Source organism: Lolium perenne, chromosome 4 (genome assembly GCF_019359855.2).
Source record: "Lolium perenne isolate Kyuss_39 chromosome 4, Kyuss_2.0, whole genome shotgun sequence".
NCBI classification, from domain to species: Eukaryota; Viridiplantae; Streptophyta; class Magnoliopsida; order Poales; family Poaceae; genus Lolium; species Lolium perenne.
This window is the reverse complement of record NC_067247.2, coordinates 195,861,319-195,933,407: the sequence shown is the minus strand read 5'-3', so window position 1 is coordinate 195,933,407 and position 72,089 is coordinate 195,861,319. Positions and strand designations below refer to the sequence as shown.

Here is a 72,089-nt window from a genome sequence, read left to right as displayed (position 1 = left end):
GATCTATAATCACTCATGTGTTTTTACTCATTGAGTGTCAGATACACTCAAGTCTTGTTAAAACTTTAACATGACAAGAATATTTTCTTAATATTTCTATATTGAACTATTTCAATATCTATTCTATGTACTTTGACTTAAACTTATTTATGTGTTTCAATCTATCTTCATAGATCTTGACACTAAATTTGTTTCAGTCCATATCCTTTCATTGAGGTTAATTTCTTAATGAATCCTTTTAATCAAGTATATAATTACATCATTTATAACCAACTATATGTCACCTACATAAAGTATTATAAATATGTCTTAGCGCTCCCACTTAATTTCTTGCAAATGCAAGCCTCTTCATCGTCTCTGATGAAATTAAAAAACTCTTTGACTATTTCATCTGGTGAAGATTCCTACTCCGCGATACTTACTTCATCCAATTGAAGTTCGTATACCTATCTAGTATTCCACAGACCAGCAAAACTCTTGGTTGTATCTTGTATACACCTTTAATACATACTTCTGATAAGTAATGTATTTTGCCATCCTACTAGCATATCTCATAAAAGAAATATGTAGTGATTAGTAGAATAATCCACATAGACTATAAGCATTGCTACAGAAGATCTAATCTTATCGTAGTCAACTCTTTGAACTTTGTTGTAAACAATTTTTCGACAAGTCGAGCTTCTTTAAGGATATTCCATCCAAGTCCATCAATTTTATAGATCCATTTACTTTCAAAAAGTATTTATCTATCTTGGATTTCATGGCATATAGCCATTTTAACGGAGTCAGGGCCCATCATAACTTCTTTGTTTGTAGTTGGTTTATCATTGTTCAAAATCAATCGTTTGTTCACAAATCATTTATTTGATCACAAAGTAAACCATACCTACAAGGTTCAATATGTACTTCGATCTCCATGGCTAAAACACTTTGTAGTCATGGGAGCCATGTTCGTCATGGTCGCTTCCGGAACCAATTTCTGATGCTGTGCTACTCTGATCATTATGCTCAGGTTCATAAACCTTATCAAGTTCTATTGTCCTCCCACTCAAATACTTCGCTAGAAAACAATTTCTTGGAAATAAGCAAGTAACATTAACAAACACTTTTGTCGTTTACTTCATAGTGGAAAGAATTCCCAATCAATTCTCTGGGATAACCAACAAAGACATTTATCCGATTTTGGTTGTAAACTTATTTACTTATGCTATGCATACCAAAAAAATTTAAGAAAAGACTATTAGGATTCATACCCATGCCATAACTTGTATGGTGTCATTTCAACGGATCATGATGATGCTCTATTAAGTGTAAAAGCGGTAGTCACTAAAGCATAATCCACAAAAATATAATGGCATCAATATTTTATCTCATCATTGATCCAACATGGTTTGGATACATCTCTCGGATACTATATCATCATTATGATCCTCCAAGAAATGTGAGTTGTAGAACAATTTCGTGACTCTCTTAGATGTTCGCTAAAACTCGTATTTCAAATATTTTCCCAATGATCCAATCATAGATATTTGATTTTTCTATTACGATGATTTCCACTTCATGCTGAAATTTATTTGAATCCATTCAAATGTTTCAAACTTCTTCCTTATCGAATATATCCATATATATACTCAATTCATTGTTGAAAGTTTTCATGAAGTAGAAGAATCTCCCGCACACAACTATGCTCAGTGAACCACATACATCATCATGTATTTTTTCACTAAGTTTGTTGCCCATTCAACTCTTGGCCTATGAACGGTATTTTAATCATTCTCTTTTAGAAAAGATTTGCAAGCGCCAAATGATTCAAAAATCAAATGACTCCAAAAAATCCATTTGCATGGAGTTCCTTCATGCGTTCCTTTCTAACATGACCTAAATAGCGGTTCCACAAATAAGTGGAATTCAAATCATTTGCCTTATGGCATTTTAGCGTCAGTTTTATGTATGTGTGTTTCACCATTAAGATTTATAATAACTTATCCATCGTACATGGAGTAATGTCATAATTTGAACAACTCATTGTTTTCATTTGACCAGAGCAGAATAACAATTATTAAGTTCTTTATTATAAATTCTAAGGGCTAGATAGAATGCCAACGACGAACATAATAACACTTTATTTTGTTCCAGACGTGCATTCCTATCATATTCCTTGTCAGTCACTTAGGCCATTATATTCTTGTATTGCGTTGTTTTGTATGACACTTCATACCAACCAATATAGTACTAATACCCAAGAATTTCATAGTGTGACTTAACTAGGAATACAACCATAACATGTATATCATTTATATACACCTGAGCTAGACTTTCTAGTCTTTTCTTTCTTTCTGCCAATAATCTTTTGTAGTTTCTCTTTTAGCTTTCCTCATTATTCAGAAAAACACTTCAACATCAATAACTTCTAGGTTTGTTGGTCAAATACCAATAACCTTGAGGTTCTTACTTTGAAGTTGATCATCATATGACAAGTGTTCCGGATTTCTCTATTAGTAACCTTGTAATATGATGAACAATTTCACTCATAATTTTATCCATTGTATCATGATGACTTTCTGAGACCATGTCTGTACATGCTAGGCTCATAAAGTTTAATCTTAGTATTCGCATGTGCAAATCTGGCTTGCACCCGTTGTATGCACACGTAGAATCTATAACACCCGATCATCACGTGATGCTTCGATACGACGAGTCTTAGCAACGGTGCATACTAAGGATGATAACTTCATGGATATGCGAATATTATTAGTGCCCCAATAGTTGGAGGATTGTGACGCCTGGCGTCTTCAACCTTCATACATTCCCATAAAACTTATGAGTTTATGTAGTCTCACCAAATTATATTCTATCATCTTGCAATAAGGTCTTAGATATCACACATATCTCATACCTTGATTATTTCTGAAAACTAAATTTTCAGCTCCTTTCTTTTCAAACAGATTTGAACGGAGACAAGATAACTTTAGGTACTAATTGAAAACATAGCTCTTTGAATCAACAATGTGAGGTTTACTAAAAGTTTGCAATAGGACTTAATCATTTCTTGATTCTTTAACAATACGGTACCAGTCCGTAAAGTTTCTTGTCAGATTTTAACAGTATTTCTATCTCAATCATAAGACTAGCGCATGGTAGAAAAACGGATGCCAATACTACAAAATTAATTCAAAATACTACTCAGACTATGTTCATGATAATTAGTTCATGTTTTAATCTAATTACTAATGAACTCCCACTTAATACAACATCCCTCATAGTTGTTAAGTGGTACACGATCCAAATCCACTGCACCAAAACCGATCATCACGTGAAATGATGTAGCTTCAATGGTGAACATCAACATGTTGATCATATCATCCATATGACTCGTGTTCAACCTTTCGGTTTCCGTTATCCCGAGGCCATGTCTCAGACATGCTAGGCACGTCAAGCAAACCCCCGTATTCGTCGTGTGCAACATGGCTTACACCCGTTGTATGTGAACGTTGAATCTATCACATCCGATCATCACGAGATGCTTCGAAACGACGAACTGTACAACGGTGCATACGAGGGGAGAACACTTTATTATCTTGATATTAATGTGAGGGATCATCTTATAATGCTACCGTCGCGATCTAAGCAAAATAAGATGCATAAAGGATTAACATCACATGCAATTCATATGTGATATGATATGGCCGTTTAGTCTTTGCGCCTTCGATCTTCATCTCTAAAGCACGGACATGATCTCCATCATCAACGGGCATGATCTCCATCATCGTCGGCGTAGCGTCAAGGTTCATGGCGCCGTCTTCATGGTTGTTCACCTCATGTAGCAACTATTACAACTACTTTGAAATACTACTCAACATGAAATTTAAAGACAACCATAAGGCTCCTGCCGGTTGCCACAATACAATAATGATCATCTCATACATATTCATCATCACATTATGGCCATATCACATCACCAAACCCTGCAAAAACAAGTTAGACGTTTCTAATTTGGTTTGCATATTTTACGTGGTTTAGGGTTTTCGAGAGAGATCTAATCTACCTACGAACATGAACCACAACGATGATACTAATGTTGTCAATAGAAGAGTAAGTTGAATCTTCACTATAGTAGGAGAGACAGACACCCGCAAAGCCTCTTATGCAATACAAGTTGCATGTCGAACGAGGAACAAGTCTCATGAACGCGGTCATGTAAAGTTAGTCCGGGCCGCTTCATCCCACTATGCCACAAAGATGCAAAGTACTCAAACTAAAGACAACAAGAGCATCAACACCCACAAAACCATTGTGTTCTACTCGTGCAACCATCTATGCATAGACACGGCTCTGATACCACTATAGGATAACGTTGCATAGAAAACAAAAAATTTCCTACCGCGAACACGCAATCCAAGCCAAGATGCAATCTAGAAGACGGTAGCAACGAGGGGGTATCGAGTCTCACCCTTGAAGAGATTCCAAAGCCTACAAGATGAGGCTCTTGTTGCTGCGGTAGACGTTCACTTGCCGCTTGCAAAAGCGCGTAGAAGATCTTGATCACGATCGGTTCCGGCGCCACGAACGGGCAGCACCTCCGTACTCGGTCACACGTTCGGTTGTTGATGAAGACGACGTCCACCTCCCCGTTTCAGTGGGCAGCGGAAGTAGTAGCTCCTCTTGAATCCGACAGCACGACGGCGTGGTGTCGATGGCGGTGGAGAACTCCGGCGGAGCTTCGCTAAAGCTACGCGGGAGATATAGAGGAGAGGGGGGCGGCTAGGGTTTGGGAGGGGGTGGCCGGCCTCAAGGGGGTGCGGCCAACTTGTGGCTTTGTGGTGGCCGGCCCCCTCCCCTATGCCCCTCATTATATAGGTGGAACCCCAAGTGTTGGTATCCAAGTCTTCGAATAAGACCCGAACCAAAAACCTTCCATATGGAGGGGAAACCTAGCCAAGCTAGGACTCCCACTAGAGGTGGGAGTTCCACCTCCCATATGGGGGGGTGGCCGGCCCCCTAAGGGGGAGTCCACTTGGGACTCCTCCCCCACTAGGGTTGGCCGGCCATGGAGGTGGAGTCCCATGTGGACTCCACCTTCCTTGGTGGTTTCTTCCGGACTTTTCTAGAACCTTCTAGAACCTTCCATAGAAACTTCCGCGACATTTTAATTCACATAAAATGACATCCTATATATGAATCTTATTCTCCGGACCATTCCGGAACTCCTCGTGATGTCCGGGATCTCATCCGGGACTCCGAACAAATATTCGAACTCCATTCCATATTCAAGTTCTACCATTTCAACATCCAACTTTAAGTGTGTCACTCTACGGTTCGTGAACTATGCGGACATGGTTGAGTACTCACTCCGACCAATAACCAATAGCGGGATCTGGAGATCCATAATGGCTCCCACATATTCAACGATGACTTTAGTGATCGAATGAACCATTCACATACAATACCAATTCCCTTTGTCACGCGATATTTTACTTGTCCGAGGTTTGATCTTCGGTATCACTCTATACATTGTTTAACCTCGTCTCCTGACAAGTACTCTTTACTCGTACCATGGTATGTGGTCTCTTATGAACTCATTCATATGCTTGCAAGACATTAGACGACATTCCACCGAGAGGGCCCAGAGTATATCTATCCGTCATCGGGATGGACAAATCCCACGGTTGATCCATATGCCTCAACTCATACTTTCCGGATACTTAATCCCACCTTTATAGCCACCCATTTACGCAGTGGTGTTTGATGTAATCAAAGTACCTTTCCGGTATAAGTGATTTACATGATCTCATGGTCATAAGGACTAGGTAACTATGTATCGAAAGCTTATAGCAAATAACTTAATGACGAGATCTTATGCTACGCTTAATTGGGTGTTTCCATTACATCATTCATATAATGATATAACCTTGTTATTAATAACATCCAATGTTCATGATTATGAAACTAATCATCCATTAATCAACAAGCTAGTTTAAGAGGCATACTAGGGACTTCTTGTTGTCTACATATCACACATGTACTAATGTTTCGGTTAATACAATTATAGCATGATATATAAACATTTATCATAAACATAAAGATATAAATAATAACCACTTTATTATTGCCTCTTGGGCATATCTCCTTCAAGATGCACCGTATAGTTGTGAATTTTAGTTGATTTTTTCAGATTTATTTGTGGCCTGTTTGATCTTATTTGTTGTATGTATGTTGAAGAACTTGTTTGTGGAGCTCTATTTTACAGCCTCTGCTGAAGGGTTGTTTTTGCCCTTCTTAGTTGCGCTGTAAAATATAGCCTCTGGTGAAGCTCGCGTCGACGCTGCGCGCTGTATCCGGATTGAGCGCGCTGCAAACGACTTTTACAGCGCCAAATTTTAGAGCCTCTGTTGGAGATGCTCTAATCGCTTGTTGCAAAACATCAGTTGACCTAAGAAGGTTTTGGTTTGATGCGAAGATCATTTCGTTACTCGGCCATGAAATTGGGTTAGCACACCAAATAACCTTTAAATCATTGTAAAAACACTTTTTTCCTTCAAATTGTCAAAAAAAATCGGGCTAGGAGGGGTAGAGCGATAAATTGGATATGCAAGACGTAAGAGCATCTCCAGTCGCGTCCCCCAAAGCGTCCCCCAAACCACGCCAGATTGAGCGTTTGAGGGACGTGTTTTGTTCGTGCCGCGTTTGGGGGACATCGCTTCCCAGCCGCGTCCCTCAAACGCCGCCCCAAACATTTTTTTAAAGCTTTTTTAACACACAATCATTTATCAAATATAACATGGGAATAAATATGTTTGCGGAGATAGTTTTCAAATTAAAATACAACAAACAATAAAATAACTAAACAAATGTAATAAAGAGGGCTAGATCAAGGTGCCGCAGCATTTCCTTTGATCATCCACAAATGCTCAGCGAGATCAGCTTGAAGCTGATCATGTCACGGATCTCTGCGTGCATGGCGAGGAAATCAATAAAATCTGCAGGCAACTCATGATCAACCTCGGCATCAACCTTGTCCTGGAGGGACGCGATGATCAGCAAGTGCTCCTGAAGGTCATCGTCGAAAGCTTGCTCATCCTACAGCAGCAGGGCAAACATCTCATCGTCGCTATCCATGTCTAAAGCAAAATCAATGGTTAAAATTGCGCCGAGGCAGACGACGCAACGAACATCAGCCAATCGCGCCTACCTGGCAAGTCGTCGAGCACCTTCTGTGCGCGGAGGTGGGGCAGATTTGACGCCGCATTCAGGGACGCGATGGCGAAGCGGCGGCGGTGGAACGACCGACGGGAGCGCCAGCCGCGACGACGGTGCCGACTCTCAGAAGATATCAGACACCGAAACGGCGGGCAAATCCAGCGGTGAAGGGGTGGGAGGCGCGGGAAGGAAGGAGCGACGAGAAAAAAAGGCGTGAATCAACGGTTTATGCAAATACTCGCCGACGTGTGGGAGCCTGCCTCACTTTTCGTTGTGTCCGGCGTGTCCGAAGCGTCCCATGTGGGGCGGGGACGGGCTCGGGGCGCCGGACACCGTATCGGGGCGCGCCGGACAAAAAAAGGGTTTAGGGGACGCGGCTAGAAGCGTTTTTTGTCCGGCGCGCCCCAAATAGCTTTGGGGGACGCGACTGGAGATGCTCTAACAGAGACTAAAGATTTTTTTGTAATGATGTTTTTTTTGTAATGATGTAACACACTCAAGATAACCATGATCAGTGGTAAAACCATGAAGATGAAATTTACCCTTTAGGTGTTACAAACTATCCGGGTCCACCAAAGAGCGGAAGTTTTGCCTAGGGCGATCGGAAGGCGATCACGCTGAAGCTAGGGTTTTCTCCTCCGAGGGTGGTTATCTCCGGTGGCGGTACCGGTTCTCGATGGCGAGCTTAGGTCCGGCTGGTCGGGTGGGGTGCTTCTTTTGACGGACAAGGAGGCGGCCGGACTGGTGATCGGAGGGATCGGAGCTGCCTCGGTACCTAGGCTGAGATGGGCTGCGGTGGGCAAGGTATGTTCCCCAAGGAAACTCGTGCTAGGAGCCTTGGACCGTGCCATGTTGAAGTCTTGGGGATTGCATCACCCAGCTCACTTCAAGGAGATCGGAGATAACATATTTGTGGTGCGGTTCTCCTCGGAGGGTGATTGGAAGCATGTGATGAGGAACGGTCTGTGGAAGTTTGATTTCAATGCAATCCTTCTGAAGAACTACGACGGGGCGACTCATCTGTCAGACATGGTGTTTAACACACTGGAGATGTGGGTTCGTGTTCTGGATTTGCCCATGGATATGATGAATGTGGTTTACGGGAGATGGATTGGAGGGTGGGTAGGCAAGTATATTGCTGCTGATGTTGATGATGATGGCATAGCGTGGGGAGAGGAATTGAGAATCAGAGTGGAGGTCGGAGTTGATCAACCTCTTCTGAGAGGAGTATGGCTGAGGGAATCAGAGGATGATGAGAAGGGAAAATGGTTTGATCTCAAATACGAGAAGGTTCCTCACTTTTGCTTCGACTGTGGCTGTTTGATTCACCCGGAGGATATATGTCAGATGGCAGGAGAAAAATCAGAGGGAGAGGTCAGGGTACATCAATGGGGAGAATGGCTGTGTGCATCACCTCGCAAAACTAAGAGGGCTGCTCCACCGACCCGGCCCTCGATGTCTACCAGTAGTTTCACGAGCAGATCATCGGGTTCTGAGCATAGGCATTTTGATGGTGGCTTTGTTCGCGATGCTCCAACCCGAAGAAATTTGGCGCATGACTATTCCTTCTCCGGTTCATCTCGCACTGGCGGTGATGACAGGTGGAGGGAAGGAGAAGGTCTGTCCGACCAGCGTCATAGGGCGCGGGATATAGCTAAGGATACTGGGAAGAAGCAGATGGAAAAAGATAAATCAGTGACGAAGACAGGCACATATGTACGCAGACAGCGTAAGGGGGAGGCCTCAAGACCTAATGAAGCCTTGCATGTGCCACTGGGCACGTCAAGTAAAAAAGAGAGGTCCTAAGCAGGTTTGGATGCCTTTGCAAGTGCAAGTGGTGGGCGAGGAGACTGCAAAAACACCAGGGAAGAGGCAGCGTACTCTTTCTGTTTTTTACCGACTTGAGGATCCATCGGCTGCGCCTGCGACACAGGGCCGCCGGGAGCAATGAATATCCTAAGCCTAACTGCCGTGGACTGGGGTTGGACGCGGTCGTATGCGAGCTAATGGATCTATGTAGATCCTACAACCCGAGTGTGGTGTTCTTGTGTGAGACGAAACAAAAAATGAAAATAATGGATAGGTTGCAATGGAGCATTGGGTTTACACATGGTATATCCATTGAGGGGAAGTGTAACATCCCAACCTTGTTATCATAAATAAATGAGTGTTCATGTGCATCTCATGCATGTAGCTTGCATTTGAGTAAAGTTTGCATCTCAATTTTCAATTATGCAAATACCTCTCTATTTCTTTCTCACTCAAATTCTCTCAAGTTTTGAAAATTAGGCCACATGGAATTGTTGTTATTCAATAAGGCCATGTGTGTTTAATATCCTCTCTGAAAAATTTGAGTTCAAACCAAATTCAAAACAGATTTGAAATTGGATTTTGAACATGGAAATAGAAAATCAGAAAAAGGAAAAGAAAAAAAAGAGAGAAACCCCTTCTCTCTTCTCCCCTGGGCTCGGCCCTTTCCTCTCTCTCTTCTCTCCCTGGCCGAACGGCCCAACTCAGCCCAGACAACCCACCTCAGCCCAGTCCTTTCCCACGAGGGGGTTTTTGCAAAATGGTCGTCGTCCCCGCCGACCGAAGCTGCTGCCTGGCAGCACGCCGGCCGCCCGATGGCCTGGCCGGCCACGATGACCTCCGCCGCCCCCGGCGGCCTATAAGAAGCTCGTCGCTGCGCCTCCGGAACCCTAGCCCCGCATTTCCCCCTTCCCCGCGCTCTCCTGCGCCCCAAAACCCTAACCCTAGCCGACCTACTGCCGGCCCGCTCGCCGTCGATTCGCCGCCGGCGAGGTTCCCCGGCCGTCGCCGACCCCTCCACGAGCTTCACGGTGAGCTGCTGCTCCTCCTCGTCCCCTCGGCTCGCCCTCTCTCGCCCTGTAGCGCCGCGGCACCGTGGCACCTGTCCCGGTCGCCGCTCGCGCTCGTCGCCGGCGATGCTCGGCGGCCAATAGCGGCGGCGCCACCACCAAATGGTTCGCCGCGTCGCCTCCCATTTCCCCCTGCGCGCGACTGCGATTTCGGCTCGAATCGCCGGATTGCAGCAGCACCCGAGCTCCCAGTGAGCAATGGCGCCGCTGACGCCAGCATGACGTCAGCGTGACGTCATTAATCAATTTTCCTATTTTTCTGTATTTTCTGATATTCATTTCTGTAATTTCTGTAAATAGAAAAATAATGACATGTGGGTCCCCTGGTCAGAATTTTAATAATTTCATAAATGTTTAGAAAAGAATAAAATTATGACATGTGGGTCCAACTTTTATTATTTTTATTTAATTTTCAGAAATTGTTTTAAAATGAATTAAACTTTGGAAATTCATAAGTAATTCATTTTAAATCAGAAAAATATAAAATTATATATCAAAATGTTCAGAAAAACAAATCCTATTTAGTTATCCATGTTTCATACATGCTTGAACCAATTAAACATCAAGCCTTAGTAGAAACCCTAATTCGACCCCTCTCATATGTCGGGATCGATGCCGAACCCCCCCTTAATTTCCGTCGATGCACCTAGGGTTTAACCGAACCCCTTTAATATGACATGTCATCATATTGTATGTGCATTGCATTATACCATGTCTTGATTGTGCTTTTCCTTTCCGGTATTTGGTTCTTCTCGATAGGGACCGAACGCGAGCCTGAGATCAACTCCACCGAAGAGCAGCATCAGAATAACGAGGGACAAGGCAAGCCCTAACCTGGTTCATATATGGTTTCGAAATGCTTTTACTTCTGGTTCTTACATATTGCATTCGCTTCAAATATGTTTTATCGGCAGTGGTAGATATCCTGTGTGCATGTTCCATCTTTGTAGCCCGAAGTTCCTGATCCACCGCTCCCAGCAAAACTAGGTCTGAGCTTGTTCGCATCGCTAGAGCCGTATATGTGTTATGCTTAGCCATGCTTAGCTGTTGAAGTCTGATCCATCCGGTTGATGAATCAGAGCTACGAATGAACCTAGTTTGACAGGATGACGTGGTAAGATCAGTGATGATGTTAATAAACATGCTAAAGGCTTGGATGGGCCGCCACATGGGGATGTGGTGATTTGACTCGTTCTAGCCGATACTAGGACCTGAGTTCTTGCCTTCGGAACCAAGACTGAGCGTACAGCCACAAGCGGCCCATGGGAACCCCTTGGCCCGAACTTACCTAGCTTACCCATGAGTCAATTAGTTTGCGAGTTCCATTTGCCATACGCATGGCGAAAAGGTGGAAAAGGTTTTCAAAGTGCATCATACAGGGCGTGGCTAGGGTGAAGGATGCTAGAGGCATTGAACTGGATCCCCTGCACACAATGATCGGGACCGCCTCGGAGAATGGCTACCTACGATGACGGAGCTCCCCAGTTAGTTTGACTCATGGAATAGGCGAAGTAAGGGAAAGGTTTTGATCGACCACCCTCTGCCGGCACACCAAGGAAGTGTGTTAATCTAGTGGCACTAAGAGTCGGTCGGCGCGTGTGGGTAAAGTTGTACACCCCTGCAGGGTAAATCTTTTCGAAAAGCCGTGTCCACGGTTACGGACGACTTGGTGATGGATTCTGTGATCATAGACAACTTGAACCTAATCGTAAAACTTGATGTCAATGTGTGATAAGGATCCCTTCTCAGGGTGTCAAGGGGGTGATCCTAGGTGATAGGTTCAGGTGATGATGAAGATTCGGTGGATTCAACATGATGATCTTAGAGCTAGAGTTGATATATATCGCTCTCTTACCCCTTTTGAAAATGGTCTGAATAGACGAGCTTCTGCTCCCTCCTGTTTACAAAGGAAAACTGGCTTTCTGCAAAATAAGCTCCACATAAAGCCTCGCATACCCGCTTTGCTAACAGGTTGTACTAAGTCTTGCTGAGTCCCTGTACTCAGCCTTGCATGCTTTGTTTCAGAGGAAGTCCTTCCAACTGATGGTGGCTTCTACCTTGACGTCGACGAGTAGTTCGGAGTTCCTCAGGCGTCAGCCTGAGACTTATGGGCTGGGACGTCGCCTTATGTTATGGCCTCTTAGGCCCTTTGCAGTCTTGTTATATAGATAACATAATTTGCTTTCCGTTGCTTGTTGGATTTTGGTCAGTGACCTCTGCGTGTAATAAATTTGGATCTTAACTCTGCTAAGAGTTGTAATATATTTGCTTTGAGTCGTAGAGTCACTGTTGTGTTACCGATTCTCACCCGGTAGGCCCTAGAGATCTAGGTTAGGCTTATGCCAGATGTGATATCTGGGTTTGTCTAGCCCCGACCTCGGGGGTCCTAACAGGTTTTGGTATCAGAGCAGGACTGCCTATAGGAAACCCTTTCGACTGGTCGATGTTGACTCTAGTAGTTGTGAAAACTATTTGAAACCTAAAAGCATTTGCAAAAATCTGATTAGGACTCTTTTTACTCCTTATCTGGTGTCACTCTAATGCTGAGTCCTCTTACCTTGTTTTGATTGAAAAAGGTTTTATCTCTACCCTGTTATCTCCAAACTTATAGGATCTACGGGTTTGGGTTGTTTTCTCTAAAAAGTACTCCGTACGTGGTTGCTTAACTCAGTGTTCCTAAAGTTCCATCAGTTGATCTGAATCTTGTTCCTTCTATTCAGTGAATGTTATCATTCCGTTGAACTCTTTCCAAGGAATTTGTTTCTCATGGTCTTTGCCTTTCTCTTCAGGATGGCTGGTCGTGGTCGTGGTCGTAACCGACGTGGACAAAACAATGCTGAACCGGAACTGCCACCACCTCCCACAATGGCGCAGGTTCTTAACAACATTGAGACCAACCGCCTGAGGAATGAACAACTTCTGGAGCGTGTAGCTCAAAACACAGAACGTCGTCCTGACAACTGTGTCACACTTGGGGACTTCATCCGTGCACTGCCTCCTGTCTTCACCCACCCCAAGGAGCCTCTTGATGCTGATGATTGGCTTCGCACCATCGAGCGCAAGTTCAACGCTCTTCATGTTCCACCAGGTGAACGCGTGAACTTCGCCACCTACCAGTTAGAAGGTGCCGCTAGTTCTTGGTGGGAAGGTTTTCTGGCTCTTCAAGCGCCAGGACATGATGTTACCTGGGAGGAATTCGTCACAGCTTTCCGTGCAGCCTATATCCCAAAGACTGTCATGGACATCAAAAGGAGGGAATTCCTGGACTTTTCTCAGGGGAAGCTGGATGTGGAGACATATGGATGTGAGTTCACTCAACTGTCTCGCTATGCACCCCGTGATGTGGTTGATGATGCTGATAAGCAAGATCTGTTCCGCAAGGGACTTAACCCCGAGCTTCGCTATGAGATGCTGCCTTTCACCTTCCAGTCATTCCAAGACCTGCATAACCGTGCTCTTCTAATGGAGAATGGAAGGAAGGACATGGAAAAATCCAAGAAGCGTGAAGAAGGTGATTCTCGTGCGTCTTCCTCTCACAACAAGAAGCGTCGAGTCTGGATCCCTTACAGTGTTGTACCTCGTGCTCCCTATGCACCAAGGTCTTCTGGCAATAACTCTAAGCCACCCTCTGGTGGTTCAAGCTATCGTCCTGCCATGGGTACTGTGCCTAGTGGTTCTTGCTACTCTTGTGGTCAGCCTGGCCACTACTCAAAGGAGTGCCCCCAGAAGTCTGCTGGTCGTGGATATTCTCAGCCCAAGAAGGATGACAAATATCCCTCTGGTCGTGCCCGTCTGACCCATGTCTCTGCTGATGAGGCTGAAGAGGATCCAAGCGTCCTAATGGGTACGCTCTATATAAACTCAATCCTAGCTACAGTTCTGTTTGATTCTGGAGCATCGCATACATTCATATCTCAAGAGTTTGCACAAAGGCATGATATACCCTTCGAGACAATGCCCTCCCCTCTAGAGATCACAACTCCTGGCTCTCATTGGCAAACTATCTGGATTACCCCTGAGGTTATAATCAGTATAGGGCCAGTGTGGTTCCCCACCTCTCTCATTGCCCTCAAGTCAACTGACATTGATATCATCTTGGGCATGGATTGGCTAGCAAAGCATAAGGCTGTCATTGATTGCGCAGCTAGGTCTGTTGTACTAACCAATCTTTCCGGCAAAAGTGTTCTGTACTGGGCTCCATCCGCAATACCTCCGTCAGCAAGGTTTACCCCTGAAGCCGAGTTGTATGCTATTGAAGCCCTGCCTAAACCAGAAATCTCTGATGTCTGGGTGGTCCGTGACTTCCCAAATGTCTTTCCTGAAGAGTTACCTGGCATGCCACCTGATCGATGTGTGGACTTTGTCATTGAGTTGGTTCCTGAATCGCTCGTTTCCCGGAGACCATATCGTATGCCTCCGGAAGAGTTGGTTGAACTGAAGAAGCAGTTAGAGGAGTTGGAAGAGAAGAACTTCATACAACCCAATACTTCTTCCTGGGGTTGACCTGCCCTCTTTGTCAAGAAGAGAGATACAAACATTCCGCGGCTGGTTGTTGATTACCGTCCGCTCAACGCAGTGACAATCAAGAACAAATACCCTCTTCCTATAATCAATGACCTTTTTGATCAGTTGTCCGGTGCCACAGTTTTCTCCAAGATGGATTTGAGATCAGGGTACCATCAAATCAAAATCCGCAAGGAGGACATTCCAAAGACAGCGTTTACAACTCGTTATGGTCTCTACGAGTACACTGTCATGTCCTTTTGCCTTACAAATGCTCCAGCCACTTTTATGCGGCTCATGAACTCTGTTTTCATGGAGTATCTTGACAAGTTCGTCGTGGTCTACATCGACGATATTCTGATCTACTCCAAAACCGAAGATGAACATGAGGAACATCTCCATCTGGTGCTAACTAAACTTCGTGAGCACCGTCTCTACGCCAAATTCTCCAAATGTGAGTTCTGGTTAAAAGAGCTCATATTCCTTGGTCATGTTATCTCTGAAAAAGGTGTTGCAGTCATTCCAGATAAAGTTCAAGCCGTTCTTGACTGGAAGACACCTAAGTCAGCTAAGGAGATTCGGAGTTTTCTCGGTCTGGCGGGTTATTACCGCCGATTCATTGAAAATTTCTCCAAGATTGCCAAGCCAATGACCGATCTTCTCAAGAAAGACAAGAAGTTTGAATGGTCAGAAAAGGCTGAAGAAAGTTTCCAGATTTTGAAAACCAAGCTGACTACTGCTCCTGTGCTCGTCCTTCCGGGCACAAGCAAAGACTTCGTTGTCTATTGCGATGCCTCTCTCCAAGGGCTCGGATGTGTGTTGATGCAAGATGGCCATGTGGTGGCCTATGCCTCTCGACAGTTGAAACCACATGAGCTCAATTATCCTACTCATGATCTCGAGCTTGCAGCTGTGATCCATGCTCTTAAGCAATGGCGACCTTACCTTTATGGTAATCGTTGTGAGTTGTACTCGGATCATCAAAGTCTGAAGTATCTTTTCACCCAGCCAGATCTGAATATCAGACAGAGAAGATGGCTGGAAGTCATCAAAGATTATGACTTGGGTCTCAACTATAAGCCCGGCAAAGCCAATGTCGTTGCTGATGCGCTAAGTCGGAAGTCCTATTGCAACAATCTGATGGTTAAGCAAGCGCAACCTTCTCTCTATGAGGAACTTGCAAAACTCAACCTTGAGATTGTTCCTAGTGGATACCTTGCTAATCTAGAGGTGAAGCCCTCTCTTGAAGACCAGATCAATAAGACTCAGAAGCAAGATTCTGGCATTACCGAGATCAAGAAGAACATTGCTAGCGGAGTTGCTAAATGTTTCTCCATTGATGATCAAGGTACCGTTTATTTCGGTAAGCGTCTAGTCGTACCGGATAAACAGGATCTCAAAGAGCTAATCCTTAAAAAAGCTCATGATTCACCCCTTTCTATCCATCCTGGTAGTACCAAGATGTATCGGGATCTCCGTCAAAGATTCTGGTGGTCTGGGATGAAGCAAGAAATCGCTAAGTTTGTTGCTGAATGCGACGTTTGTCGTCGTGTAAAAGCTGAACATCAAAGACCTGCTGGTACTCTCCAACCTCTATCAATTCCAGAGTGGAAATGGGATGAAATTGGCATGGATTTCATTACCGGTCTCCCCAAGACCAAAAATGGAAGAGATGCTATATGGGTAGTCATTGACCGTCTATCCAAGGTTGCTCACTTCCTTCCTATCCGAGAAGACATAAAAGCTAGTCAACTAGCAGATTTGTATATATCACGGATAGTCACTCTTCATGGTGTTCCTAAGAAGATCGTCTCTGATCGTGGAAGTCTTTTCACCTCAAAGTTCTGGGCTAGTTTTCAACAAGCTATGGGAACTCGTCTTACCTTTAGCACAGCCTATCATCCTCAAACCGGTGGTCAAACCGAAAGAGTAAATCAAATTCTTGAAGACATGCTCAGGGCCTGTGTTATATCCTTCGGTAAAGATTGGGAAAAGTGCCTTCCATTTGCCGAGTTCACCTATAACAATAGCTTCCAATCTAGCCTGGGCATGGCACCTTTTGAAGCTTTGTATGGCAGAAGGTGTAGAACTCCTTTGAACTGGTCCGAAACTAGAGAAAGAAAGTTCTTTGGACCAGATATGATCAATGAAGCAGAAGATCAAGTTCGCATCATTCGCAAGCGTCTGAAAACTGCTCAGTCACATCAAAAGAGCTACTATGATCGCCATCATCAAGAAGTGAAGTATGAAATTGGTGATCAAGCTTATCTTCGGGTCACTCCTCTCAAGGGTGTCCGTCGCTTCGGTATCAAAGGCAAACTAGCACCTCGTTATGTTGGTCCTTTCCGCGTCCTTGCCAAGCGTGGTAATGTTTCCTACAAGTTGGAGTTACCTTCCAACTTTCCTGAAGTTCATGATGTCTTCCATGTGTCCCAACTCAAGTGTTGCTTCAAAGATCCTATCCGTGGTGTTGATCACGAGACTCTTGACCTCCAAGAGGATCTAACCTATCGAGAACATCCTGTTCGTATCCTTGATGAAGCCGAGCGTAAAACTCGACGTCAGAACATCAAGTTCCTGAAAGTTCAGTGGTCTAATCATTCTAAGCAAGAAGCAACCTGGGAACGAGAAGATCGTTTACGATCCGAGTACCCTTCCTTCTTTTCTAAAATCTAGGAATCTTGAGGACGAGATTCTTGTAAGGGGGGTAGAGTTGTAACATCCCAACCTGTTGGAGATATGCCCAAGAGGCAATAATAAAATGGTTATTATAATATATCTTTGTGTTTATGATAATGTTTACATACCATGCTATAATTGTATTAACCGAAACATTGATACATGTGTGTTATGTAAACAACAAAGAGTCCCTAGTATGCCTCTTAACTAGCTTGTTGATTAATGGATGATTAGTTTCATAATCATGAACATTGGATGTTATTAATAACAAGGTTATATCATTATATGAATGATGTAAATGGACACACCCAATTAAGCGTAGCATAAGATCACGTCATTAAGTTATTTGCTATAAGCTTTCGATACATAGTTACCTAGTCCTTATGACCATGAGATCATGTAAATCACTTATACCGGAAAGGTACTTTGATTACATCAAACGCCACTGCGTAAATGGGTGGTTATAAAGGTGGGATTAAGTATCCGGAAAGTATGAGTTGAGGCATATGGATCAACAGTGGGATTTGTCCATCCCGATGACGGATAGATATACTCTGGGCCCTCTCGGTGGAATGTCGTCTAATAGCTTGCAAGCATATGAATGGTTCATAAGAGACCACATACCACGGTACGAGTAAAGAGTACTTGTCATGAGACGAGGTTGAACAAGGTATAGAGTGATACCGATGATCAAACCTCGGACAAGTAAAATATCGCGTGACAAAGGGAATTGGTATCGTATGTGAATGGTTCATTCGATCACTAAAGTCATCGTTGAATATGTGGGAGCCATTATGGATCTCCAGATCCCGCTATTGGTTATTGGTCGGAGAGAGTACTCAACCATGTCCGCATAGTTTGCGAACCGTAGGGTGACACACTTAAGGTTTGATGTTGAAATGGTAGAACTTGAAATATGGAATGGAGTTCGAAGATTTATTCGAAGTCCCGGATGAGATCCCAGACATCACGAGGAGTTCCGGAATGGTCCGGAGAATAAGATTCATATATAGGAAGTCATTTTATAAGATTTAAAATGATCCGGAAGATTCTACGGAAGGTTCTAGAAGGTTCTAGAAAAGTCCGGAAGAAATCACTAAGGAAGGCGGAGTCCCGGAGGGACTCCACCTCCCCATGGCCGGCCAACCCTAAGGGGGGAGTCCACCTTGGACTCCACCAAGGGGGCCGGCCACCCCCCACATGGAAGGGGGGAATCCCACCCCAAGTGGGATTCCCACCTTGGGTAGGTTTCCCTACACATGGAAGGTTTTTGGTTCGGGTCTTATTCGAAGACTTGTAGTCCAACACTTGGGGCTTCCACCTATATAATGAGGGGCATAGAAGAGGGGGCTGACCACCACAAGCCAATAGCTTGGCCGCATCCATAGGTGGCCGGCCACCCCCTCTCCCAAACCCTAGCCGCCCCCTCTCTCCTCCTCTTCTCCCGCACGCTTAGCGAAGCTCTGCCGGAGATCTCCACCGCCACCGCCACCACGCCGTCGTGCTGCCGGATTCAAGGAGGAGATACTACTTCCGCTGCACGCTGGAACGGGGAGAAGGATGTCGTCTTCATCAACACCGAACGTGTGACCGAGTACGGAGGTGCTGCCCGATTGTGGCACCGTGATCAAGATCTTCTACGCGCTTTTGCAAGCGGCAAGTGATCGTCTACCGCAGCAATAAGAGCCTACTCTTATAGGCTTTGGAAATCTTCAAGGGTTAGTCTTGATCATCCCCTCGTTGCTTCCGTCTTCTAGATTGCATCTTGGCTTGGATTGCATTCTCGCGGTAGGAAGATTTTTGTTTTCTATGCAACAAATCCCTACAGTGGTATCAGAGCCGTGTCTATGCATAGATGGTTGCACGAGTAGAACACAATGGTTTTTTGGGCGTTGATGCTCTTGTTATCTTTAGTTTGAGTACTTTGCATCTTTGTGGCATAGTGGGATGAAGCGGCTCGGACTAACTTTACATGACCGCGTTCATGAGACTTGTTCCTCGTTCGACATGCAACTTGTATTGCATAAGAGGCTTTGCGGGTGTCTGTCTCTCCTACTATAGTGAAGATTCAATTTACTCTTCTATTGACAACACTAGTATCACCGTTGTGGTTCATGTTCGTAGGTAGATTAGATCTTACTCGAAAACCCTAAACCACGTAAAATATGCAAACCAAATTAGAGACGTCTAACTTGTTTTTGCAGGGTTTGGTGATGTGATATGGCCATAATGTGATGATGAATATGTATGAGATGATCATTATTGTATTGTGGCAACCGGCAGGAGCCTTATGGTTGTCTTTAAATTTCATGTTGAGTAGTATTTCAAAGTAGTTGTAATAGTTGCTACATTAGGTGAACAACCATGAAGACGGCGCCATGAACCTTGACGCTACGCCGATGATGATGGAGATCATGCCCGTTGATGATGGAGATCATGTCCGTGCTTTGGAGATGAAGATCGAAGGCACAAAGACTAAAGGGCCATATCATATCACATATGAATTGCATGTGATGTTAATCCTTTATGCATCTTATTTTGCTTAGAATGCGACAGTAGCATTATAAGATGATCCCTCACATTAATATCAAGATAATAAAGTGTTCTCCCCTCGTATGCACCGTTGCATTGTTTGACGTTTTCAAGCATCTCGTGATGATCGGGTGTGATAAACTCAACATACAATGGGTGTAAGCCATGTTGCACACGCGGAATACTTGGGTTTGCTTGACGAGCCTAGCATGTACAGACATGGCCTCGGGACAACGGAAACCGAAAGGTTGAACATGAGTCATATGGATGATATGATCAACATGTTGATGTTCACCATTGAAGCTACATCATCTCACGTGATGATCGGTTTTGGTGTAATGGATTTGGATCGTGTACCACTTAACAACTATGAGGGATGTTGTATTAAGTGGGAGTTCATTAGTAATTAGATTAAAACATGAACTAATTATTATAAACATAGTCTGAGTAGTATTTTGAATTAATTTTGTAGTATTGGCATCCGTTTTCTACCATGCGCTAGTCTTATAATTGAGATAGAAATACTGTTAAGTCTGATAAGAAACTTTACGGACTGGTACCGTATTGTTAAAGAATCAAGAAATGATTAAGTCCTATTGCAAACTTTTAGTAAACCTCACATTGTTGATTCAAAGAGTTGTGGTTTCAATTAGTACCTAAAGTTATCTTGTCTCCGTAAAACTTGAAGTTCAAATCTGTTTGAAAAATAAGGAGCTGAAAATTTAGTTTTCAGAAATAATCAAGGTATGAGATATATGTGATATCTAAGACCTTATTGCAAGATGATAGAATATATCTTGGTGAGACTACATAAACTCATAAGTTTTATGGGAATGTACGAAGGTTGAAGACGCAAGGCGTCCCAATCCTCCAACTATTGGGGCACTAACGATATTCGTATATCCATGAAGTGATTGTCCTTAGTATGCACCGTTGCTAAGACTCGTCGTTTCGAAGCATCACGTGATGATCGGGTGTTATAGATTCTACGTGTGCTTACAACGGGTACAAGCCAGATTTGCACATGCGAATACTAAGGTTAAACTTTACGAGCCTAGCATGTACAGGCATGGTCTTGAAAATTCGTCATGATATGATGGATAAAATTATGAGTGAAATTGTTCATCATATTAAAAGGTTATTAATAGAGAAATCCGGAACACTTGTCATATGATGATCAACTTCAAAGTAAGAACCTCAAGGTTATTGGTATTTGACCAACAAACCTAGAAGTTATTGATGTTGAAGTGTTTTTTTCTGAATAATGAGGAAAGCTAAAAGAGAAACTGCAAAAGATATTTTGGCTGAAAGAAAGAAAAGACTAGAAAGTCTAGCTCATGTGTATATAAATAATATACATGTTATGGTTGTATTCCTAGTTAGGTCACACAATGAAATTCTTGGGTATTAGTACCATATTGGTTGGTATGAAGTGTCATACAAAAACAACGCAATACAAGAATACAATGGCCTAAGTGACTCGCAAGGAATATGATAGGAATGCACGTCTGGAACAAAAATAAAGTGTTATTATGTTCGTCGTTGGCATTCTATCTAGCCCTTAGAATTTATAATAAAGAACTTAACAATTGTTATTTTGCTCTGGTCAAATGAAAACAATAAGTTGTTCAAATTATGACATTACTCCATATACGATGGATAAGTTATTATAAATCTTAATGGTGAAACACACATACATAACACTGACGCTAAAATGCTGTAACATCCCAAAAATTCAAAACAAAACAAATGAATTTCCCTAGTTCCAAATTTTGGAACTAACAAAAACTTTTATTAAATTAAGTGTGATACATAGTGATCTTGCTTAATTCTTGTGCTATTGCTATGATTGCTTGTTATTAGTATTTGAAGTGATCTTAAACCCTAAACCTCACCCCTCTTTTCACCACCCTAGCTAAAATAAAATAAAAGGAAAATAAATAAGAAAAGGCATATGTGCCTATGGCTATTTTTATAAAACTTTACCCTAGACCTTTCCACTTTATATAGAGGATTGGAAAACCTTCATAAACCTTATCTAGTACTTCTCAAACCAATTCCAAGTTGAAACCAAAGAAAATAAAAAGAAGCTAAAAATGCCATAGAGGCATATGAGAGTAAAATGCAAATTTGTGGATTTGAGAATCTTGACCCTAGGACTTGATGTGAATGGTTGGATCACTCCTATATACCATTTCAACACTCAACAACATAAATAGGGCCAAGAACACTCAAATCAAAAATCAAATGCCACATATGCATAGAGGCATATGTGACACATAGCCATTTTCCCCAAATCTTGACCTATGCACTTCTACCTAGACCAAATGGTGTGAAACCATCTCCAAACCTAATATAACACTAAATTGACCCTAACCCATGTCCAAGTGAAGCAAGATGAACAATTTACAAGTTTAATGAAATATGACACATCACCTCTTATGTGTTATGGCCATTTTTGCAAATCTTTGAACAAGACCATTTGAATTGGTTTCAATGGTTGGAAAATGTTTCTAAACTAATAAGAACCACATTAGAGTCAACAAAAGTCAACTCAAATGGGGAGAAATCAAATAGGGAGAAAATCCCCAAAATTCACTCACATACACTTAGCCAAATTTGCAAATCTTCAACCAAGGCCACCATTGCTTGATCTATTGTTTGTAAAACTCTTATATATGATAAACAAACACAATTGCATCAAAGAAACCAAAATCAAATCAAAGCAAATCTCAAAATCAACATACATGTGATAATGGTCATTTGGCCATTTTATAAAATGTTCCTCACTTTACCCCTCTGGCTTTGACTTTTCTTCAACCAAACTTGGTCAACTATTGCCATGTCATCCAAGACTATGTCAAGGTGAACAACTTTCATGTTGACCACCATACCTAATGTTGAGCAGGTTGACCAGTATAGTTTTGACAAGAGGGGACTTTGAAACAAAGAGAAGATGATCCACTTTTTGAAAACTTGCAAAACAACACCAAATTGACCACCACCACCACCATTCCATCTCTATGAATATATGAATGAGATCCACCAAAGGATTTTCCAAAATTTGAAAACATTTTTCTTTCGACCATTAGATCAAACACCTTGTGGGCAGAGTTGAAAATTGTGCCCATGCTAGATTTTTGGTTGGACCAAGTCCACCTCTGGCCCTTCTCTGCTGCCCTGGAACTTCCTCTCACCCCTCAGCATCAATCCATCCACTTGCCAGCCCTGCACCTTGACCACCTTGACAAGAACACAACCATGCCGGCCCTCTTGTCACCCACCATGCCATCACCATCTCCCTTCACCTCAGCTGAGCCACAACATGTCATTGAGCTTGCCCTGACCTTGATGAGCATGACCATGCCCTCCCTTGACCGAACCAGTACCAGCGCTGACCAGGACTGACGCGCCCAGACACGACCAGGGAATGCCCACGCTCGCCAGGACACGCACGCTGACGCCCCGGAGCGCGACAGGACGCCGCCGTGCCCCGTCGACTCAGTGCTCCCCTCGACCTCTCCTTTCACCTGCAGCCGCACCTCGATGTCAGCTACCTCACGGACAACGCCGCTTGGACGCGCTCGCCCTGTAGCCGTCGTCACGGACGACGATCATCCGCCACCGTACTGCCACGATGCGCAGATGATAACGACGCGCATGTCCCTCCTCTGGCCTCGCCACCACACCCGTCAGCACCGCCTGGACGTCTCCTACACGACGCGCCTGTCACTTGCCCCTTCGCCACCCTGGAACGATGATCTCGTCGACGACCTGCCAGCTCCGCCACGGCCACCCCCTCGCCCTATAAATAGAGGCCTCCTCCGATCGATTTGAGCACACCCACTCTCCTCCCTCACCTCACAACTCCTCCTCGAGCAGCGCCGCCCCTCAATTTGAGCCGTAGCCGCCCAATTGCAAGCCGGAGTTCCGCAGCACCGCCGCAGAAGCCGCCGACGATTGCGTCCTCCCCAAGCTCTCCCTCGACCATCGTTCGAACCGCCGTCGTCTCCAACATCGATCGCCCGCCTCGCCGACGCTCGCCTGCCTCCAGGTAGCTCCCCGACCCCCTAGTCTGGCCGCCGGTAGGGTTTGGTCTCCGGTGAGCCTCGTCGAGGATGAGGACGACCCTCAGCCATCGATCGCCCCTCTAATCCGACGGCCCTCCTCGCGTACCATTTCGGCTGGGGAAACACTGGCTGACAGTGGACCCCGCAGTCAGTCCCCTCTCGTCCAGCGTGGCTGCCCACTGGGCTGGCCCGTTTAACCCCTGTGCAGCCCACTTAGCTTTCCCGCCTAAGCCCACCAGTTCAAATATGAATTTTCGAAATTTGTTAAGTATTCTCAGATGCTGTTTTCAAAATTAAATAGGGGAAAATCTACCAAACCAAATTTGACAAATTTTATATATTTGGAAACCTTGTTAAATTATCTACAAAACTACACTGGCCCCAACTCTAGTTTTGTTGTAGAATAAATGTGACAAAAATAACAAGGCAGGGCCTTTTTCCACTTCAAATAATTATTAAAAATTATAGAAAAGTGCTTTTAAGATAATTCCAACTCTCAAAAATCACATGTCACATTATCTACCAGAATATATAAAAATATGACATAGTTGCTTTACATGATCATGGCCTAGTTTAAAGATTGGCCCTATGGCTAGTTCTAGATCAGTTAAATTAGGCAAGATAATTTATTAAAATGTATGAGAGCTTCCCTCTCATTTAAATCTTGTCTCAACTAATTCAACATGAGGTAGATACCCTGGTTAGTTAAATCTCATATTGAATTAGTTGATGATATTAAATCATTACTATGTGTTATTAAAATGCATGAGGTGCACCACCTCATTTAAATTATGTTCAAAATTAGGGTTTCAAATCTATGAGGTGAGCACCCCATTTAAATCAACTTCCCAAGTGGCATAAAGTAATGTGATGACCCTTATTGTTTGGTCTCATATATGCTCACTTGGGGATATTAAATCAAATAGGATTTAAATAGCATGAGGTATGGAACCTCATTTAAATCATTTTCTCAAATGATAAGTATGAAGAGGTTGACTTTGGTCAACCTAGGTCATATATTGTTCATGAGAGAAATTAAATCTTAATAAGATAATGAGAAGAAATTATTTCTCTAAGTAATTAAAAATAACACCTAAGTTAATATGAGAGGAAATTATTTTTCTTAAATAAGAAAGAAACCCATCCACCCACTTAATATGAGTGTGTGATGCTAGATTAAGTTGTGTGCTTCATGAGTGTGCCTAGTTTAGTAAATAAGTTTGGTATGATGATTGTGTACCCCGTATTCGTATTTTAGACGCTAGTACCAAGGAGTATCAAGAGGAGGAGGAGATCTACTTCCAAGGAGAAGAAGACCACTTTGACCAATTTCCCAACCAAGGCAAGCTAATGTTCTTGCAAGCTATTACCAATGCAAGCTAGACTAATGCAAGTTATATTGTTGCAAGCTAATGTTCTTGCAAGCTATTACCAATGCAAGTTAGACTAATGCAAGTTATATTGTTGCAAGCTAATATTCTTGCAAGATAATACTCTTGCAAAGTGCAAAGCTCACCATGAGCAAGGCATTACCCATTTACTTTATGTTCATGATCCTACTTTCCAGTTTTACTTTTCAAGATTATTTATTTTTGTTTTATCAAAGTACTTTTTGATTTATGATTCACTTGGTTAGTATTGGATTAGTACAATAGTATCAAAGTTAGCCTAGAAGCAAAGCAAATTACTTAGCACCCCTCATACTTAGATGCTAGTGCTAAATTGAAAATGACTACTCTAGTTGGGAACTTGTGAAATGAAATGACTTTGAAAACCTTGGAATGATGAGTCATTCTATTGAAAGATTTTGAAGGTGAATATGACTTGTGAATGACTTGGTGAATTTTACCAAAACTGATGGTTGGGTTCGGATGCGATACCATTCCAATTTTACAAGTACCCCCACAATACCTGAATCTGGGTAAGGCTTAGCTGGAAACTTATGTATTTTAGTATGGGTTCCCTCTGAACAAGCGTCATAGGGGTTATGCCGAGGCTGCCTCCGTACTGGTGAAGTGATGTGAAATGACGTGAAATGAGGTGAATGTCCGGCCCAAGCCCTGTGCAGTTCCTGTGCCGACCGCGTGTCTTCACCGGGAGGCCAAGCTCATGGGGAGAGGTGCCTATACTAGAGTATGTAAATGAAAGGTTAGGATTGGTAGTTCGCGTCATCGCGTATGATAAATCGGGCCGATTACCCCGACGAACTATTGCAATTGTTGTGGCACAAGTGTACACCCTCTGCAGAGTTAAACCTATTCGAATAGCCGCGTCCGCGGTTATGGACAGTTGGAAAGGCCATACTGTTCCGTCATCAGAAATTTTCTAAAAATATGAATGGTGAATTGTGACTTGAATTGAAAGGTGACTTTGACTTTGAATCACAACTGAGTTGTGGGAATGACACTAATGTTCCCACTTGAGTTAGTTAAATGAAGAGGCTTTGATTATTAAAGTGTTTATGAAATAAAACTGGCTTTATGCAAATGAAACTAGAGCTTAGCATCCCCTTCCATAGTTGATAATACTTACCTTAGTATTAGTTTGCGAGTACTTTAAAGTACTCATGGCTTTGTCCCTGGCTATTCAAATGGCCAGACTATGAAGAGGAGTACCAGAACCCGGAAGAAGGACAGCAGGATGTCTACGACAACTAGGATCACTCCTGACGTCAACAGTTGCCTGTGGAATAGATGGACTACTACTACGCTACTTCGCTTCCGCTATGTGTTTTGTAATTGATCAATAGATCATCTACTATTGTAATGAGACTGGATCATGTGATCCTTTGTTGTAAGACAATGACGATGTTGTAATGAATGATGTTCTGTGATATCAATCTATTATGTCTCGCAAAAATAATATTCCTGGGATTGCGATGAATGGCATAATAGGCATCTGGACTTAAAAATCCGGGTGTTGACAAATGCCGTAAGGCAAATGATTTGAATTCCACTTATTTGTGGATCCGCCATTTAGGTCATGTTGGAAAGGAACGCATGAAGAAACTCCATGCAAATGGATTATTGGAGTCATTTGATTTATGAATCATTTGGCGCTTGCAAATCTTTTCTAAAGAGAGTGATTAAAATACCGTTCATAGGCCAAGAGTTGAACGGGCAACTAACTTAGTGAAAACATACATGATGATATATGTGGTTCACTGGGCATAGTTGTGTGCGGGAGAATCTTCTACTTCATGAAAAATTCCAACAATAAATTGAGTATATATATGTGGATATATTCGATAAGGAAGAAGTTTGAAACATTTGAATGGATTCAAATAAATTTCAGCATGAAGTGGAAATCATCGTAATAGAAAAATCAAATATCTATGATTGGATCATTGGGAAAATATTTGAATTACGAGTTTTAGCGAACATCTAAGAGAGTCATGAAATTGTTCTACAACTCACATTTCTTGGAGTATCATAATGATGATATAGTATCCGAGAGATGTATCCAAACCTTGTTGGATTAATGATGAGATAAAATATTATGACGCCATTATATTTTTGTGGATTATGCTTTAGTGACTACCGCTTTTTACACTGAATAGAGCATCATCATGATCCGTTGAAATGACACCATACGAGTTATGGCATGGGTATGAACCCTGATAGTCTTTTCTTAAATTTTGGTATGCATAGCATAAGTAAATAAGTTTACAACCAAAATCGGATGAATGTCTTTGTTGGTTATCCCAGAGATTTAATTGGGAATTCTTCCCACGAGACAAAGACAAAAGTGTTTGTCAATGTTTCTTATTTCCGAGAAATTGTTTCTAGTGAAGTATTTGAGTGGGAGGACAATATAATTTGATAAGGTTTATGAACCTGAGCATAATGATCAGAGTAGCGCAGCATCGGAATTGGTTTCGGAAGCGGCCACGACGATCATGGCTCCCATGACTACAAAGTGTTTTAGCCATGGAGATCGAAGTACATATTGAACCTTGTAGGTATGGTTTACTTTGTGATCAAATAAATGATTTGTGGACAAAGGATTGATTTTGAACAATGATAAACCAACTACAAACAAAGAAGTTATGATGGGCCCTGACTCCGTTAAAATGGCTATACGCCATGAAATCCAAGATAGATGAATACTTTTTGAAAGTAAATGGATCTATGAAATTGATGGACATGGATGAAATATCCTTGAAGAAGATCAACTTGTCGAAAAGTTGTTTACGACAAAGTTCAAAGAGTTGACTACGATAAGATTAGATCTTCCGTAGCAATGCTTATAGTCTATGTGGATTATTCTAGTAATCACTACATATTTCTTTTATGAGATATGTTAGTAGGATGGCAAAATACATTACTTATCAGAAGTGTGTATTAAAGATGTATACAAGATACAACCAATTGTTTTGCTAGTCCGTAGAATACTAGATAGGTATACGAACTTCAATTGGATAAAGTGAGTATCACGGAGTTGGAATCTTCACCAGATGAAATAGTCAAAGAGTTTTTGATTTCATCAGAAACGATGAAGAGGCTTGCATTTGCAAGAAATTAAGTGGGAGCGCTGAGACATATTTATAATACTTTATGTAGATGACATATAGTTGGTTATAAATGATGTAATTATATACTTGATTAAAAGGTTTCATTGAGAAACTAACTTCAATGAAAGGATATGGACTGAAACAAATTTAGTGTCAAGATCTATGAAGATAGATTGAAACACATAATAAGTTTAAGTCAAAGTACATAAAATAGATATTGAAGCAGTTCAATATAGAAATATTAAGAAAATGTTCTTGTCATGTGAAGGTTTAACAAGACTTGAGTGTATCTGACACTCAATGAGAAAAAACACATGAGTGATTATAGATCACGAATAATATGTACGCAATCAGATGTCCTGTGCTCTACAAGTGTTATGAGCATGTACCAGAATGATTCATATGATGATCATTGAAAAACAGTAAGAATATTCTTGAGTACTTAAGAAGAACCAAGGATATATATATATATATAGTTTTGTATGGAGAAATGACAAACAAATCGTTGTAAGGTGTTGCACCGATATTTGTTTTTGTCACATATGAAAATAAAATTTCAATCTCAAATTAGACTAAGTGTTATTTAAAAGGTAGCACAATAAGCTAGAAGTTGTCTATGCTAGATTTAGAAGAGTTCTAAATATTGTGACGGATTCTACAAACGAAGGCAGAGTATGTCATTGTTTTGACAATGACTGAGGATGTTAAGTCAAGAGATTCTTTGAGAACTTGGTGTAGTTCCGACAGAGTCAGAACTTTGAAGCTATATTGTGTGTGACAATATTAGTGACATATTTCAGACCGCGGAATTAAGGTTCCACCAGAAGACCAAACATATTTAATGCCAGCTCATTTGGAAATGAGTGATGCGTTGAGACGCAAATGAATTACAAAATACATACGTTTCTGAACGTGTCAGATCCGTTAACTAAAACCTCTCCCATGAGCAATACATGATAAAGCACCGGAAGGCCAAGGTGTTATATCTTTACAAATGTAAACTAGATTATTGACTCTAGTGCAAGTGGGAGACTGTTGGAGATATGCCCAAGAGGCAATAATAAAATGGTTATTATAATATATCTTTGTGTTTATGATAATGTTTACATACCATGCTATAATTGTATTAACCGAAACATTGATACATGTGTGTTATGTAAACAACAAAGAGTCCCTAGTATGCCTCTTAACTAGCTTATTGATTAATGGATGATTAGTTTCATAATCATGAACATTGGATGTTATTAATAACAAGGTTATATCATTATATGAATGATGTAAATGGACACACCCAATTAAGCGTAGCATAAGATCACGTCATTAAGTTATTTGCTATAATCTTTCGATACATAGTTACCTAGTCCTTATGACCATGAGATCATGTAAATCACTTATACCGGAAAGGTACTTTGATTACATCAAACGCCACTGCGTAAATGGGTGGTTATAAAGGTGGGATTAAGTATCCGGAAAGTATGAGTTGAGGCATATGGATCAACAGTGGGATTTGTCCATCCCGATGACGGATAGATATACTCTGGGCCCTCTCGGTGGAATGTCGTCTAATAGCTTGCAAGCATATGAATGGTTCATAAGAGACCACATACCACGGTACGAGCAAAGAGTACTTGTCATGAGACGAGGTTGAACAAGGTATAGAGTGATACCGATGATCAAACCTCGGACAAGTAAAATATCGCGTGACAAAGGGAATTGGTATCGTATGTGAATGGTTCATTCGATCACTAAAGTAATCGTTGAATATGTGGGAGCCATTATGGATCTCCAGATCCCGCTATTGGTTATTGGTCGGAGAGAGTACTCAACCATGTCCGCATAGTTCGCGAACCGTAGGGTGACACACTTAAGGTTTGATGTTGAAATGGTAGAACTTGAAATATGGAATGGAGTTCAAAGATTTGTTCGAAGTCCCTGATGAGATCCCGGACATCACGAGGAGTTCCGGAATGGTCCGGAGAATAAGATTCATATATAGGAAGTCATTTTATAAGATTTAAAATGATCCGGAAGATTCTACGGAAGGTTCTAGAAGGTTCCAGAAAAGTCCGGAAGAAATCACTAAGGAAGGCGGAGTCCCGGAGGGACTCCACCTCCCCATGGCCGGCCAACCCTAAGGGGGGAGTCCACCTTGGACTCCACCAAGGGGGCTGGCCACCCCCCACATGGAAGGGGGGAATCCCGCCCCAAGTGGGATTCCCACCTTGGGTAGGTTTCCCTACACATGGAAGGTTTTTGGTTCGGGTCTTATTCGAAGACTTCTAGTCCAACACTTGGGGCTTCCACCTATATAATGAGGGGCATAGAAGAGGGGGCTGACCACCACAAGCCAATAGCTTGGCCGCACCCATAGGTGGTCGGCCACCCCCTCTCCCAAACCCTAGCCGCCCACTCTCTCCTCCTCTTCTCCCGCACGCTTAGCGAAGCTCCGCCGGAGATCTCCACCGCCACCGCCACCACGCCGTCGTGCTGCCGGATTCAAGGAGGAGCTACTACTTCCGCTGCCCGCTGGAACGGGGAGAAGGATGTCGTCTTCATCAACACCGAACGTGTGACCGAGTACGGAGGTTCTGCCCGATTGTGGCACCGTGATCAAGATCTTCTATGCGCTTTTGCAAGCGGCAAGTGATCGTCTACCGCAGCAATAAGAGCCTACTCTTATAGGCTTTGGAAATCTTCAAGGGTTAGTCTTGATCATCCCCTCGTTGCTTCCGTCTTCTAGATTGCATCTTGGCTTGGATTGCGTTCTCGCGGTAGGAAATTTTTTGTTTTCTATGCAACGAATCCCTACACAACCTTGTTATCATAAAAAATGAGTGTTCATGTGCATCTCATGCATGTAGCTTGCATTTGAGTAAAGTTTGCATCTCAATTTTCAATTATGCAAATACCTCTCTATTTCTTTCTCACTCAAATTCTCTCAAGTTTTGAAAATTAGGCCACATGGAATTGTTGTTATTCAATAAGGCCATGTGTGTTTAATATCCTCTCTGAAAAATTTGAGTTCAAACCAAATTCAAAACAGATTTGAAATTGGATTTTGAACATGGAAATAGAAAATCAGAAAAAGGAAAAGAAAAAAAAGAGAGAAACCCCTTCTCTCTTCTCCCCTGGGCTCGGCCCCTTCCTCTCTCTCTCTTCTCTCCCTGGCCGAACGGCCCAACTCAGCCGAGACAACCCACCTCAGCCCAGTCCTTTCCCACGAGGGGTTTTTTGCAAAATGGTCATCGTCCCCGCCGACCGAAGCTGCTGCCTGGTAGCACGCCGGCCGCCCGATGGCCTGGCCGGCCACGATGACCTCCGCCGCCCCCGGCGGCCTATAAGAAGCTCGCCGCCGCGCCTCCGGAACCCTAGCCCCGCATTTCCCCCTTCCCCGCGCTCTCCTGCGCCCCAAAACCCTAACCCTAGCCGACCTACTGCCGGCCCGCTCGCCGTCGATTCGCCGCCGGCGAGGTTCCCCGGCCGTCGCCGACCCCTCCACGAGCTTCGCGGTGAGCTGCTGCTCCTCCTCGTCCCCTCGGCTCTCCCTCTCTCGCCCTGTAGCGCCGCGGCACCGTGCTTTGTCCGCCGCCGCTCGCGCTCGTCGCGATGCTCCGTGACCAATAGCCGGCGGCGCCACCACCAAATGGTTCGCCGCGTCGCCCCTCCCATTTCCCCCCTGCGCGCGACTGCGATTTCGGCTCGAATCGCCGGATTGCAGCAGCACCCGAGCTCCCAGTGAGCAATGGCGCCGCTGACGCCAGCATGACGTCAGCGTGACGTCATTAATCAATTTTCCTATTTTTCTGTATTTTCTGATATTCATTTCTGTAATTTCTGTAAATAGAAAAATAATGACATGTGGGTCCCCTGGTCAGAATTTTAATAATTTCATAAATGTTTAGAAAAGAATAAAATTATGACATGTGGGTCCAACTTTTATTATTTTTATTTAATTTTCAGAAATTGTTTTAAAATGAATTAAACTTTGGAAATTCATAAGTAATTCATTTTAAATCAGAAAAATATAAAATTATATATCAAAATGTTCAGAAAAACAAATCCTATTTAGTTATCCATGTTTCATACATGCTTGAACCAATTAAACATCAAGCCTTAGTAGAAACCCTAATTCGACCCCTCTCATATGTCGGGATCGATGCCGAACCCCCCCTTAATTTCCGTCGATGCACCTAGGGTTTAACCGAACCCCTTTAATATGACATGTCATCATATTGTATGTGCATTGCATTATACCATGTCTTGATTGTGCTTTTCCTTTCCGGTATTTGGTTCTTCTCGATAGGGACCGAACGTGAGCCTGAGATCAACTCCACCGAAGAGCAGCATCAGAATAACGAGGGACAAGGCAAGCCCTAACCTGGTTCATATATGGTTTCAAAATGCTTTTACTTCTGGTTCTTACATATTGCATTCGCTTCAAATATGTTTTATCGGCAGTGGTAGATATCCTATGTGTGCATGTTCCATCTTTGTAGCCCGAAGTTCCTGATCCACCGCTCCCAGCAAAACTAGGTCTGAGCTTGTTCGCATCGCTAGAGCCGTATATGTGTTATGCTTAGCCATGCTTAGCTGTTGAAGTCTGATCCATCCGGTTGATGAATCAGAGCTACGAATGAACCTAGTTTGACAGGATGACGTGGTAAGATCAGTGATGATGTTAATAAACATGCTAAAGGCTTGGATGGGCCGCCACATGGGGATGTGGTGATTTGACTCGTTCTAGCCGATACTAGGACCTGAGTTCTTGCCTTCGGAACCAAGACTGAGCGTACAGCCACAAGCGGCCCATGGGAACCCCTTGGCCCGAACTTACCTAGCTTACCCATGAGTCAATTAGTTTGCGAGTTCCATTTGCCATACGCATGGCGAAAAGGTGGAAAAGGTTTTCAAAGTGCATCATACAGGGCGTGGCTAGGGTGAAGGATGCTGGAGGCATTGAACTGGATCCCCTGCACACAATGACCGGGACCGCCTCGGAGAATGGCTACCTACGATGACGGAGCTCCCCAGCTAGTTTGACTCATGGAATAGGCAAAGTAAGGGAAAGGTTTTGGTCGACCACCCTCTGCCGGCACACCAAGGAAGTGTGTTAATCTAGTGGCACTAAGAGTCGGTCGGCGCGTGTGGGTAAAGTTGTACACCCCTGCAGGGTAAATCTTTTCGAAAAGCCGTGTCCACGGTTACGGATGACTTGGTGATGGATTCTGTGATCATAGACAACTTGAACCTAATCGTAAAACTTGATGTCAATGTGTGATAAGGATCCCTTCTCAGGGTGTCGAGGGGGTGATCCTAGGTGATAGGTTCAGGTGATGATGAAGATTCGGTGGATTCAACATGATGATCTTAGAGCTAGAGTTGATATATATCGCTCTCTTACCCCTTTTGAAAATGGTCTGAATAGACGAGCTTCTGCTCCCTCCTGTTTACAAAGGAAAACTGGCTTTCTGCAAAATAAGCTCCACATAAAGCCTCGCATACCCGCTTTGCTAACAGGTTGTACTAAGTCTTGCTGAGTCCCTGTACTCAGCCTTGCATGCTTTGTTTTAGAGGAAGTCCTTCCAACTGATGGTGGCTTCTACCTTGACGTCGACAAGTAGTTCGGAGTTCCTCAGGCGGCAGCCTGAGACTTATGGGCTGGGACGTCGCCTTATGTTATGGCCTCTTAGGCCCTTTGCAGTCTTGTTATATAGATAACATAATTTGCTTTCCGTTGCTTGTTGGATTGTGGTCAGTGACCTCTGCGTGTAATAAATTTGGATCTTAACTCTGCTAAGAGTTGTAATATATTTGCTTTGAGTCGTAGAGTCACTGTTGTGTTACCGATTCTCACCCGGTAGGCCCTAGAGATCTAGGTTAGGCTTATGCCAGATGTGATATCTGGGTTTGTCTAGCCCCGACCTCGGGGGTCCTAACAGGAATGGGAAGGGAGGATGGAGTTGAAGTCGAAGTGAGGCCATGGTGTCAGTATTATGTTGATGCCAAGATTACTACGGTGGAAGGTTCCTAGAGATTCACTGAAATCTACGGTGAACCAAGGGTGGATCAACGAAAGACATGGGATGTGCTCAGATATCTCTGAGCCCAAGATGATCTCCCATGGATATGTGTGGGTGACTTCAACGAGATCCTTATCCGTGAGGAATATATGGGCCAAAATGAACGGAGTGAAGCGCAAATGAGAAATTTCAGAGACTGTCTTGCGGACTGCCGATTGACAGACTTGGGCTACTCAGGATATCCGTTCACATGAGATAATAAAAGGGAAGGTGTGGCTAATGTACATGCGAGGCTTGACAGGGCAACCGGGAATGACAAGTTCCTACATCTCTTCCCTTTTACCACGGTAGAGCATGTTGCTGCTGAAGAGTCAGACCATATGGCTCTGATTATCCGGGCTCTAGGAGTTAATAGACAGAACTCCGTAAGGAGTGCAAGAGGGTTTCGGTTTGAGGAAATGTGGACTAGGCATGAATCATATGACAACATGGTGGTGGAGGCCTGGAATGCAACAAACTATCATGGCTCAAGTGTTCAGGGAGTATGGGAAAGATTGAAGGAAGTGTCAAGCAATATGCAAAGATGGAGCTACGAGTCATTTGGATCGGTGCAGAAGGAGATAAAAAAGGCTGCGAGCTGCTCTGGTGGATGCAAAAGCACAGGCTTTAGTGTCCAACTCTCTGGTGGAGGTGAAGGCTATTGAGGTACAACTACATGAGTTGTTCACCAGAGAGGAAATTATGTATAGACAAAGGTCACGACAGGAGTGGTTGAAAGCGGGTGATCGAAATACAATTTTTTTTTCAAAATCGTGCCTCTCACCGGAGAAGGAAGAACACAGTCCTTTTTCTAAACAGAGCTGATAGGTCGAGGTGTGACACAGATGAGGGGATGAGAGAGATGGCACAGGCCTTCTACCTCAACCTATACACTTCAGAAGGAGCAACCAACATGGATCGCATCCTTGATCGTATGACGAGTTTTGTCACTGGAGAGATGAATGTGTCTCTGACTGCAGAGATATTGGACCAGGAGATCGAGACGACCCTCTTTTAGATGGGTCTGACAAAGGCGTCAGGCCCTGATGGGCTACCAGCTTTATTTTTTCAACGCCACTGGGCTTTGATCAAAGGGGAAATTTGTAAGGTTGTGCGTGATTTTTTGGCGGGAAGGTGTTCGCACACGAACACGTCGCCGTGTACCCTCGACACCGAGCGCGATGCGCGGCAGCACGCACCGAGGGAGGCTCGCCGGAAGCGCGGTACACAAGACAGTCCAGCGAGCGCTTTTGAGACCCGAAACCCCGCTCGCCCGGGAGGGACCCCGTCAGGGCTTGCGGCGGCTATGGTCTGCCCTAGGTCGGCATGACCGCCCCTAAGACCTCGTGGATTCGCAGCCTCAAACCCTGATGAACAACGAAGAACGAGAAGAAAGATACAAGGGGAGAGAGATAAAAGTAGATGAACACGAAAAAGTAGTAGATGTGTTTGTTCGATTGATGTTTTTCAATCGGCCTGCACCCCTCAAGTATATAAGGAGCGGCTGGACTTTCCGTGCAAGAAATAGGGTTGGATTCACGTCCAAAACCCTAAACTAGATCCAATTCAGATGGTTTGAACCGAACTTTCCAAAACTGTTCGGTTTAAAACTGGCAGTACCTTGCGGGACAACTTTGAGGCAGTAAACGACCTACAAATCAAAATCTGGTAAACAACAAAGTTGTTCGTCTTGAAAAAACAAAAAACTTTCATGTTGAACACTTTTCCATCTGAGTTAATCTTGAATTCTAAAATCGGTCGAACGTGAAAATGTTTGTGCAGTTCGCAGATGCACGTTTGATTTCTTTACGCTCCCGACCAAACACCGGAACCTTCCATGTCTGATAAAGTGCGTTCGTTCCAGAGGTTGCATACTATCTCGGATCGCGATGATCCAAAAATCGAAGTTGTTTGTTTCGACGAGACGCACAACTTTCGTTTCTACCATTTCTTCTTTTGAGGTCATCTTAAATAAGCTCTAGTTGAATCCTTCATATCTTGATCCTCGAGGTTACCTCTGACTGTTAGCATAATCGGCTATTAAGCCGGATCATGGCAAAACTTGACATGGTGGACATGATGTATTCTCAATGAGCAATAAAAACTCGCCGATTGAATCTTTCCAATTGCGCCTTATCTATTTTCATTTGTCACGGCGGGATTATATCCTTGATTAGCTATCGGTCCAAAACGAGTGTCAACACATGCCCCCTGTTTTCTGGCAGACCTTGCGTGCCAGAAAATAACTTGCTCCATATTTTGCTCAGGACGATGTCAACACTCCATCGGCCATTGGTTCTCAGGATGATAATTCTATATCGGCCATTTATGTTCAGGTTGGTTGCCACCTTGGTAGAACTTCTTCAAATAATCACCTTTGAGAACAACCACTTCATCTTGACGATTGATGGATGTCCCAAATACGTTCATGTACATCTTCCATACCGACTCTTGCTTGATCTTCATCCAAGCACTTCAAAAGAATACCGTCAACTATTTGGTGATAAAGCTCATCGTCCATTAATGCATACTTAAAAGCCATCTGCCGAACAACTATGTCCGTCCTCTTGCTAGGATCCTGCAAATATTCAACAATAGGTCTTTCCAATCTTCTTGTTCACCTGCACTAGATCCTTCATTAGTGACCGAATCAATGTGATTTAATTCAGTCTTACCTATGATAGTGAGAGCAAACATCGGCCTATGAGATATATGAAAAACGCCACGATTAACATGGTAGCCAGATGCTTGTTGTGCTAACTCATTTGCATTCCAAATGTATTGCCCAGATATATGAGCAATGCTAAAGTAATCTAAGGTAGAAAATATATCTAGAGATTTATCAAGATACATATTAAGTGATTCGTCGAAACATTGGCAAACCTTAGATTTTTGTTATACTACTACCAATGAATCACTAGAAGCCTCAATATGTGTATCACCTTGTCTCGTGTTTTAATAGACTAGGGACGATGTTAACACGCCATATCGTCCATGATTAGATAATTCTCTCAGGGCGATAGGATAAGTATCGGCCATGTGTTGTTTGCCTCAAAGGCCTGTATAATTCATCCACCAAAGTATGTATAGCCGAAATAAACAAAATAAAACAACTCTGATTATGAACTCAAAAAATTTCGGCCTCTCAGATTAGCAACAAAATTGCAACTAACCAAACGAATAACATTTTGGTAATACCCTTTGATGATTTACAGAATTATAATGCATCCACGGATTAAAATAAAACCATGGAGGGTAACTGATCATACCTGAGGATATGCTACATGGCATAGGCATAAATGGCATGGCTGAATAATATGTATGATGTGCTGATCGAAACCTCTTAGTATATGATAGAAAATTCTTTCTTGATCGTTTGCTAGCCTCGGTCTTTTCTTCTTTCATCCTTATCGCTATTCCTGCAATAGGAACTTGCACATCCTCCTTACTTTGAGGTCCTTCCTTAGGGACCCATGCCATGTTCTTTGTCTTCAGCTTTGTGGCACTAAACCGTTTCAGCTTTCTCTCTTGCCAGCTTGTTAAGCCGAGTGGGCATCCCGGCTGTGATTTAGTTTTGCACATTAGCGTTTCTTCCTTAGCCTCTGGCACTTTCAACTTTACTTGTTCAGATTTGGCACTTCGAGCTCCAGCATTTACTTGCTTCATCTCTTTGTCTTCTGTAGCCAAGGTCAACTTGACCGGCTCTTTTTTATTTGAGATCGAATCTGAAACATCACACTTACGGTTATCCTTTTTCACTTGATAAACTTGCTTGACCGTATCCTTCTTGTTCGTTGAGCTCCTAACCGATTCCTTTTTATTGAAACGGTCTTTGACATGTGATTGTTGTTCAGATTTTGACCTTCTTGGAGCTGCATATTTTGGGTTAGATGATCTATGGTAAGACGGATAACGTGCCCTTGGGTCATACATGTGATCCCATGATGGATATGGATAACAATCACCATAGGAAGGTATCCATGACATTGGCATTGGTGGCCTAAAGGGAGGATACGAAGCTGCTGCATTGAACTTCTCCCATTGCCAATCCCGGTCTTTAGACTTTCACCTTGGGGGTGATCTCGATGACTTTACAATACTTGGCCGATAAGAACTCCTTGCTTCACTCTCCTTATATTTCTCCAATAACTCTGCGAAAGTGACTTTAGTTTTCTTACCCTTGTGTTTATCACGGCCTTTGTCCTGTTTCATTTTGCGTCCATCAATCTTTGAATTTTGTTGTTGCCCCCAGTGCTTGATGTCCTTGGTGTAGCTTCAATGGAACACCCAGCTTCAAGAATGTCTTCAACATGCTCTTCAATAATTTCTTCACTTGAAAGCTTGATCCCATTATCTTTCGTGTGTACCTTCTCATCATCATATGAATCGGCTAGAGGTAACCGATCCAATAACTTTTGATCATTCATACCAATCGAAATAGATTGGCTAACAATTTGTGTTTCAACAAATTGCAATCGTCCTTTATCTACAACCGATTGTACTATTTTATGAAACATGGTGCAATTATGAGTACTATGCTCAAACGAATCATGCAACTTGCAATAGTTTCGTCCTTGTGCTAATGGCTCAACATTGTGATCAAGGATTCTAATATAATCACTCTTCAGCAATACATCAAAGATATGATCACACATGCTCAAACTAAAGGTACACCTTTTATCTTCCAGCCGATCTTGCTGTGAAAATGGCTTTGAAATCAACCGAATGGTTCAGATTTTACATCACCCCATTCAGCTATGTTTTTATTTTCACACTCTTTTTCCGATGCGTTTGAATATGGTAATATAGCAGCACCGGCTTTCTCCAAAGATAATAACCTTGGCTTTAAGTTTCTGAAACCAAAGTGGTTATAACACATATGTCTCACTTGAGACCAAATGTAAGCCAGGTATGAAGTAAGGAAAGCTAACCATATAGATATAAAATTCAAATGAAACAATATGGAAAGCTTTGGTTGTGATAATTTGTCAATATCGGTCTCTCTAAATGGCACAACATGTTGACCGATATGCCTAGTAACCATTTTACTGCCAACAAATAATTTACAGTTCATGATTGGTCTTTTGATGTTTCTTCTAAAACTATTGCTAATAGATGCATGAACAATATATTTTTGACCAAATCTGAAAATAAGTAAATTATTTGCTAGAGATACCTCTTTGAAGATGTTAGTAGAACAAGATGGTTGTATGTCATGAACAATAACTTGCCCCACCTCTGGATGATTTTCTAACGCCTTGTTTTCATGTTTTCCTGGATCATGTGCTCCTTTACTTTGATGCTCTTTCTCAACCAAACATTGTTCGGCTATATTTTCTTGTCGTTCATGCTCATTAACTTCTTTGACATGCAATTCATAGGGCAACATGTAAGCTCCTGTGCATCCATAAAAATCAAGCATGGTTGCACCATGATCTTTTTCACTGAAGCTGGCATCTCTTGATTCAGTAGATTCAGCACATCTACTTTTTGATTCGGCTTCTATAACCAAATTAACCATACTAGCTGAGTCATTCTTATTTTCTTCATGGATCTTATTACTATGCAAAGCTTCTTCTTCTTGCTCCGATATTTCAGAGGGTTCAACTTGATTGCTGCATGGAGGAGAGGATTTGGTTTCTTCAACCAGGGTAACATTATCCCGAGGATTCTTCTTGATCATTGCATGTAAATATTGTAGATCTTCCTCTTCAAGTTTTTTCTTGTACGCTTTATGCTCCTCCTTGAGCTTAATTTCAAGCACCTCAAATTCCTCCTTGCGCTTATTTTTTAGTACTTCATAGCCTTGGCGTTGTTCCTCCGATAAATCATCAAACGTAATGACCTTATCGGCGTTAACCTCAGCTAGACATTGTTGCGCTCTGATGCTTGTTTTCTCTTTTGGCAATGAAGCGTTGCCGAAACATTGTGGTTGTGAAGGACAAAACCTGATATTGCATGCTTGACGCTCTTCTTCACGCTTCTTCTTGTATGATTCATAAGCATGTATTGCTGCAAGATCACATGGATTTTCTTCTAGTTCCCGGTGAAGAGCATTAAGCTTCTTGAACTCAGCTGCAAGTTTTTCCCTACAATCATTATTACCATACGCTGCAGCACTAGATGAAGGCACCTGAGCTTCTATTGAATTTCCACTTATTCGGCTTTAACCATTGTGGAGGTGTGAAGCCGAATTATGGATATCTCCAGTTGCATATGGTGCTGAAAAGTTAGTAACATAAGGTGCAACATATGATGGTTCAGGGTAATTGGCCAAATAGCTAGTAGTAGCATGTCCAATTTTCCTATCCATCGGCATGTATGCAGGTGAAACAATATATTCTGAACTATCTACCGATGAATAAAATGATGAAACACTATCTTGCAAGCTACTGAAATTTTTAACATTGGGTGTTTCATATTGATTAACTGAAGTCATCATGTTGTTCATCGGCATATGAACTTCTGGGGTTGCCGATGGATGAGAAGTCGATAACTGTTGCAAGTTGCTAAAAGTATGGAGATTATTTTGCATCGGCTTTTGCACATAATAAGATCTAGGGTTAGCCGATACATTATATATACCAGAGGATCTAGCAACATCAATATAAGAGTTGTTTGCATCTACATAAGGAGATTGGGGATTCATGATACCGTTGTAGATTGCAGTCTCTTGATGACGCTCTTTTCGTAGCAAGAACGGGCTGGAGACCGTTCGAAACTTCGTCCTCAGCGGAGTTGCCAAAAAGTGTGTTCGCACACGAACACGTCGCCGTGTACCCTCGACACCGAGCGCGATGCGCGGCAGCACGCGCCGAGGGAGGCTCGCCGGAAGCGCGGTACGCAAGATAGTCTAGCGAGCGCTTTTGAGACCCGAAACCCCGCTCGCCCGGGAGGGACCCCGTCAGGGCTTGCGGCGGCTATGGGCTGCCCTAGGTCGTCCTGACCGCCCCTAGGACCTCGTGGATTCGCAGCCTCCAATTTTGAAGAGCCAACGAAGAACGAGAAGAAAGATACAAGGGGAGAGAGATAAAAGTAGATGAACACGAAAAATTAGTAGATGTGTTTGTTCAATTGGTGTTGTTTCAATCGGCCTGCACCCCTCAAGTATATAAGGAGCGGCTGGACTTTCCGTGCAAGAAATAGGGTTGGATTCACATCCAAAACCCTAAACTAGGTCCAATTCGGATGGTTTGAACCGAACTTTCCAAAACTGTTCGGTTTAAAACTGGCAGTACCTTGCGGGACAACTTTGAGGCAGTAAACGACCTCAAATCAAAATCTGGTAAACAACAAAGTTGTTCGTCTTGAAACAATGAGAACTTTCATGTTGAACACTTTTCCATCTAAGTTAATCTTGAATTCTGAAATCGGTCGAACGTGAAGACGTTTGTGTAGTTCGCAGATGCACGTTTGATATCATTATGCTCCCGACCAGACACCGGAACCTTCCATGTCTGATAAAGTGCGTTCGTTCCAGAGGTTGCATACTATCTCGGATCGCGATGATCCAAAAATCGAAGTTGTTTGTTTCGACGAGACACACAACTTTCGTTTCTATCACTTATTCATTTGAGGTTATCTTAAATAAGCTCTAGTGGAAGCCTTCATATCTTGATCCTCAAGGTTACCTCTGACTGTTAGCATAATCGGCTATTAAGCCGGATCATGGCAAAACTTGACATGGTGGACATGATGTATTCTCAATGAGCAATAAAAACTCGCCGATTGAATCTTTCCAATTGCGCCTTATCTATTTTCATTTGTCACGGCGGGATTCTATCCTTGATTAGCTATCGGTCCAAAACGAGTGTCAACAGAAGGGACTGCCCCCCGGATTTCAATGATACAGTGTTGGTTTTAATACCTAAAGTCCAGGCGCCAGAGTTGCTGTCGCAATTCCGACCGATTAGCTTATGCAATGTATTGTACAAGATTGCGTCTAAGGTGGTGGCGAATAGACTGAAGAAAATCCTTCCTCTTTTGATCTCTGAAGAACAAAGTGCGTTTGTACCTGGGAGGCTGATTACTGATAATGTCTTTGTCGCCTATGAATGTACTCATGCTATTAGGAATCGAAGGAGGAAGGTCCCACTATGCGCGGTCAAACTGGATATGGTAAAAGCATATGACAGGGTAGAGTGGATTTTTTTGGAAAAAATGTTGTTGAAACTCGGTTTTGATCAGAGATGGGTGGACATGATTATGAGGTGCATCACGTCTGTGAGATTCTCTGTCAAGCTTAGTGGAGGCCTCTCGGAGCCGTTTCTTTCTTCTCGCGGTTTAAGGCAGGGGGATCCATTATCCCCATACCTCTTCCTCTTCTGTGTGGGGGGCTTCTCTGCGTTGCTGAGGGAGGCACAATTGGAGAATGAATTGAGGGGTGTCCGTTTTGGTGCCAATGGTCCACATGTAACTCATCTTTTATTTGCGGATGACATTGTTGTTTTCCTGGAGGCAACGGGTAGTAGCTTGCAAACTTTGAGGAGAATTCTACATGATTATGAGATAATCTCGGGGCAAAGAGTAAACTTACAAAAATCATCTATCTTTTTTGGGCCGGGCTGTAGCGACGATCTAAGGCAGAAACTCAAAGAAGACATTGGAATTTCTTGTGAAGCTCTTTCAGAACGATATTTGGGACTGCCCACTGTCATTGGTCGAGCTAAAGAGGGAAGTTTTAAGTACCTCACAGAAAGATCACGGGGAAAAGTGAAAGGGTGGAAAGGGCAAGACATGTACAAGGAAGGAAAGTGCATCCTCATCAAGTCGGTGCTACAGGCGGTACCGGCGTACGCTATGAGCTGTTTTCAGCTAACCAATAAGCAATGCAAACATTTCAGTTCCGTCTCATCGAATTTCTAGTGGGGTGATTAGGAGGGGCGGAATGGATAGGTTGGGACAGAATGTGCAAAAGCAAACAGTCTGGTGGTATGGGTTTTCGCGATTTTGAATGTTTTAACCAGGCGTGTTTAGCTAAACAGGGCTGGAGACTGCTCATAGACCCTGACTCTTTGTGCTCCAAAGTTCTAAAAGGCCGATATTTTAGAGACGGTGAGTTCTTGGATGCTTCTTGTCCTAAGAGGGCATCCTTCACATGGAAGGGGATTATTCACGGCAAAGATCTTCTGAAGGAGGGTTTGGTATGGAGAGTTGGAGATGGTTCACTGGTTAGAGTGTGGGACGACAATTAGATACCTAGGATAGGAGCTAAATACCCACTGGGGTCTTTGCTTGATGATAAGCCCGAGAGAGTGCAAGATTTTATTGTGCATAGTGGTGGAGCTTGGGATGAGGAGGAATTGCGGAAACACCTTCTCCCAATTGATGTACAAGATATTCTTTGCACTCCTATTGGTCGTCTGGGTTCAAGCGATTTTCAGGCTTGGAATTACACTAAAAATGGCATATTCTCAGTCAAGTCAGCGTACGACCTCGCCATCCAATGGAAGAGAGCGGCAAGGGGTAGGGCTGAGATGTCGAGAAATTATGATGAGCACAGGGGATGGTTGGCATTGTGGGGAACTCAAATTCCAGGTAAGGTGAAAGTCCATGAACGGCCTGGCTGTTGGTACTGAGCTAAGTCATCGGAAAATAATAGACGGCGTAGTCTGTCTTGTGTGCGGCAGAAATGAAGACTTGGTACATCGGTTCTGGTCGTGTCCTCATTCCCAGTCAGTATGGTCGCTCGCCGGTACTCGGTCACAGTGTTCCTTTGAGGTGCCACCGAAACATCTAAGGTGCCACTCGGAGCTCAAGGGCTGGCTGCTAGATTGGATCGGAAAAGCTTCTGATGATCATAGTGCTTGGTTCATGATGGCTATCTATAATATCTGGCAAGCAAGAAATGATGCGAGAGAGTCCCAGTTGATTGCTGACCCAAACTCGGTGGTGCCGAAAACGGCCACATCCTTGGAAGAATGGAGGGAAGTGCACAAGACATCTTCACCGGCGGCTGGAGCTAAACCATTTGAGCACTGGCTCAGACTGGAGCCGGGCTGGGTTAAAGTGAACGCTGACGGAGCTTATCATTCGGCTGATGGTGTTGGAGGGGGCGGTGTGGTTCTTCGTGACCATCATGGCAACTTTGTCGTAGGGGCAAGCCATTTTCCCCCCATCTCATTGATGCTGAACATGCTGAGCTTCTAGCATGTCGATAGGGGCTGTTTCTTGCGAGGGATCGGCGGATTCAGAAGGTGGTGCTGGAGACGGATAGTACAGGAGTGGCTGCCAAGCTGAGAAGGGACGCATCGCTGAAGGCGAGGAACATCTTTTTTGAGATGGAAAGCCATGAACTAAAATCGAATACAAACACTAGCAAAAGCAAATCGAATGCGAACACTAGCAAAAGCAAATCGAATGCAAACACCACAAAGCATCTGGCAAAGAGAGAGCAACGCGCACGCAGGCTCGAGATATTTTGGCCGGCCCTCCGTGCAGTCAGTCGTGCACCAAACGCCCAGATCAGATCCATCCCACCGACGCGCAGCGCACCTCCGCCTCCGGTCGTCTTTCCCGTTTAGGTTTTCCATCTCGCTCTCGCACGCTTCGTTTTAGCCGCAAACTCCACCCACCCACCACCCATCGATCGAAATCCCACCAAAAACTTGCCCTCAAAAAACACCAGCGCCCACCTCGCCTCCTCCTCCGCGCAGATCCAACCATGGCGGCCCCCTCCCGCACCTCCTGGGCCGACGTCGCCGACGCCGAGCCAGCCCCTCCCGCTCCCGCTCCAGCTCCGGCGGCCGCGCCCGCCGCATCCAACGGCCCCGCGCGCGCCGACCGCTCCTCCTACGTCCCTCCCCACCTCCGCAACCGCTCCGCCGCGGCGCCGCCTCCCGCGTCCTCCGCTCCACCCCCGCGCGCCGCGCCAGGCCTCCTCGGCCGCCCCGCTCCCGCCGCCGGGGGGAGGTTCGCGGCCAGCGGCCCCCCGCCTCGCAGGTGGGACCGGGAGCCCAACCCCTTCGGCAACGAGGAGGAGGCGGCGCCGGAGCCCGTGCCCTTCGACGAGCACCAGAACACCGGGATCAACTTCGACGCCTACGAGGACATCCCCGTCGAGACCAGCGGCCGGGAGGTGCCGCCCGCCGTCGGCACCTTCGCCGAGATCGACCTCGGCGCCGCGCTCAACGACAACATCCGACGCTGCAAGTACGTGCGCCCCACCCCCGTGCAGCGCCACGCCATCCCGATCTCGCTCGCAGGCCGCGACCTCATGGCCTGCGCGCAGACGGGCTCCGGGAAGACGGCCGCCTTCTGCTTCCCCATCATCAGCGGCATCATGCGGGGTCCTCCCGTGCAGCGCCCGCAGCGGAGCGGGAGCAGGACAGCCTGCCCGCTCGCTCTCATACTATCGCCCACAAGAGAGCTCTCCATGCAGGTGACTACATCTCTCGTTTCACCCTTCAGATTAATTTTCCTTGTTATTACACGTGCTTGATGTTTCCTTACCTTTGCCTTGTGCTGCAGATTCATGAAGAGGCCAAGAAATTTTCATACCAGACTGGTGTCAGGGTAGTCGTTGCATATGGTGGGGCGCCTATTACCCAGCAGGTCTGGTTTTCTCTCGCATTGGCTGCAATACCTCAACTTCTGAGAATAGAAAATTTCTGTCTCAGAAAACATTTCAGTGCAAGTGTATTTCCATGCTAGGATAGGCAGTCAGTTCTTCACAGAGCAAATGTTAACGGTCTCTGGAATTGCTGGTTGCACTCGTTGTTGCACTTGGTTCTAGTTAATTCTCCTGCAATGTGCACGGTGATTTGCATAAACTGAGATCAAATGGTTTGCTATTTTTTATTTGTTCAGACTGTATTCAACAATTTCGTATTTATATGGCAGAAATAACAACCTGAACATGTGTCTGTATTCTTGACTTGCCACCCTTCCACATATCCATGTACATATATGTTTAGAAATCTATGGTCCTCGATTCTGTGTTAGACAGTGCTTCAGTGTACGATTGATTTCCATCGGAATTTTCTTCTCATCCAAAATCTGGTTCCTTTCTAGAGCTGACATTACTACTATTTTGTTCATTAGTGTTAGCAGTGAGTTGTCTTTCTCGTTGTCCTTTTCTTCGCCATCTTGATCTCCGGTCCCTCAGTGATATTAGACCTATTATGGGTTTTGTCGTGCATGTCCCGTTGACCCCCATAGATTTTCTGGCTTTGTGTTAGATTTCACAGGTGCTGTTTGTCTGCTGTCTTCAGCTTTTGTTCTCACCCAATATTTCTCTGATGTGTCATACACCTAGTTGATTTTGCCGCATATTAGCTTTTGGATGCTTGGGTGTAACCTTAGCTGTTTAATTTCTATCAGACAATAACTCACTTTTCATTATTCTGGCAGTTGCGAGATCTTGAGAGGGGTGTTGACATTCTTGTGGCTACTCCTGGTCGTTTGGTTGATTTACTGGAAAGGGCAAGAGTATCCTTGCAGTCAATCAGATACCTTGCCCTTGATGAGGCAGATAGAATGCTGGACATGGGTTTTGAACCGCAAGTTAGGAGAATTGTTGAGCAAATGGACATGCCCCCACGAGGTGTCAGGCAGACACTGTTGTTTAGCGCTACATTCCCAGGAGAAATCCAGGTTAGATTTTTTATCTCGCACTTCTGTAGTAATCTCAATGCTACACATTTCTTAAATAATTTAAATGTCTGGTTCTTGCTATTAAGTTTGAGCCCCTGGTTGTACTTTTCCCCCCTTGTTGCCGAGTTGATTTGCTTCTCTCCTGTTGATATCCATATCCTAAATTTGGTTGATGTTGTACCCTTTAAGCACTATGTCATCATTTCCTTGAATGGTGTTAACCTTTGGTTCTTTGCTAGACGTGCTTAGGCGAAGTAGTTAGATTTACATCTTGAGAGGCCTACTGATACTACATCATTGTGCTATACGTTGTTAATACATTGCTGTATGATATGAACATTGAGGACCAATGTCATATTAAATTAGAGAAAACCTTCAGCAAGTAGCCCAATAATTACAATGGTTGTCAGCTTATCATGTGCTTAATATGTTAGTCATGCTTGTGTCCTGGTGCTGATGTATTTTTAGTTCTCCAATTGGGTTTCCTGTGCTATGCTGAATATCATTTGCATGTACATTGTTTTCCAATTGTAGTTCTTTATTTCAAAACTGTTTCAATTTGCGTTCTTAATGACATTGAGGTTACTCCTAACGAACACAGAAAATGGCATCTGACTTTCTGGAGAACTACATATTCCTGGCTGTTGGAAGAGTCGGGTCGAGTACTGAGTTGATCGCCCAGAGAGTTGAGTTTGTACAGGAGGCAGATAAAAGAAGTCATCTGATGGACCTTCTCCATGCACAGAGAGACAGTGCAGATCAAGCAAAGGTAATATATTGTCTGTTCCTTTTTATTAGTGTTGTTATTCAATCAATTTCCCTTATGTTTTGTTTTTCAGTTTCTCTTTAGATCAGTTGCGAGGTATCTCTACCTCTGGGCTTACTCCAAGCAACCCAGTACAATATTTATTCGTGGTGCTCATTTTCTATTTTCTGCTGCAGCAAGCTCTCACACTTGTCTTCGTGGAAACCAAAAGGGGTGCAGACTCGCTGGAGAACTGGTTGTGTACGAACGGATTTCCAGCTACTTCTATTCATGGTGATAGAAACCAGCAGGTTTGTTCTTGTTTTTAATTCAGAACCTACCATTTTGCTTGGAGCATTTTTTTAATTGAATTATTATATAATTGATCAGCTACCATGGAATGAATATTGTTCAACTACTGTTCTGGTTCGTCAAACTGTATACTTAGTTCGTTTTAATTCCATCTTTTGCTATCACACAGCAGAACTAGAACTACTAATTTATTGATTTCCTCCAACATTTTGGTAGTGTTGAATCTTACTACTTGATGAGACCATTGTGGATATTTGTTAAATATAAACTAAAACATGCTCATGTCATCAATGGCTATATTTTTCCTGACAGATTGATGTACTATTTCTTGCAGGAAAGAGAATATGCTTTGAGATCCTTCAAGAGTGGCCAGACTCCAATTCTAGTTGCAACTGATGTGGCAGCCAGGGGCCTTGACATTCCTCATGTTGCTCATGTTGTGAACTTTGATCTCCCCAACGATATCGATGATTACGTACACAGGATTGGTAGGACAGGGAGGGCAGGAAAAAGCGGTCTTGCGACGGCTTTCTTCAATGACAACAATTCTTCAATGGCGAAGTCTCTAGCTGACTTAATGACAGAATCTAATCAGGAGGTACCTGCGTGGCTCATTCGCTATGCAGCTCGCCCATCATATGGCAGCAGCAGTGGTGGAAGGAACAGGCGTGGTGGTGGAGGTGCGAGTCGCTTTGGTGGCCGGGACTTCCGGAAGGAGTCTTCATCCTTTGGCAAGGGTGGTGGTGCCGACTATGGAGGCAGCAGTGGTGGCTATGGTGGCTCCTCTACATATGGGGGTGGTGGCTATGGTGGTGCTGGGGCTCCCAGTGCCTGGGATTAATGTTGTAGTTGCTCTCTCGTAGGGTCTATCAGGTTACTTTTTACTCTAGTTTCTCATTAGATATACATTTTTGGTAGGAGCTGATATACAGCGACAGTACGAGTGAACTGTGTCATCCCCTTTTTCTTCTGGTTACTGCCGAGCTAGTCTTATCTTACAGGTATCCATTATGGAGTGTCTTGAGGACTTTCAAGCACACATACACTAAGTTCCCCAGTTAGGCATAGGATTTCCAGAGGCTAAAATTCCGTGTTAGGGATATAAGAGCTGGTGTTGGTAGACTGACATTTAGCAGTTGATGTGGAGTTTCTGTCTTCGTGTTTCCATGGTCCATGTCTTTTTGGTCGTTGGCTGGTTAGAGCTTGTGATGAGGGTGCTTTTGCGGCTTGAATTTTGTCTGAGATTTTATTTTTGATACCCAGGTGGTGCTTAGTCCTTTATATCCTGTTGTAATGTATATACTGTGAGGTCAGGCTGGAACGATAAAGTTATCTACTTCTTTAGGAGGAAGAGAAGGGGTAAATTATGTGATGGTTTTTGTTGCAACAAGATAAATGTTATTGTGGATTCGTTTTGAAATTATCCAAGGTTTCTCATGTCGTGGTATTCTCTTTTTGTTGCAGTTCAGTTTAACTGAGGCAACAGTTCAGAGTTTTTTTTATTGAAGTTTAAATAGCGTAAAATACAGCTTGGCAAGCAGTGAGAGATATAAAGGTTGTATGTTGGAAAATAAATGAACCGAGTTGCCCACCCAGCAGATCGACCACCTTGGCTGCAGAGATGGCTGACGTTCTTGTTGACAGTGCCTTGCCACCTTGGTGAGGGAGCTGTCGCAAGATGTGGCAACCTCCTTTAGTGCACAAATGGCGGATGTGACAGTGCAGGTGCGTGCTTAGAGATGGCGAAATGGCATGCTTGCCTTGTGTCGCCAAGCTTTATCGCATAGGATGAATTCCTGATGTATCCCAAGCCTATGCATTAGGGCATGTACAATGGTGATGACTCAGCTGTCTGTAAGGGGTAGTTATAGGTGATTTTGGTGATGTGGAGGAAAGAGAATGAGGAGAGAGAGGGAGGCTGTCTGTAAAGTTACAGACAGTCTGTAGTCTTCTTACAGACGGCTTACAGACAGCATTTTTGTTGTTGTATGAAGGGTGTCTATAACTTATACTCACACATGGTTTTGCCTAAAAATAGATAGCTTACAGACAGACCACTGTAGACACTGTCTATACTACTGTCTATATATGATATGGAGTGCTATTACAGACACTATCTGTCTAGACCATTGTACATGCCCTTACAATCTATGTAGTTGGGAAAATTGCCTCACGGTCAGTATTGAACTATTAATACTACTCTTCAAGTTTTTTCCTTTCTATATCTATGGATCTGTTGCAACATCTATCGCTCTATCTGTATGATTTCCTCAATAGTCGATAATGTGAGGAGACTTATATGGTTGTAGATCTGCAACAGCTATAGCAGGTGAACGTTATCCACGGTAGACTGGGAGGAAATACTCTTACTACGATAGGAAATTAGGAAATATAATCAAGTGGAAGCATAGGGTTATATGTTACCCTACATTGTTCACTGCTTTTAGTACTTCGTGAAAGATTTGAAGGCCACTTACTATAAATGATGCACTTCTTTTAGTTCTCGTCCGTCCTAGGTAAAATGATTTGCACTTAGACCTCATTGTCAGGATTCACCTAACTTCATAACTTTTCTATGCTCATTTAAACACCATCACTCTTAGCCACCTGCTCTCTGTATTATACATGATGCACTACAAAAATTGCTGGTTTGCAAACTCGGTGAAGGTGACTTTTTTTATATTGTTTGCTTCCCATGTTTCAACTAGCATACTTGGGATCTAAAATACCGCGTGAGTTCCGAGCTGGACCAAGCGGGGTCCGTCGTATCCCAAATCTAAATGCAAATTCAACAGTGACATACGGAGTACATAATTTGTCTGGCGATCTGCTCTGAGGTGCGCCTGTCAAGAATAGGCTATCTTGGTCCTGGGATGAAGGAATGAAAAATTATGTAACGGTTGTTTCGTGACAAAATACATGTTACTGTGGATTTTTGATGAATACCATGATCATTATCCAAAAGTGCACTCCCTGTTTCCTGTGTTCCTGTATCTTTTGTAGCTGATGGTGATATCATCATGTTTCCTGTATTTTACCATGCATAGACATTTGATTACGCACAAGAGGGCATAGTGCCACTTTGGTGGTCACACCCAAGTTGGCACTGTGACCCAGAGGTATGGGGGACAATATGGCAACCTTACTTTTAAATGACTTCTCTGGAATCACCGGCTACTAGTGAAAAAGTACAATGCACGAGGATTGGGATCTCAGATGGAGTTTGACGAATCCCAGATGCATCTCGAGCCTATGCATTGCAAATTTCTGTAGAAGCAATTGTTGTTGAAATATTGTGCCCATTTTTAGTGGCCCAAATTAGATTTCAGTTTTTCCTATAAATCTCAAAGCTCACATAGTGGCAGCCTTGTGAGTTTGAGCCTAAGTTGGTGGCAGCTCACTAGGGAGTGGCAAGAGGTGGGAAGTTTAGTCCCACATGGAAAGTTGGGAGGAAGTTAGACCACTTTATAAGGTGGGTTGTTCCACCACTAGTAAGTGAGTGAGAATAGGAGTGCTACACGCGCGCTCCTCCTCCTCGCTCGTCGCGACGCAACACGCTCGTGGTGAGTGGATTGAGCTTCGAGCCGAGACTTTTCTTGCTTTTTGCAGCTCAGGAAGACGGACGCGTCACAGTTAGTCGGTTCGGGTCGCTCCCGGATCGTGGGCTATCTGTAACCGACTCGAAACGTTCGTGCGACGTGGGTGTGGCCCACGTTGCCTAGGGTTTCCCGAGCCTATATATTCTTCCTAGATGGACGCGTCACAATTAGTCGTTTCGGGTCGCTCCCGGATCGTGGGCTATCTGTAACCGACTCGAAACGTTCGTGCGACGTGGGTGTGGCCCACGTTGCATAGGGTTTCCCGAGCCTATATATTCTTCTGCCCGGCTACCGCAGAAACAAAATCTAATATACGAGTTAGGGTTTCCACCTCTCTCTGCTTGCGCCGCCATCATAGCCTACTCCATCCCGCGCGCCGACGTGCATCGGCGAACGGGAGAGCAGGTCTCCGGAACTGCTCGTCCTTGCGATCCTGTACGGGAGAGGGCGAATTAGGTTTTTGGGAAGTGCTCTGCGCGACTGCTCAAGCTCTTCATCACGGGTCGCCTTCCGTCCAAGTCGGGCGGTGCTGCCTACCGTCGTCTTCAACGCCGTCTACTTCGACCTGTCATCCCCGTCATCAACAACGTTGTCATCAACAACGTTACTGCTGCAACATCGTCTGCTACACCTTCACCGCCACCTCCACCAGATCGGTACGTGCGACATATCTCGATCTGTTTAGCGATGGATGTTGTACTGTTTGCTCTGCTACTGTTCATGTTGATCATTGCATCTAGTATGTTCGAGTTTCACATGTTAGTAGTTACTGTCGTCATGCTTAATATTCTGGAATTAATCATGGAAATTGTGCCTAATTATCCAACAATCCAAAAACCTAATTGTAGGCAATTTCCTGAGTTAACAATGGCTGGTTTTGCTGATGCACTAAGGCCGGATAAGTTTACCGGTGTGCACTTTAAGAGGTGGCAGGTTAAGGCCATGCTCTGGCTTACTCATCTGAAAGTGTTCGAAGTTAGTGATGGTTTACCAGAAGGAACTATATCTGACCAAGATCAGAACAAGTTCAAGGAAAACAATACTCTCTTCGTCGGATGCGTTCTAAGTGTGCCTTACCTGACAAGTTTGTGGCTGGATGCATCATCGCTAAGTTGCCCCCTTCATGGAGGAACTTTGCCACAACTCTCAAACACAAGAGACAGGAGATATCAGTTGAAAATCTGATAGCATCTCTTGATGTTGAGGAGAAAGCTCGGGCTAAGGATAATACTGAGAAAGGAGAGGGTCAGTCTAGCGCCAACATGGTGCAGAAGAAACCCTACAGCAAGAACAAAGGGAATAACAAGCCCTCCTTAATAAGCCTATGAAGACTACAACCTTCAAGAAGAAGAAGATGATAAACAAAGAAGATCTGAGCTGCTTTACATGTGGAGAGACTGGCCACTTTTCTAAGGACTGTCTAGAGAGGGCAGACCGCAAGAAAAAGGCGAGGCAAGTCAATACGGTGACCGCTAGCAATGCTGATGGGTACGGTAATCTCTTTACTGTTCTTTCGGTATTTCAATCTCCATGTTGGTGGATTGATACAGGTGCTAATGTTCATGTGTGTGCTGACATATCCATGTTTACTTCTTACCAGGTCGCCCGGGATTCTTCCGTCTTGATGGGGAATGGGTCACATGCTTCTGTTCGTGGTGTTGGCACGGTAGATCTGAAGTTCACTTCGGGGAAGATCGTGCAGCTGAGGAACGTGCAGCATGTCCCTACTATGAACAAGAATCTCGTTAGCGGCTCCCTTCTATGTAGAGATGGGTTTAAGGTTGTTTTAGAGTCAAATAAAGTAGTTGTTTCCAAGTTTGGACAATTTATTGGTAAAGGCTATGAGTGCGGAGGCTTGTTCCGCTTTTCGCTTTCTGATTTCAGTAATAAGTCTGTGAACCATATCTGTGGCAATGTTAGTGATGATACCAGTGTTTGGCATTCTCGTTTATGTCACATTAATTTTGGTTTAATGTCTCGGCTATCCAGTTTAAGTTTAGTTCTGAATTTCACCATTGCCAAAGGTTCTAAGTGCCATAGTTGTGTGCAATCGAAGCAACCTCGGAAGCCTCACAAGGCGGCCGAGGAGAGAAACTTGGCACCTCTAGAACTCATACGTTCTGATCTATGCGAGATGAATGGTGTGTTGACAAAAGGTGGAAAGAGATATTTCATGACATTGATTGATGATGCGACTAGATTTTGCTATGTTTATTTGTTGCGAACTAAAGATGAAACTTTAGACTACTTTAAAATTTATAAGGCCGAAGTTGAAAATCAACTAGAGAGAAAGATCAAGCGTCTCAGGTCGGATCGTGGTGGCGAATATTTTCCTAAAATCTTTGATGAATTCTGTGAGGAACATGGTATTATTCGTGAGAGGACGCCTCCCTATTCACCCCAATCAAACGGGGTTGCCGAGAGGAAAAACCGCACGCTGACTGACTTGGTGAATTCCATGTTAGCCACTGCTGGTTTATCAAAGGCATGGTGGGGGGAGGCTTTGTTGACTTCATGTCATGTCCTGAATAGAGTTCCTAACAAGAATAAAGATAAAACCCCTTATGAGGAGTGGGCTGGGAGAAAACCATCACTTTCGTATTTGCGCACATGGAGATGTTTGGCGAAAGTCAATATTCCAATTACTAAGAAGCGCAAACTTGGACCAAAGACAGTGGATTGTATCTTTCTAGGTTATGCTCCTCAGAGTGTAGGATATAGATTTTTAGTAGTTCAATCCGAGGTACCTGATATGCATGTTGATACTATTATGGAATCTCGTGATGCAACATTTTTTGAGAATATGTTTCCTATGAAAGATATGCATAGCATTGCTAGAATTTCTACTGAGATAATTCCTGAGTCCAGTACATCTAATGAGTATTTTGAACAATCACATGAGAATGTTACTGAGAAGGATGATAATGAAGCTCCTAAACGGAGCAAGAGACGAAGGATTGGAAAATCCTTTCGTGATGATTTCATTGTGTACCTTGTGGATGATACTCCCACGTCCATTGCAGAGGCATATGCATCTCGAGATGCAGATGACTGGAAAGAAGCTGTCCATAACGAGATGGACTCAATTCTTTCTAATGGAACTTGGGAGCTATCAGAACGACCCCATGGATGCAAACCTGTGGGCTGCAAATGGGTGTTCAAGAAGAAGCTAAGACCTGATGGTACTATTGAAAAGTACAAGGCGCGGCTTGTAGCGAAAGGCTACACACAGAGAGAAGGCGAAGATTACTTCGACACCTATTCGCCTGTCGCTAGACTTACCACCATTCGAGTACTACTATCCATGGCTGCCTCCTATGGTCTTATCGTTCATCAAATGGACGTAAAGACAACTTTCCTTAATGGAGAGTTGGAAGAGGAAATCTATATGGATCAGCCTGATGGGTTTGTAGTAAAAGGTGAAGAAAGAAAGGTGTGCAAGTTGCTGAAATCTTTATATGGCCTGAAACAAGCACCTAAGCAATGGCATGAGAAGTTTGACAGAACTTTAACTTCTGTAGGCTTTGTTGTCAATGCGGCTGACAAGTGTGTTTACTATCGCCATGGTGGGGGCGAAGGTGTTATACTATGTTTGTATGTGGATGATATTCTGATCTTTGGTACAAACATGAGAGTAATACACGAGGTCAAGTCTTTCTTGTCAAAGAGCTTTGATATGAAAGATGCGGGAGAAGGCGATGTGATTCTGAACATCAAGCTGATTAAGAACGAGAGTGGGATTACTCTAACGCAATCACATTATGTTGAGAAGATTTTGAGCCGGTTCGGCTATATTGATAGCAAGTCTTCTCCAACACCTTATGATCCCAGTGTGACACTACGCAAGAACCGGAGGATTGCCATAGATCAATTGAGATATTCTCAGATCGTTGGCTCACTCATGTACTTAGCGAGCGCGACTAGACCCGACATCTCTTTTGCTGTTAGCAAGTTGAGTAGGTTCATGTCAAACCCGGGTACTGATCATTAGCATGCACTTGATAGGGTCATGCGCTACCTATGTGGTACAATGAGTTATGGGATTCACTATTCAGGGCACCCAGCTGTGCTTGAAGGATATAGTGATTCGAATTGGATCTCAGATGTAGCTGATCTGTACGCCACAAGTGGGTATGTATTTACCTTTGGAGGTGGCGCAGTATCATGAAGATCTTGCAAGCAAACCATATTGACGAGGTCAACTATGGAAGCAGAACTTACTGCTTTAGACACAACTACTGTTGAATCAGAATGGTTGCGTGAGCTCTTGATGGACTTGCCTGTGGTTGAAAAACCTGTTCCGGCAATCCTTTTGAATTGTGACAATCAAACTGTAATTGTCAAAGTGAATAATTCTAAGGATAACGCGAAGTCATCAAGACACGTCAAGAGACGTTTGAAGTCTGTCAGAAAATTGCGAAACTCCGGCGTAATAACTGTTACATATATTCAAACAGACAAAAACCTGGCAGATCCCTTTACAAAGGGACTATCACGTAATGTGATAGAAAGTGCATCGAGGGAGATGGGTTTGAGACTCGTTGATGTTACACCATAGTGGTAACCCAACCTTTGTGATCGGAGATCCCGTGAATTAGGACCTGGGAAGAATAAACTAGTGGTTTAATTGAGGAGAGTATTATGTAACCCTCTCTATGTGAAGATGCACAACTCTCAATTGCTGTAAGGCAGGTTGGCAACAAGCCTTAATGTGTTTATGTTGGCTATATTAGCAAAAATGCTGTCCTACAGAGCATTCTTGACATAACACACCTATATGAATCTGATTGTTAAACGTCGCAATCTATGAGATTTGGGTGATCTCTAGTAAACTCATGAAGAGACCACGAAGTATGACGCATATGCTTCACCCGCGGGGTAGGCTACTGGCAGCCATGTACTGGTCATGACTTTGAGTGAAACCCTGTTCACGCAAAACTTGCAATTCAAGGCTTAGTCCATTGTTCAAGTGTGAATGGATGTAGCTTAAGGTTCTAGGCGGAAGTTCAACTTAACAGTCTCCGCTGAAACACTAGTATATAAACAAGCAGTGAGTATTGGTAAATCTCTAAATGGGGATTTGAGATCTGGTGGGGGATTGTTGAAATATTGGGCCCACTTTTAGTGGCCCAAATTAGATTTCAGTTTTTCCTATAAATCTCAAAGCCCACATAGTGGCAGCCTTGTGAGTTTGAGCCCAAGTTGGTGGCAGCTCACTAGGTAGTCGCAAGAGGTGGGAAGTTTAGTCCCACATGGAAAGTTGGGAGGAAGTTAGACCACCTTATAAGGTGGGTTGTTCCACCACTAGTAAGTGAGTGAGAATAGGAGTGCTACACGCTCGCTCGTCTCGACACGACACGACACGTCACGACGCGCGCGCCGCGCTCGTGGTGAGTGGATTGAGCCTCGAGCCGAGACTTTCCTTGCTTTTTGCAGCTCAGGAAAACGAACAGAGTCCTAGACGGACGCGTCACAGTTAGTCGGTTCGGGTCGCTTCCGGATCGTGGGCTATCTGTAACCGACTCGAAACGTTCGTGCGACGTGGGTGTGGCCCACGTTGCCTAGGATTTCCCGAGCCTATATATTCTTCTGCCCGGCTACCGCAGAAACAAAATCTAATATACGAGTTAGGGTTTCCACCTCTCTCTGCTTGCGCCGCCATCATAGCCTACTCCATCCCGCGCGCCGACGTGCATCGGCGAACGGGAGAGCAGGTCTCCGGAACCGCTCGTCCTTGCGATCCTGTACGGGAGAGGGCGAATTAGGTTTTTGGGAAGCGCTCTGCGCGACTGCTCAAGCTCTTCATCACGGGTCGCCTTCCGTCCAAGTCGGGTGGTGCTGCCTACCGTCGTCTTCAACGCCGTCGACTTCGACCCGTCGTCCCCGTCATCAACAACGTTGTCATCAACAACGTTACTGCTGCAACATCGTCTGCTACACCTTCACCGCCACCTCCACCAGATCGGTACGTGCGACATATCTCGATCTGTTTAGCGATGGATGTTGTACTGTTTGCTCTGCTACTGTTCATGTTGATCACTGCATCTAGTATGTTCGAGTTTCACATGTTAGTAGTTACTGTCGTCATGCTTAATATTCTGGAATTAATCATGGAAATTATGCCTAATTATCCAACAATTGTGATGGGGAAAATCATGTGATGTTTGGTCCCAGAAGATACATATCATTGTGTATTTCCTTTAGGTACTAGTCCTGCTCCAGTAAGTGTTTTTCAATAGCCTCTTGTGCTGGAATTTACGATGCATCTCAAACCTATATACATTCTAGTAAGTTATATAGAAAACATTTCTCATGATAAAGTAGTTTCACGGTCCACAGTACTCCGCACCATATTATTTTTTATCTAGGAGGAATCCTTTTCTAACTAGAGCACACATAATCTTGGTAATGCATGTTTTCTTTGGGATGAGGCAGTGCAAAGACCATCTCTCACATTGTTATATACAACTTCTTCCTCGGAAGCTATGCTCATGACTTGTATATAAGTGTAAACCTACAACAACCATATCAGGTGACCGATAACCTTGCTACATGTTAAGATCTACCTCTTAGTGGCTGGACATGAACTTTCTGTCCATCAAGCAGATTTAGGTTGATATTTATGACAAAGGATACATTTGGACTTGTAGCCTGTAAACCGACTTACATTTAAGACCGAATATCTCCTATTCACCCATCTACTCGATACAAAGTGATACTTCTCCTATGTCATGCTTTAGTACACCTAGGCATTTCTCAGGTCAGGCGTAAAAAAGCTCAACCCTAAATTGCCAGGGTCTAACCTGACCTTCAAGCTTACAAACCAGACCAACCCGGCCTGAACAGAGGAATGCCCAACCCAAATTTAGCTTAAATCCCGTTTTCTGCAAACCTAAGCCTGGCCCGACCCGACGTTCGGGCTCCAAATTTAGACCCAAACCTAGCCCAACACGCAGCTCGGTCCGGCCCGGGATTGTCGGGTCATTACTTTCATGATTAAAAATATGTTAATCATTTATTTTTTCTGTGTGTTACCACTCATTGCTAGGTCTTTTATGTTAAACATACCTGACATTTGTGTGTTTTGCATCTTTTTGGGATGCATGGGAAATTGGGAATACCGGAACACCCATCGTTCTTATGGAACCTCGCGGGCGCACACCCCAGGAAGCCCCCAGGAAGATACAGAGAACGACGACGGCGACTTCCGACTCCGGCGGCGCCATCCTTTGACTTTCTCGATGCCGCCCCTCTTCCTCCTGCTCCTGCTCTCGTCCATCCACGCCTCCGCCGCAGACGACATCTGCATCGTCGGCAGCGGCATCTCGGGCTCCTCCACCGCCTTCTTCCTCACCAACTACACCGCCCCCATCTCCGCCCAGCTCCGCGTCTTCGAGAGCCGAGACAGGGTCGGCGGCCGTCTGGCCACCGTCTCCGTCGCTGGCGACAACTTCGAGGCCGGCGGCTCCGTCATCCACCCGCGCAACCTCCACGTCCGCCGCTTCGCGGACCTCCTCGGCCTCGCCGCCAGGGACGACGGCGAGGGCGACGACGACTGGCTCGGGATCTGGGACGGGGCCCGCTTCGTGTTCAGTACCCTCCCCCCACCGCCGCCCGGGAGCTCCTGGCTGCGCCGCAGGCTGCACGCACTCCTCAACTCGTTCCTCCTGCTCAGGCGCTATGGCCTCTCTCTGTTCAGGATGGACAGCTTTGCGCAGGTTCGCTCTTCTTCCTGCTCTAGTAATACTACTGTTACCCCCTTAGGCTGGTGCCAACGCACCGCCCCGCTCCCGCCCCGCCACGTCAGCTTTTGGCCCACTCTCACCCCACTCTCACCCCACTCTCACCACACGGTGCCAATGCATGGGCTATAGTCCCCACTCTCACTTCTCTCTCCTCCACATCACCATTTCTTTTCCACATTAAGTTATTTCACTCGATTTTGTTTAGACATTCAAAATAATGCAAGAAATTATTCAACTAAAAATGTTACCGATTACATAATAATTAATAAAAATACAAATTATGTTTCTTGTTTTTCTAAATAGCCTATATGACAAGTGTGTACTTGTGTTTGTATTTTGAACTGAAAGAGTAAAAAAAGGAAAGAAAATAAAAGAAGGAAAGAAAATAAAATAAAAACTGACATTTAAAGAATAAAAGAAGGAAAGAAAAAAAGAAAAAAAGAAAAAAAGAAAAAAACCGACCAGGTCTCTTCTTCTACCTCTCGCCCCTCCTCCCGCCCGCGTCGCCATCGCGCCGCCCCGCCTCTCGCCCCTCTCCCGCCTCCCTCCCGCCGCCAACGCGGGCGCCAGCCGGGCGGGAGCGGGCGCTACCGCCGGGCGCCCCCGCCGGCGCCCCTCCCTCCCGTCCCGCCCGCCTCCAGCCCCTCTCCCGCCCCGCCCCGGGCGGTAGCGCCCCGGCTGCCGCCCGCGTTGGCACCAGCCTTAGGACACATGGCATTCAATTTTAGCAAGAACTGCAGATTATCGTGTCTTCTCTTCTAGGGATTGGTATGCTAGGAATGAAATGGTACAGTTCAGTTAAACATCATTCCTGTGGCCCTTTGAGATCTCAGCAAGCAATTCCCATCTGTATGCTCATCTGTTTCATTAATATTTTTAGTGGTGTGTTTAAGTGGACATGAGATTGTGCTCTTTACCTTGTAAATTAGCTTTCCTTTTCAAGTACTTCTTTTCTAAACTGACATGAATAGATGGGTATTCTCTAGGTTTTAACAACCCCTGTCAAGTGCGTTAAACACTCTCACATTGTTATGCAGGAAATGTTGAAGAAATTTCTGCTTTACTACAATGGTTTCGAGTCCCGGCCTGTCTTCGACAACGTTGAGGACATGCTCAAATGGTCTGGCCTGTATGGGCTCACTCAGAGGACCCTAGAGGAGGAGCTCATCGATGCTGGGCTCAATTCTCAAACTATATCAGAGCTAGTCACTGTATGTTTCATTTATTTTTTTCCTTCAGCTAACTTGATGTCTCTGTACTGGCGATATCTACAAACTATTCTATGCTCTGGTAGTTGTGTTTATTAAAGTTATTTCTGAGCAATTCTATCATCTTAAATACTAATATTATAAATGAAGAATCAACAGAACACTTAAATACTTAGCAGACCTAAGTTGTAAAGCCTATTATAGATGGTATATTAATAAGGTCTAATTTTCTCATGTGTTCTGGAAGATGCAGCGTACACCATTAACTGAAAATCTCGATTCAGTAATTCCGAATAATACTGTTAGAATCACTTATACTATATTCGCATGCCCCTCCTGTCCTTTACAGGTGATAACAAGGATCAACTATGGACAAAGTGTCAGTATAAGTGGCCTCGCGGGCGCTGTTTCTTTAGCTGGCTCCGAGTCTGGATTGTGGGCTATCAAAGGAGGCAATTGGCAGCTAGCTGCTGGGTTGCTGAAGACCGCTAACGCCACCTTGCATCTCCAAGAAGGCATAGATTCAATCTCTGATGCAGGGGATTACTATGTTCTTAAATCCAATAAGGGGCATGAATATAACTGTACGGTGATGGTTGTTGCAACGCCACTTGACGAGGTGAACATTACATTTACCCCTCCAGTCTCCATTCCGCCGAGAAAGATGCAGCATACCCATGCAACCTTTGTTAGGGGCCTCTTGAACCCTGTAAGTGGTATCTGCACTTCCTTCCTTTTTGTATGCAGTTAATTTGAATGAGCAGCAAGCAACTACTAGCCTGTTAACTTTTCCAGTCTTCCTTGGTAATCATGAGAAATCACTTACCTTGTGGTTTTTAATTATGTTATGATGCAGAAATTTTTCGGCCTGAGCTCAGTGTCTGATATTCCAGAGCTGATAGGAACCATGGAGCTCCCTGATATTCCTTTCTCGTCCATCTCAGTTCTGAAGAAGCGCAATCAACATGACATGACTTACAAGGTATTCTCGCGTGCGAAGTTGGATGACAGTTTGTTGGCTCAGATGTTTAGGTAAGCAATTGATTAGAGTACTGTACTTATTGAATTAGTCATTACTATTTTGATGACTGCTTGAGATCTTCACAAACGGTTGGCTGTTGTGTCTGACTCTCTGTGTGCCACTGGCAATGTACAGCACAAGGGAAGAGACCATTCAGATAGACTGGCCTGCTTATCCTCACTACCATGCCCCGGAAGATTTTGCGCCGATAATACTGGATGGGAAGCACCTATACTATGTGAATAGCTTTGAGAGTGCAGCGAGCGCCATGGAGACGGGTGCTGTCGCGGCAGAAAATGTGGCGAGGCTCATCATCTCGAGGTTGCCTCTCGGCCTGCGAGCCAGTCCCTTGTTGTCGTCGGAAAAAGGCGCCGATGGTCCCCCTGAACCTCATATCGAGTCATTCGCCGGCAAAGTAGATTCCCGGCAAGTAGATCTGTGAATGTGTAGGCATATGTATGTACAGTGTAAAATGCAGTACTGATTCATGAAGAATTATGCACTGTGTGATTCATGAAGAATTATACACTGTGTGCGTAACAGTAATACTGAATACAGCATCACTATGCCCGCTTAGTTAGTTATACAAGTGTTGAGACATTGTGAGTTTGCATCATTAAAGGAAAATTTCGTATTTGCCACTCTCTGCAGCAATGTAGGACACTAGCAAACAATATTGTAGTCTCAATCTAGAAAAAGAGACAAAACTGTGACAGAAATTGGAAGATAAGAAGCATTCGCTATCTTTCTTTATAAAATGAGTAGTTTCTGAGTTCAATGATATCTATCCAAACAGTGTCTGAGGGCAGATTGGTCATTTCCCTTGCTTTTTTTCTGCGGCCCATTTCCCTTGATATCCAGAAGAGAGCACACCCACCCCTCTCCAGTCTCCAGTGTGTACACAGCACAAGCACCAAGCAGAGCTGGCTGGTCTCTTCTCGGTTACAGTAAAGCGAACGACAATCTTGTCATGGCGAAATATTTTTTTTCTTCACGGATCACAAAGATAGACATGCACATAAAGTTGAACATACACAACAAAGATATATTCACTTATATGAAAGCAACATAAAAGCATCTCCAACCGCTTGGCCATCTCTTTAGAGCAACTCTAACAGAGCCCTTATTTATCGGAACTGAAAAAAGCGAGTTCAGTCTCCCAAAAAACAATTTAGTTGCGGATTTAGCGATGGCGCAGAACAGAAACCGAAAAGGTGAACCGAACTCGATGAAATCAAACGTTGCGGGAAACCAAAATTTGTGATCGCACTCGATTTCATCGAATGAAGGTAAATTCGTTTATAATTTGTACAATACTAGGCAAAAGACATGCATATTGCACGTACATTACGATCTAGGCACCTAAATTCAACTAGAATTAGTCCCCGGAGTGACTATACTGTCACCGGGGAGCTCAACAAAGCCGGCGGAGTGTTTTTGCTCGCCGGTCTTCCTAGGCGAGGACGACCGCCGCCACTTCGACGACCGTCGCCTCGGAGGTGCTCCCGCACGCTTGAGGCGTCCCGGCGGCGTCGTCGTCGTCGCCGTGCGGGGGCAGCGCCGGCAGAGGAGGGCTGCACGCCGCGGCGGCCAGGGCGCCTCGGCTTTTCCTTCCGCCGCCTCCTCCTCCGCGCGCGCAGCGAGGTACGCCATCAGCTCCGGCCACTTCCGACCGGCCCTCCTCCATGCGCCGATGGAGCGCCTACGCCTGCCGAGCTCCGGCGACGCCCGTGCACCCGACGGACGCCGAGTGCACCTTCCGGCTCCGGATCGGCCACCTCCCCTACCCACGCGTCTAGCACGCGTCATTTCGGACGGAGGGGAGCTGGCCGAAGCGGCGGCGCGGCCTCGGAGCGGCCGGAATCGCTCGTCGGAGCGGGGACCTGGCGGCGGCGGCGGGAGACGAGCGGCGGAGGGGAGTAGGGTTTGCGAACCGAACTCCCCTCCGCGAACCCTTTTAATAGGGGCCGTCCGAGGAGTTATTCGGGCCAGCCCACTTTTTCGGGCGCTGATCTGCGCTAGTTTCGGCCCGAACCCGTAAATCCGCCGGAAAAGTTCGGTTCCGGCGGGATTTACGGGCTCTGTTAGAATTGCTCTTAGCAACAAAGATGTATATTGGATTGCTTAAAATTGGTTATAGAAAGAGGAGAGAGAAGATTTATCAATCCAAACCAAGTTATGCTTTGCTAGCATTTCTATAATAGCAATCCAATACTAGAATGCCAAGTTTCTTGTCTATTCTTTCTGTACTAGAAATTGCATATATCAACAAAATGAACTACTCTGATCCATAATAAGTGTCAGGGGTTTAGTTTCAGTTGAGCTAATTTGACCTAAACCCCGATATTTATAATGAATAGGATGGAGTACTAATTTTTACACAATAATTAGAGCATATCATCACCACCTGAATTAACATAGAATAGGAACTCCAATCAAAAATAATTTGAATTTAAAGTCAAACTTCAAGCATAAAACGAGGGCATAGTGTAAGAACAAAATAAAAGTTCATCATGGGTGCATGAACAACCCCACAACCAAAAGAGCATCAATGTTCTCTCTCAAATGCTACAATTTCTGCCATTGTTTGGAAAGTAGTCTCATTTGATCACCACAAGGCTCTTGATAAGCTCGACCCTTCTCATCTAGAACACATGAATCCATGAACATGATCCTTTGCTCTTTCTCCCAATACTCTTGGCCATCTCCTCGGCCCCCACCGTCGTTGCCTATTCGGCGGTACCCCGGAGGAGGGATCCTCACGGAGGGGGTAAGAAGTAGGGGCCATAGGACGGATAGCACTCGGGACGGTCATACACGATTTACCCAGCTCCGGAACACCTGCTCGAGGACAGGGCCTACTGCTGCTTGTCTGGAATTATCTGGGCGCTTTCACGTTGTTACAATGAGTTGTGGTTGTGCCTCTAGGGCTCCCGGGATCCAGCTTATAAAGGCGCCAGGATCTACGGTTTCTACGGAGAGTCCTACACGAATTACAATCTTGCCTAACTACGAAACATTACATTACCGTGCACGTCAAGGATCTGACTATCCCTAACACGCCGTATTGGATCCGGCTACCCCTGATGGGCCAGGCCGGATCCGGCTTCCAGAGAAGGTCGGTTGGATCCGGCTCCTTGCTCCTGGGCTGGACTTCATCCATCCTGATCAACAACAACTGGGTCGCCCGATGGGCCGTATGCCACCATCACCATCTGTGGGCCACCTGGGTTTGCCGGATCTTGCCACTGTCGATGGTACACCCATGAAGTATACCCACAACACCCACCCTTCTCTCCTCGACACCGGTTTTCCTCTCCTCACCTCAGCCGTCACCTTCCTCTCCTCGGCCTCCCTCCTTTCCTCCAACTTTTTGGTCTTCATCTTTCTCCTTTGCATAGCAATGTCTTTCCTCACCTCCCTCATGTTGTCCAGTGAATCTTTGTAGCCTCCCTCATCTCCATTTTCCCTATGGTTCTTTGATTTCTTCCTTCCCTCGGGCCTACCTCTACTGATCAATGAAAAAGGAGTTTCTTCTCCACTTGATCCATCATCATCAGTGTCCACCACAAAACCCTCTCCAATAGAGCTCGAAGGAGCCTTCCTCTTGTTTGGAATTTCATTGGTGGGGCAGGTTTTCCATTTCTCATCGTTCTCAAGGATTTCCAACAATTAAACAAAGTGAAGGGCCTCCTTACCACTAGTTTTCCCCTTTTCTTCTTAGGTTTGCCCATGAACAAATTTTGAGCAATGTTTTGCTACAAAAAAAAGATACAAGTAAGCATGAAGCCTCATCAAGCAACACCAAAGAAAAGGTGGCGGCGTCCACCTTCCCGTTGGAGGCATCGGGGATGTCCGTATATGCGTCGTCCGTGAGCTGTGCGGCGACGCCAACCCTAGGAACCGTTGGGCCTTGGGCTTGGCCTCGACCGTGTCGGGGAGAGGATGAGGAAGGTATGTGGGGGCATCAGGTGCGTGGGGTAGATCGTTTATGGCCTCCATGGCCGTTGCGGTGGCCGGAGACAACTGTGAGATCGTTGGCGAAAATGTCCCACGTGGGTCCTGCATCGTTTATGGGACTATTAGGGTTTGGCCTCTGACTTTGCATATATACAAGTGGAGGCGCAAACATACTCACCTTCCTAAATATTTTCGTGGGAACCATTTATACAAAGGATGGAGCAATGCTTATCAATTAAATTGCTATATTTTCAGTTTTAACATATCTAGCAAAATATAGATACTCTAATAATGTTCAATCATATGTACCCACGTAGTTTTTTTTACTGCAACACCAAGGGTAGACTAGTCATTTCCCCTCGTATCTAGCTTGCTCCGCACCTCGCTCCCAACACAGAGACCAAGCAGAGAGCTGGTATGTCTTCCTCGGTTACAGCGAGTCAGCGAAGGAGTCTTTTTTTGCTAGTACAGTATTATAAAAAAAATTAGCGAAGGAGTCTTGGTGTGGAAGGAAGCCCTCCATTTTCCCTATGGATTTTTTTACCACCATTACTATTACTACTACAAGTCAGTCGTCTTCCTCCCCACACCGCCCCCACCCCAGGTGGCGGAGAAGGTAGGAGAGGCGAAGCAGGAGGCGGAGGAAGGGATCCTATGGCGATGGCGCCAACACGTCTGCTGCGGGGCCTCATCGCGCCGCTGCCGCCGTCCGACTGGCTGCCCTGCACCGCCTCCCTCCTGTACCACCAGTGGTGGCTCCCCACGCTCGCGCTCCCGCTCCCGCGCTGGCCCTCCTGCTCCGACGGCCTGAAGCTCCTCCTCGCCCTCCTCCTCGTCTCCGCCGCGCTCGCCGAGGTCCGCCTCGTCGCATCCTCCTCCATGGCGCCCACCCTCCGCTCGGGCGACCGCGCCGTCGCCGAAAAGGTAGCCCCCTTTTCTCCCCACATCACCTCATAATACATCTTTCCATTTTACATGATGTCTTCTCTCTTTGCTCGGATCTGCGTTAACCAAATGGGTAATGCATGCTGTGATTTGATGTTGTCCAGGTCACGTACATGTTCAGGAGGCCGTCTGTGGGCGACATTGTTTTCTTCAGGGTGCCCACGGCCTTGCAGGTAGCTCCGCTTCTCCTTTTCTTCCATCGTCAACTTCACACCTTCACCGTCTGATGAAGCTGCATTGCGCTGTTTTCGGCAGAATTGCGGCCTGAATAAAGATGTTGTATTTATTAAGAGGGTGATTGCAACCCCTGGAGATTTCATCGAGGTAAGCAAAGCCAATGTTAACATTGTCTTGTCTTCCACCCACCTTGTTACCACCGCTTTATATTAGATGCACTACATTCCATTCATTTATTCACCTTGAGGTCCGATATAGTATTCCTTGAGGACTACTCGTTCGTTCAAACATTCTCTTCCACTCACCTTGTTATGAATTCACTCACCACTTCATATCAAGCTCAAAGCATCTATCTATAACCATATTATTATTAGAAAGTCACACTGTTCTTCCATATATAGACTAAAATTATATGCTCCGTTTGATCACAGTAATAACTTTTAAGATTAAAATTCGTTCTGGTAGCACCTGCGAAGTGCAATTGGAATCAGAAACGGAAACACAATATGTTTTTCTTCATATACTTTAAGCCATGAGAGGCCTGTAGCAAGAACTTGCACGGCAATGTAATGGTGCCAATCATGCGCGTTGTCCAATTCGACATGTCTTTCAAAACGAAAAAATAATAATCAACAGCAACATAACAATATCACATTGCTGTACTTATTTACTCCTTAAGCTATAAGTACAGGCGTGTGAACATAAAAGAGAACCCTATTTATAACCCTGAGTAACGTAGGATAGAAACATGAAATAAATAGGATCGAAACATAGATGATGTAAGAGCTACTATAAGTGTGTAGTCCAATTTGGGATTTTTTTGTATGGAAATTTATCTTTTTGTGAGACGAGTTTTCATTGCAAGGGAAGAGATATTTTGGCACAAAAAAATGTTACATTAAAGTCTCAAAAAATATTTTTCATAGTACATTTTATGTTACACACCTACACTTTTTTAATGAGAGTTACTCCCTCTGACCCATGAAACTTGTCTGAGATTTGTCAAAATATGGATGTAGCATCTACATACATCCAAATTTAGAAAAAAATTCAGACAACTTTCATGGGACGGAGGGAACACTTAATTTTTTCATGGTAGCATTGAAGGAGTCATAAAGTTCATAATGTAAAAAAATACTTCTTAAACATATGTTGTCATTTAGCAATGAATCATCCCCTTTATACATAAATGCTTGGATTAGTATAATATGCTATGTTTATTTAATAGCTAGAAAAATATTAAAGTATCCTTAAGAGTTGCCGCTAGTTCCCCCTGAATCTGGATGCCTACATTGTACTTACTACACACCCACCTTACAGGTCCGACAAGGTCAGCTTATTGTTAATGGTGTTGCACAGAAGGAACATTACACCGCAATCCACGGCGCATCATACACAATGGAGGCCATGGTTTGTCGCGTCTCTTTTCTATCTGTGAGCATTGTCTCCTTGAACAACATTGAGGAGTTGCTATTGCCAGGTCCAGAGATAGTACCCAAACTGCTATCGCAAATTGACTATACCACCGCAAGAGGATGACCAAAATTGGCATGGCTGCTCCGTGTTGTTGACTTCCTGAGTGCCTGGTTGTTCGAACTGATGGGCCTCAGATGGTGGATGATCTCTTCGTCCTCCCCCCAATTCCTGTTATCTGCTCGGTTCTTTGGCCGGATCCCGTACTAAAACCGTGCATCGTCGTCCTGCAGCGACTCCCTGAAGGCCATGTATTCGTCATGGGTGATAACCGTAATAACAGCTGCGATTCTCGTGCCTGGTAAGAAACACATCCAATCCCACGCTAGGCCCATCTTCCTCTACATGTACCATAACTGATTTCTCGTCTTGAGATTATCATCAAATAGTTCAACTTTAGGAGATCTTGTGATAGTCATCTCATAGATCTGTGCTTCGGACTAGATCCGATACAATTGCAGATTGAAGTGCCACGATGATTGTTTGATCTGCAATTATGTAAGAATATCAGAGTAGAATGCAGCACTCAGATTTGATCAGTTACAGTTGCTTTATCATGGTTGTATCGGTGAGGAAATCTTGTGCTAGTCATAATATAAATCCGTTCTCCGGACTAAATCTAGATGTTGTATGCTTGGAGATTGAATTTTTCATGACAAACAGTCAATATATAGTGACATGGGAGCAGAATGCCCATATATGTTTGTAGTTACCACGTGCAGTTGCTTAGTAATGTTAACTGGTTTTGTAGAAATTGTTCGGGAGCTAGCACTTATCATCTTGATGTTTGTGGTGACAGGGGGCCTCTACCTATCAACAACATTGTTGGGAGATACATGATGTCCTTTGGAAGATCCTCTTTCCAATAGCCAAGCTGAAGAGCTTCGATGACCTCCAGCATTGACGAACCCCATCGTTATGGGCTTATGGCGATATCAACCTATGTTGGGCCTCGAGCCCTTTATCTGTACATCATCTTTCCAGTAGCCAAGCTGAAGATGTTTGATGACCTCCAGCATTGATGATTCCCTCAATGTCATTCGATAGATGGTGATGTTGGGCTACGCCGGGGCCTCGAGCCTTTCAGTGTGATGTGAGTGTCGTATGTATACCGACTTAATCCTGGGGAGAAGTAATAATGACTTTGTAGCCGTCGTCACCCACCCTGGCATGTCTAGGTGTTGAGCCTATTTGTTGGTAGAACCTAAAAAATGAACCTAAAGGTTACATCTTATGGTAACCTTAGCTGTCGCTTGTCGGTAATGCTTGTTATGTTTCGCATTCTGGAGTGCAGTGTGTTTTGTAAGTTTGAAAACCTTTGTGGTGGTTATTTGCTGCTTGTAATTAAGTACTGTATGTGATTTCCTCTTGTGTTTTGATGAATGGAGTACTGGCAGCCTTTTCTTCTGTAGTTGATGTAGTGAGTGGTGGCTGATGTTGACGATGGTGGAGATGTCTTGGGCTTGTTGCACTCGTTGATATGCTGGACTGGAGTGAGCTGCCTCCGTCTTCGAGCAGTGGCAGATGTGGTTCGTTGGTGGTACTCATGCTGGTGCTTGATGTGTGCCAACACCACACCATGTCGGGAGTGAGCCAATGCCATCTCTGCAATAAGCTCGATTGGGTCCTTGCTCCTGAAGGAATCCTCTCCTTCCTCTGCAAGAAAAATTGAAGATGGGGCAAAAGAGATCACAAGTATGAGATTAGGTCAGAGCTCCACTCACTGGATTTTGAGATGAAGCAACGCCGCCGCTCGCCAGGAGATCTTCCATGAGTTGGGAGAGGCGTTGGTGAACCACATGTTATTCGTGGATGACAACCTGCTATTTTTCAAGGGTAGTGTTATAAAAGCGACAAGCAAATAACGAAGAACGAAACAAGAACACACGCAGGTGATACAAGATTTAACGTGGAAAACCCCTTCCAACACAGAAGAGGAAAAAACCACGGGCGCCAGCCAGCAAAACTTCACTATATCGGGAGGTGTTTACAAACGCCGTGGGTTATCTTATAATATGATAAAACCCTAGCTGGCGGCTTACAAGATGTATATATAGGTGGTGCTAACGATCCGTACCGTACCGCGGGGGGCCGAAGCATAGCGGAGTCAGAAGTTAGCCTCCCTTTAGTATATGAATTTGGATCACAATACAACAAACTCCACCTTGAGACAAATTCCATCTTGTAGCATGAACTTCAACAATCTCCTGAACAACCAAGGAAAAAACACTTGCTGGCGTCCAACAACCACTTGGGCTAAACAGTTATACCAACCAAGCTCGAGCAAAGCTCAAACTTGGAAACAGGAACTGGCTTTGTCACCATATCAGCAAGATTATCATGAGTACTTATCTTGCATACCTTCAGTTTACCTTGAGCAACAATGTCACGAATATAATGGTACTTGATATCAATGTGCTTTGTCCTCTCATGGAACATTTGATCTTTAGTAAGGTATATTGCACTTTGACTGTCAGAAAACAAGTTAATGAATCATCTCCACAAAGCTCATCATACAAACCTTTCAACCAAACAGACTCTTTGCCAGCTTCATTAATTGCTATATATTCTGCTTCGGTCGTAGATTGGGCAACAACAGATTTTAATGTTGCCTTCCAACTTACAGCACACCCACCAACAGTGAACACATAACCTGTGATGGATCTTCTCTTATCCAAATCGGCATCAAAATCTGAATCCACATAGCCTACGAGTCCCTCACCGGTCTTGCCAAAATTTAAGAAAGCTTTGGATGTGCCACGAAGGTACCTGAAAATCCACTGAACAACTTTCCAATGTTCTTTACCAGGATCAGCAAGGTATCGACTGACCAAACTCATAGCATATGATAAATCAGGACGAGAACAAACCATGGCATACATCAAGGAACCAACAACACTAGAATATGGAACTCGAGACATGTACTCAATATCTTCATCAGTACTAGGACATTGCAATGCTGATAATTTGAAGTGAGAAGTAATTGGAGTACTAACAAACTTTGCAGCATGCATGTTAAAACGATGAAGAACTTTCTGAATGTAATTTTGCTGACTAAGAAATAACACACTAGATTTTCTGTCTCTTGTAATTTCCATACCTAGTATTTTCTTAGCAGCACCAAGATCCTTCATCTCAAACTCACTACTTAACTGTGACTTTAAAGTAGTGATATCTTTCTTGCTCTTGGCAGCAATCAACATATCATCAACATATAACAACAAGTATATTGGTGATCCATTAACAAACTTGATATATGTTAAGCTTCATGCACTAGCCACTTGAACCAAAAGTCCGAACTGATGGAAAGGGCTAGGCAATCCACATATACACTTCACAACACCCCCACTCGCGTGTGACGGGAGAAGAGAAAGTCAACACGTGAAAGAAGAAGAGCACACCGAAATAGCGGTGGCTAAAGTGGGGGGCAACAGCAATTTTTAGGCTTAATTGCGAAAACCTTGTGAAAGCCAGGATTTGAACTTGAGACCTGGGGCTCTGATACCATGTTAAGCTTCATGCACTAGCCACTTGAACCAAAAGTCCGAACTGATGGAAAGGGCTAGGCAATCCACATATACACTTCACAACAATATAAACACAACTATCATATACTTAGATCTCTTAAACTCATGTGCAAGCATAAATGAATCAAACCTTTTATACCACTGTCTTGGAGACTGTTTCAAACCATAAAGGGACCTCTTCAACTTGCAAACACGATCCTCCTTACCAGGCACAACAAAACCTTCAGGTTGGTCCATGTATATCTCCTCTTCAAGCTCACCATGCAGAAAAGCAGTCTTTATATCTAGCTGCTCAAGCTCAAGATCACGCATAGCCACAATACCAAAGAATGCACGTATGGAACTATGCTT

The 72,089-nt window shown here is 44.2% G+C and overlaps 3 protein-coding genes across 3 annotated transcripts; all 3 read left to right on the top strand.

Annotated features, from left to right (window-relative positions):
- Positions 1-44,920: 44,920 nt before the first annotated feature.
- Positions 44,921-49,506, top strand: LOC127295248 (DEAD-box ATP-dependent RNA helicase 52C). Its single transcript, XM_051325165.2, has 6 exons — positions 44,921-45,812; positions 45,902-45,985; positions 46,784-47,026; positions 47,628-47,795; positions 47,969-48,082; positions 48,418-49,506. The coding sequence occupies exons 1-6, from the start codon at positions 45,096-45,098 to the stop codon at positions 48,922-48,924; spliced, it is 1,833 nt and encodes a 610-aa protein (XP_051181125.1). The 5' UTR covers positions 44,921-45,095; the 3' UTR covers positions 48,925-49,506.
- A 9,326-nt stretch (positions 49,507-58,832) lies between these two features.
- LOC127295249 (farnesylcysteine lyase) lies at positions 58,833-62,292 on the top strand. The gene is made up of 5 exons (XM_051325166.2): positions 58,833-59,400; positions 60,465-60,638; positions 60,985-61,344; positions 61,492-61,667; positions 61,792-62,292. Exons 1-5 carry the CDS (start codon positions 58,924-58,926, stop codon positions 62,096-62,098), a joined length of 1,494 nt encoding a protein of 497 aa, XP_051181126.2. The 5' UTR covers positions 58,833-58,923; the 3' UTR covers positions 62,099-62,292.
- A 3,853-nt stretch (positions 62,293-66,145) lies between these two features.
- Positions 66,146-69,575, top strand: LOC127295250 (thylakoidal processing peptidase 1, chloroplastic). The gene is made up of 6 exons (XM_051325167.2): positions 66,146-66,540; positions 66,666-66,734; positions 66,817-66,885; positions 68,059-68,148; positions 68,445-68,512; positions 69,011-69,575. Exons 1-6 carry the CDS (start codon positions 66,271-66,273, stop codon positions 69,078-69,080), a joined length of 636 nt encoding a protein of 211 aa, XP_051181127.1. The 5' UTR covers positions 66,146-66,270; the 3' UTR covers positions 69,081-69,575.
- The last annotated feature ends 2,514 nt before the right edge of the window (positions 69,576-72,089 follow it).

Coding starts and splice junctions, on each gene's coding strand:
- LOC127295250 (XM_051325167.2), top strand. CDS start 66,271: ATGGCGATGGCGCCAACACGTCTGCTGCGGGGCCTCATCGCGCCGCTG. Junction 66,541..66,665: donor ACCGCGCCGTCGCCGAAAAG/GTAGCCCCCTTT, acceptor GATGTTGTCCAG/GTCACGTACATGTTCAGGAG. Junction 66,886..68,058: donor CCCCTGGAGATTTCATCGAG/GTAAGCAAAGCC, acceptor CCCACCTTACAG/GTCCGACAAGGTCAGCTTAT.
- LOC127295249 (XM_051325166.2), top strand. CDS start 58,924: ATGCCGCCCCTCTTCCTCCTGCTCCTGCTCTCGTCCATCCACGCCTCC. Junction 59,401..60,464: donor GGATGGACAGCTTTGCGCAG/GTTCGCTCTTCT, acceptor ATTGTTATGCAG/GAAATGTTGAAGAAATTTCT. Junction 61,668..61,791: donor TTGTTGGCTCAGATGTTTAG/GTAAGCAATTGA, acceptor GGCAATGTACAG/CACAAGGGAAGAGACCATTC.
- LOC127295248 (XM_051325165.2), top strand. CDS start 45,096: ATGGCGGCCCCCTCCCGCACCTCCTGGGCCGACGTCGCCGACGCCGAG. Junction 47,027..47,627: donor CATTCCCAGGAGAAATCCAG/GTTAGATTTTTT, acceptor TAACGAACACAG/AAAATGGCATCTGACTTTCT. Junction 48,083..48,417: donor ATGGTGATAGAAACCAGCAG/GTTTGTTCTTGT, acceptor TATTTCTTGCAG/GAAAGAGAATATGCTTTGAG.